Raw genomic sequence first — 72,089 nt, 5'->3', positions numbered from 1 at the left:
CACAGAACACAAGATGCATTTTCTTGTGACTGCTATTGATGAATGACTACAGCAGCATTATTTTCTACAGACAAAAATCTACAAGTTCTGAGTGTAGGATTCAATAATGCCTTGGGTTGTTCTGTCATTTGATCACATCAAAAAGGTGCCTTGGCAAAGCTTCTGACAGAGAATATGAGTACATTCATGCATAATGAACACAATTTGGGCTCATTTTCAGAGCCAGGTAGGTCATATTCTTCATTAGCATTATACTGCAGCACTTTCACTGTGAGGTGTGCTAGGGCAGAAGGTTGCTGTAGGTATTCAAGAGCTCAGTACCCACCATTCGTCAGCTGTAATTACCCAGATATTTTTACCATTGCAGCCAAGAGCAATATACAACCAAACATTTCTGCATATATCTGGTTACAAAAAAAGGTTCATAAAATAGATTCAGTAATAACAACAACATCATGTTTAAATTATAGTGACAAGAATTACTTTGTAACACTTTAGAAACCTATAACCCACCAGGAACTTAAAGGTCTATTATGGTTAATGAGGCTGGTGGATGTGGTACTATTACAAGAACAAATGAACAGATACATGAATCAAAAGAACAGATAGCAGTCTTAATATTTTTTCAAATATAAACTGAACCAATATGTCTCTATAAAGCATCTCTCTGAATGAAACCTATACTGCTGGATTTGGTGTTAAATTATAGAACAATAGCTGGACCAAGTATTAAAGGGCAATTAACAGTTGAAATCATCTTGAGGTGTTGTTCCAACATGCCTTGAAAAATGCTTAGTACAAGTATCAATGGTGGCTGTTTCTCGCTCTAATTTTACAAGTAAATTATAAAAATGGATTAAATTTCATTCCTTCTGCACCTTCTTGTTCACCTATTAATGCTGTGTGGCTGAAACTCTTTTCCATAGTATTTTGAGACCAAAATAAACTAAATGCAGTTTAGCATGAGTGTTCTGGCATGACAAGGAGGTTGAAAGTATCATCTTGGCCTTACACTTTGTTCAGTCGAGCAGCTGAAAGAGCAGATAACATGTATTCAATTATACTTAAGAAGTTATATGTAGTTCCCTTGTCCATGATTAAAAATTATATTGGAGAAGTAGAGACAATGCATGGAAGGGCAAGAGAATGACATTGTGGAAGGATTATGGTCTAACATATAATAGACAGAATGACTGAGGAAACAAAATTAATTCTTGCTACAGAAAGAAGGAATCAGGGGAATATGAACATAGTCTATAAATATTTCTAAGGAGATAATACAAATGAAAAAAGGGGATTATTATTGTTATCACAAGATGGCTGTGAAAGAAGCAATGTCCTAAATGTAAGACCATAAAATTCTATAACGGCAAAGATAATGAATAATTAAAAATAGACAATCTTTGTGGGGTTAAAAACCTTTCTGGGTGATATCTTCAGTTCTCAGGGTATCACAAAAACTGGCTTAAGCATGTCAACAACCCCTACCTCCTGCTGTCAGATTAAATGTTACTGCACCATGGAGACTTAGATTAAGGAAAAAAACCCTCTTCCTAGCTACAGCTGCAGAAACTGGAAGGGCAGGGACCTGAACAAGGCTGACACAAAATCCCTACAGTTAAAATTTTCTAAACACTTGTACAAGTGTTCTTCTGGCTCTCTTGACCCCAGCTGGGGGAGCACCTTCGGCTCATTTCAGCTTTTCCAGGAAGGAGTCAATTCAGCTCTAAGGTTGGCATGGGGCCATGGGAGTTCCTGTAAATGCACATCCCCCATCTGCATCCCTGTTCTCCAGAGCCTCAGCTGCTATGACTTTGACCACCTCCTCATTTCCAGTTTTTTCTGGCAATTTCTCCCTGCCTCTATCCCCCACTCCTCCCTCAACCAGCTCAAGTACCTGTAAATTGTCTCACAAATGAGGAGACTCATATTCCCTTATTCTTTTAAGTCGTTGCATTTATCTCTCTTTTCTTTTAAAAATTAGGCCTCTTCTTGCAGAGTCAGTGCTTCCTTTGCATTTAGCCTCCTAAATTCACAGACTGGCTAGAAAAAGTGGCTATGACCTATAGTGTTGGTGTCACTACATTCTGCTTTTATAACAACACTTTTGCTGTGGTTAATTCAGCCAGATCAGATCTAATGCTTTCTTGAAGTCTGTGAAAAAACTCCCACTGACTTCAGTGGGAGTTGCAGTCAATGAGTGGCCTTTACAGCAAGCCTAAGGGCATTTATCCAGAGCCTTATCTGAATCAAAATCTCACATCAGAAAAAGGAAGGGGGAAAAAAAAGCTGATTTTTGTACTTCAAGACTGTGTGTTCGAAACACAAATGTTAAAAACTTAAACGCCTACTCTGAATAAACAAATTTGCATTAGCATGAACGGGCAGTTTCCTATTACAATTTCTTATTAAATTGCTGATTTTCAAGAGAATCTAAAATCATTAGCTGTTTGAGAAAGCTAAATTGGTGGTTTTTGTCCAGTGTGAAAGATATGTTTCAAGAAGCCTTCCAACCAGCCTTAAATTTTTCAAGCATCTTTTTAATAGCATAAAGAGAGTTCTCACTTTTTACATGTCACTAACTCTGGTTGGCATAAGCAACAAAACATAATTAGAACAATCTTCATTATTCTGTTCTATTAACTCCTTTCTATCCCTTAGAGATGTTATACCTCAAGACTACAAAGATTTGACCACTTCACTGAGTGTCTGTGTTTCAGTACTCACCAGTCCCTCAGCAGCCAGTCTGCAAATTTGAAATTATTTCACCTAGGTCATGCTTTTTATTTCCTGCAGGCTTGTTTGGTTTTAGACAGTATTTTTGCACTTTTTTTTTGTATCCAGCACCGCACTTGTGTAAGGATATCAGAAGCAAGAAAGGGCACAGTGCTCACACACTCTGCTTACAGCCTTGGTGCTCCTCAGGCTGAGAAGGGAACCTTGGAATTGGAGACAGCCCTCCCAGAAAAACCTCCTGACCCCTTGCTGCAAAATCCATTTCTAAGAGACGCAGGAAGGTGATCTAAGGGCCACAGCCTTGGATTTCAGGCATATCAATGCCTCCTTATCTCATCTGGGACCCCTTGCTGTTGGTCTGAGTGCAAAGCTCAAGAATGTTTATGTTGCTGGTGTTCAGTAAGGCTTAAATATTGAGAGTTCACTTATGGAAATCACATTAAGGCTCACCTTTACCTACTTAGACAACTTTACTCAGAGCTCTTATTTCAAGTCCAAAAGGAAAAGAAAGTATGGAGACTTTAAATGCTACCTTACTATGTAAAGATATTTCCATAATATCAAGAGAAAGAAGGACTGTGTGTGCTCATGCCTTGAGCACACTGCATGAGTCCCATAATGCATGTTTTCATTGTTAATTGCTATCATTATTTGAAATATTTTGTTGCTTACAACAACATAATTGCAGGAATCTGGAAACTGAAGTAAAATCTGTCTGTGCATCAGGCAAGCTGGTGATGCCTTACTTCCAGTAGTAACTCAGTGTCAGTCATGTTATTCACTGCTATTTTTATTATCAGTCTCTTTGTAATCACTTTTGAGTACTGCAACATCTACTCAGTCCCCCTTCAGGGACTTACGCTTTCTCTTGACTCAACCTTTTTCTTCATAATAAGAGAAATAAATAGTACAGAGACCAAAGATGAAACTGTTCAGTGAGAATGAGTATGAATTTGAACTCATTTTCTCATCTGGTCCCCAGATTTTTGTTGTTTTATTTCTCTTAAATGTTTATACTGTGCTGTAGGGAATGAGCATGCGTACAGATTTTATTTCTTTTAAATAAAGCCTTTTGAAGAATATCCTACATCCTCAGAACATATGCAATAATAATGCCTTGACTAGTAACTGTGCTGAGGGAGGAAAGGCTGCCAAAGGCAGATGTTGAAAAATAGCAGTATAATTTTAGAACATGTTTTAAAAATGTCTCCTGGTTCACAAGTTACTGTCTTTCCTTTTTGTCTTTTTCACCTGCATAAATGAGATAGTGCTAAATCCTTAAGAAGAATAGTATGCATGAAATAGCAAGTGTCAATAGTGACACTGATTTATTTTACAACTAATGTACTAAATTGATTATTAAATAGAAATATCTTGCCCCAAGGTAAAGCCTATAATCCTGAAAGTTACTAGAGAATTTTGCTAACTTGATATATAATATATGTTGGTGAAATGTGACACAAAGATATAATCAACATTGGTTTGAAATGATCATAATTTAAACGTACACCATTTCCTTCCATTGTCATTTCATGATACCTGTTAGAAAAAGGCTCTTTCGGGAACATTTGAGATAATTTTAAGTCATAATATGAGAATTTTCTAACTCATCAAGTAAAACAGGATGTTTCTGTAATTTTGACTCAAACAGCACACGTCTTGGCAGATGTCACAACATATTTTCTCAAATTCCTTTTTTCACTGTGCCAGTACCACGACACTATATTTGGTGTTTATGCCCATCCCAGGGTTCAGAAGCAAGAACCAGCAAATTGCAATTCTTTCCTTTCCAAAAGGCTGAAAATCCTGCTTTCTGACCCACCAAGGCAGTGAGATAATGGCTTTCAAAGTCATGTTATTTTATATTTAGGAAACGCAATGCTGACCCTGGGCTCGATATGAATGGCCTGGGTAATTGCTCCCTTCTAAGGGAAGACAAAACATATTTTCTGTCAGAGAGATTTTAAACAGGATGATGGGTCCTTGGAGCTGCTCATGGGGCTGGAATAGTTCACTCTTTGGCATACTAATGGATTCTGAAAAGACAGAATTAAGTATATGGAGATGTTGCTTTTCCCAGCAATGATCCATGAGGTACATGTAGTCACTGGTTTGTGGTGCACAAATTCCCAGCATCTTAGGACAAGAAGTGAAAAGGATCACACAGAGAGCTGAAAGAAGAAAGGCAGTTTAAGGTTTTGACATGTTTAATCAGCAGCTGGGATACATTAGCATGCATTTTTCCTTGCTTCAGCTGAGGATTTACTTATGTAGGAAGCAATTTGTCCCTTGTTGAATGCATGGGGTCAGAAGCAGCAACATGTGATGGAGGGTGCAATGACCAAAGTGACCATTAATTGTAGGGGTCTGATAGTTTACCATGCTCAGACAGGGAGCTCAGTACTTTCAGCAGCACACCAGGCCCCAGTCACTAAGCTGCCCTGACATGATGATCCTTGAATTAATTTCTTGTTGTAATGATATGCGTAGCCACATCAAATCCACAGCGGCTGCAGTTTTGGCAGTTAATGTCAAAGTACAGTCATGCAATCAGAATACATTTTCACAGAGTGGATGTAGCCGCAGTCTCTGAAGACCAGACTTAGGATTCACCATTTTCATTTATCAAAGGATGCTAGTCAGATTGCCAGCACCACACAGGTAGCAGCAATCTCTCCTCCACTTATTTATCCAGTTGAATGCCACTTAAAATTTGTATTATGTAACAGCTTTAATATTACCTGAACTCAAATGGGCTGCAAAATGATTTGCCAGTACTGCTTTGTGTGTGGCAGTAATGCCCATTAAGTGCAGTGTTGTGAAAACTTGCATTCATTTCATTGATAACAGTGTGCTTTTTAGACAGTAAATTTCTGCAGTAGTTAATTACTACCGTTCTGAGATGGTTAATAAATGTAATCAGAGGGGCTTTTCCAGTGTGATACCATCCCAGGAATGTGATAGTCACTCAGAGCCTTACCACCTGCTGTCTACTGCTGCTTAATTAAATATTCCTGAAGTGTTTAGTATTTAACAGCTTGCGATATTTAAATTCTATCTGATCCGTCTTATAATACTTGTCATTCATTAAAAAAGAAGGGGGAAAAAAAAGAGAAGAAACAAGTAACAGCAACAACAAAAATGCAGCCCCTTTAGAAGACAGTGTCAGGTGGAGAATTACACTCATCCTTGATCCACACAGGAGTCTCACAGGTTGGTCTTGACCAAGTGGGAGACTTTGAAATAACCCTGAACAAAATAAAGACTGGTTGAAAAATTATATGGGCATAAATAAAATGGTGTGAGATAATAAAGGAAAGTATCTTTACAAGGTCCAATACATAGGTCTGTGAAGTTATTAAACCCCATCCATTTCAGCATCAGTATGTGAAGACTGTTTTCATGGGAATGCTTACACATAGTTCCCTATTGAAGGCTCCCAGTTGTGGCATTCTGTAACTGTAAGCTATATTTATAAGCAATTCTGCTAATCCCTGATCCCAGGGCTGCCCAAAGTCGGTAGTAACACTTTACCTCTATAGACAAACCCTTGTAAATCTCTCCTTGTTGAAGGATTTAGGTCACTGATTGTCAGTATCAGAGATGCTTCATAAAAAAATTCACAGAATAATACAGGCTTCTCCTTCTGCCTTTTACTGGCTGGGTAGTTACACCACATAACCTTTTAATGACAGTATTCCATTAAAACTTGACTCCAGAGACAGAGGGGAGAAAAAACAAAACCAAAAAAACTTAATTCTATGCATCTTATGCATCTTTCACACATCTGCTGCAGCAAATTAGGCAAGATTGATTTGGGCTGGGTTGGTTGGCTGGTTGGTTGGTTGGGGTTTTTTTAATCCTAACGTCCTGTCTTTTGTGGTAGAAACCAACATGTAGCTCCCAGAGGGAGCTGGGTGACTTTGGGAATTATCAGGCTCATAGATCCAGTACCCAGCAATTTCTGTTCTCTCAAAACAGCTTCACTCCTTTAACTTAACAGGTTCACTTCAGAAAAATAAATGCATGCCAGGAAAATTAAACTGCTACCACCAAGGCATTAATCAAGTGATTTCTTTAGCAGAAATTAGAGGCAGTATCTCTAAAGTAAAAGTTGGAAGCAGTGAAGATTGACTGATGTTGTGTGAGAGGAACATTTAGCACCACAACATTCACCTAGAGTCTATATTGGAGGCAGCAAGGTCCTGACTTTCCCTGGTGTTCCTGTGCATCAGACCTTGTCTGCACAGTCTGAAGCAGCATCACACATTTAAATACCACTCTTGATTGTGCCAAATGACTGGAAACTTGAACTTCAGAGCTGGACTTTGTTACTTAGGCCTGTATCCAGTAGAACTGTAACACAAGGACCATTAACGGCAGTGTCTACCTAATGATTTAAAACAAATTATTATGATGGATATGTTGGCTTAGGCAATCAGACCAACTGGATGGTAATCACTCCTTTGAAGGAGTGAGTGATTCATATGGTCTAATATGGATTAATTTATATGTAAATTACTCGGTAATAGTGCAGCTTCTGCTTGAAAATCTGTGTGCATTGAAGAAAGGAGAGCATTTTTCAGGAAGCACAGTGTAAAAGACTGTGCCACCTCTGCTTTAAAAGCCTATCACTGATATTCAGAGGTTCACTTTCTCTAATTCATGAGAGCAGTGATTTCCACAGTGTCTAACCTGAGCCCACTCATCTGGCCCTCCTGCTTGATGAATGTTTTCCTGTAAAGACAAGAACTGACAATCAATCAGCAATACACATTCTTCTATGACTTGTTGAGACTAAGTTGTTGTTTTGGGACACGCTGATGATTTTTAGCACACGATTCATGCCATGCAGTCAGGCTTCAAGGTGACATGGTAGCTTTTGGTTTTCAGACCAGTTAATCTAAGTTTTATGAGACATCTTGTATGATAAGTTTCTTTACTACTTCCACAAACTAGTAGAGATTTTTTTTTTGCATATAATGAAAATAATATATTGTTTCATTCAAAATAATATATATTTTCATTAAAATGTCAGACATTTTAGGTGTAAATACTCCACTAAGACCTATGGTGATAATTTTAGTTACATTTTTACTTGCTAAAAATCGGTTATTAGATGACCTTAGATCTTTGATAAAAGGATCAATTCCACCAAAATAAGTAATTACAAAGCATATTTTTTTCACAGGAAGATTGTTTTTCAACTCCTAGCTCTCAAGGAAAAGAAAACCTTTACGTTTTGCACCATTTCTGAGAGTGAATTAGTATTCAGTGGTACAAATATGTTGTGCCAATAGTTTATTTTCACTGCTTAAGTTTTTAAGGAGATAGCAATGCTTTATTCCAATTTACTTTTAGTGTCTTGCATAATAAGAAGAGTTTTCAGATTCTTAAAAACTGAAATTATCTTGCTGACTCCAGCATCTGTTTAGTGTCACAATTCCACATTGCCACAATATGTTATTGACAGAAAATCAGTTGAAGTTATAATTTAAAGCACCATGAGGAAATACTTGCTTAGAAATTCTTATTTTCATTATGTATTTGAAATCACTGGACAAGACCTCTACTCAGCAGTCTGATTTATTCAGTAAATCTTCAGTGGTTATCTGGCAGTGTTCAAAAAAAAGCAAACGTGGAATTGGCACTTAGGGGCATGGTTTAGTGGTGGACATGGCACCAGCTTAACAGCAGAACTTAATGATCTCAGAGGCCTTTTCCAGTCTTAATGATTCTACGGTTTTTTGTAAGTTTTGGCATCTCCCACTGCTTTCTTTCATCTCTCTCAACCTTTTTCTAAAGTCTGAGGTAGTTTACTGACAAGCACAAGTTCACATGTTCAGTGCAGGTGCTAGCTTCAGCTAAATACCAATTTATACTGGTCTTAAGTAACTAGAAAACATTATTTGTGCCAAGAGCACAAGTATCTCAAATCTGATTAGGTGCATAAGTGTCTGTGTGGATTAATTACTAGAATTTCTTGTGATGGATTTGGCAGAGAGACAATCTCCGATGTGAACAACAAAATAATACCTCTCTTGTTAATAGTTTAACAACTCTGGAATAATGTAATCTTTTCCCTCTCCCTACCCCCTTCTTCCCCTATTTTCATTTTAAAACCCTTTCAGCCTTACAGTGTCATTTCTTTGGGGTTAAAAATTACTGGTCCTTCTGGGCAATGTAGCTCATAAAATTTAGAGAGAAAAAGAGGTTGTATTCCCATATTTTTGCCTACTTGAAATTTATTTCCTTTTATCTTACTAATCTAAGTCTCAAGATGTAGCAAAGACAGTTCTTTGAAGTGCTGCCCTGCAAGGGCAGCAAAATAGGACTTGGCCTTTTCATTTAGCTTATAATAGTTCTGGAAAATCAAAGTATCTCCCATTGCTCACAAAAAGTGGGGACCTGGTGTGGGGCATGGGCAGGGTTGGCAGTGCTGCCAGCAGCAGAGGCTGCTCTTGCTGCTTCAAAGCCTGCCACCAAGGCTGGATCTGGAAGCTGCTGGAGGAAGAGCCACCCCAGAATTGCACAGGCTGCTCAGCCTCAAGGCAAAAGAAATTGGTCATGCTTACATTTTGTAAGCCTGAGGTGTCTCCTGAGCAGACTTTCTATGTGATAGCAAACTGCTAACCTAAAAATCTGGCAAGACACATTTTAGTGGCCCATCTCTATGCAAACTTCTGCCACTGCCTGTACAACATCAATCCAAACACACAATAAACAAATCTCCATAAACTTTCTATACACAGCATTGACATGCATGCACTAAGTTGTCATCCCTTCATCCTTCTTCCTAAAAGCCATTCATTTCCAAGTTTAAGACTTTGATATGCAACTTCTGAATAGTTCTATTGCAGAGTAGTTAATATTGGACTTTCTGTCATTTAATTTAATGTTACCAAGTTCTTCCCATTTCTCCTCACTCATCTCTCTCCCCCAGAGTGCCTCTCTCTCTCTCACTTAAGTCTTGCAGCCTTTGAAATACACACCATTAAATGGATACTGTCATGGGATTTACTCCTTGCAGTCTGTCCCTGAGGTTTGTAGAAATGAAATTTTCAGTTTTATAGCAACCAGGGCATTCTGTGTATCCTATGATCCCCCTCATATTTTAGGAGAGGAGCTCGATATTTTTTTTTATATTATTATTAGAAGTCCACAGAGAACCCAAGCCACTCTAAACTTCAAAGGGTACTACTTTAATGAATAAGACACAGAACATGAATAATGTAGGCTACATGGAACAGAAATAAGGACCGCTGACACTGCTGTAAACTATCTGCAAATGGCAGTATAATAAACCAAGGCAGAAGGAAAAGGATTTCTGTGTTTTGTGTCTGGTTAAATTGGCTTTAGATACAAAATACAATGAAGTCATAACTTTGTAATATCCTGTGACAAGAAGATACCATGCTTCTTGCAAGAAGGCCAAACGATGTGCTTTTCAAAAGCAGTAAGGCATTTTGGAAGACTTTGTCTCTCAGCACTCAACACACACATACAGAAAGGCAGGGCACTGCCACAGTAAAAAGCCTTTTAGAGGTCTAACTAACCATGTAAATATAGACGCGTACCAAGTCACTAGGTAGCACTTCCTATTACAAGCCACAAGCCTGGATAAGTTACCTTAGTTTTTAGGAAGCACATCTCTGAGAACTCTATTGCAGCTCCAATTTTCACCCCTTATGCCCAGGAGCTTAAGTATTGAAATTGTATTGCCATTGCAAACATGCCTTTTTATTGTTAAAAAATAAAATTTACTCTCAAAATATGTTTCAAAATTGCCTGGTTTAGAGGCATGTGCTTTTGCTATGTATATGAAGTCATACTTTATATGCATATTCCAAAGAACATGTTTTATAAACAGCGCATAGCTTCAACACAAATTTATCTTTTTGTTTTTTCTATTCTTTATCACAGAGTGAAGTACACAGTTCAATATATGCTGAAAGTCAAGGCCAATAGTGTTTGTTTGTTTGTTTACAACTTGGTGCCTTCTGATGCTTTTTTATCTTTGACCTCAGGCCTTATAAACTTGTAGGGCATCAGTTCATCCCTTTGATATGTGTCTTCATCTCCCTCAGCATCAAAGAGAAGTTGGCTGTGCAGGCAGGGGAGACAGTAGGCACTCTATTTTGCCAAATGCTTTTTTCGCACTCCCAGGGAAGCCTGTGATATATTCTGAACCCTTCTGGATGTCACAAGCTCAGCAACTCTGACAAATAAAACACAGCAACAATCTGACATGAATTTTATGAAGCCACTAGTAATATTCATCTTTCAGCTTTGTGGAAACACTCGGAAATATAGAAAGGCTCCTCGTATCTGCTGAGGAATAGTTAATAAGCTTGAAAGAGATAACAAGAGGAGGATAGGCTAGACTAAAGCTATCTCTCCTCTGTGCCTGAGTGTCAGTGTGAAGATGGGAAATACTTCGTGTGCTCAGAAATAATAGTCCTCCTTATGAGCAGCAAATTTGACCTCCACATTTATGAACAGCTCAGGTCTGAAAAACAGATAAAAATTAATTTTACCTTGGGAAAGATCAAGCTCAACAAACTAACTGCTGTTGTCTGGGGAACAAATATGTTGAAAAGGCATTATACCTCTCTCCCAAAAATTGCTTCAGCTATCCATTATTGTGCTGTACACTGGAGAAGACCATAGACAAAACTGTGCTTTATAGAGATCATTACCCAGGTAGTCGTAACACGTGCCTCTTCTTCCAACTGCCAGGACTTTGGCCTGGTGGCAGCTCCCTGCTTTCTGCCACAAAGTTTGATTTAGCTATATGATATATTAATTGAATGTGATGACACAGACAAGACCTAGTTTTGATTCATCTTCACTGCTTCAGATCAGGGAAAATATTTTTTCTAAGTGTTGTTACCTCAGAGCCAGGCACTCAACTTTCTCATTCTTATGTGTAGCAAGCATGGTCTAAGTACCCTCACATTCAGGGAGAAGCTGAACCCAGAAAACAACTCTAACCACAGGGATCTTGTCAAGCTTGCTCTCTCCCTTCTCATCTCTTTTTCTGCATATTTTTCTCTTCTCTTCACACCACCTTGAAAAAGTAAAGAAAAAGGAGGGGGAAAATACTTCAAGCAAGAAAAGGAGGAAAAAAAAGTGTTTGAGTTTAGAATGACAGAAAACTGTCTTCCTTTTCAGATCTTCTATTATAAATAAATAAATAAATCAATCAATAAATCCCACCTCTAGCTAATAAGACTGCTCCAGGAGCTGTTTGATAAACGTGTGATTTGTCTACACAGAATGACAAACCTCCCAGGAACAGATGTTGCTCTTCTAAGTGCTGTAAAAAAAGTTGCTTTATTTGCTTAATAATCTATCTAGATTTAACCTCTCCTTTGCAACAGACAAAATTAAACAGAGTAAATCTGTCCTGGGATATGAGCCTATTATTAATAGGGATCTCCTAACTGCTGTTAAAATACTGTTGTGTTCCTTGACATATTCAGTTCCATTTGCATTATGGAAAGCTAATGCATCAACTTGGCAATAAAAATGTATGGCCTTGTGAAATGAGTGTACTGGATGGATGAATTCTGCTGGTTCTGTGCACAGTCTCAATGCACTGCTCACATGCCCTTGCTTTTTTGTAAGGGTGGGTAATATAAATTGCCCCGTGTTCAGTAGCTTATTTCGCAAGACTCACAAACAGTATTCAACTCACACTGAATTTACCATTTTACAGACCTTTACCTCTCTATGCAGAAATCCATTGTTTGGCTGTTAGGTTTCTTGTTGGGTTGTTTTGTTTAGTTTCTTGTAGGACTTTCTTCCTTTTAAAGTGACATACAGGATTCAGTCTGTTAAAATAACACTGTGATAGGTATGGAACAAAGTGATGCTATATCTTATAATATTTCTAACTGCATCTGCATCAGTAGGTTTGTATTGCTTCTATGGCAGAACTCCCCAGCCAGGCACTCCCCAGAGAGTCACGAGAGCTCACTTTTGAGTACCTTGAATACCAGGAATAGTGTCTTTACAGCACCACTATGCTTCCAGAGAGATGTTCTATACTTCATTAGTTTTTTTCAAGGGTTGCCTTTTACTTTGATTACTTATTTGAGCTTTGCCCTGTCAATTTATAATTAGCAACTACTTTTATTTTGTTTTCCTGATATTGCTTATCCAGGGACTGCCTTTTATCCCTTACCACAGTTACATTTTTCACCTGTTTTTCCTCAGAAAATGTATTAAATTAAGCTGTATCAGTAATCAGATGAAAAACTAAACTTATAATTAAAATGTATTCTCATCTTCTCCTCAATGCTCTTGAAGGGTGTTTTTTTCCTCTCCTGTCTGTTAAAGAACAGTTTGGTTTCTAGACTTCATAGATGCTTCCAGTCACAGCCAAGATTTGTTGATAGCAAGTGTTGACCCCAGCTATACCTCTTCTTTCCATTTATTGTCTCACCTTCTTTGCTCATAATATTCAAGCACTTCCTCAACACATTTAGGGATTGCAATTTACAGTACAGGGAGGGAAGTTAAGTTACACCATGGCATGCAGAATGTCTAGATAGCCTCTACAGGTCAGTTCAGACTACCCAGCTTCATCTCTCATACTGCAACTCTTGGGAAAGACAAGCTATGTAGAAAGCCAGGAGGTTTTTGTGTTGACATAGCTCCTAACTTTGAATGCCTCATTACCTGGAGGCAAACACAGAAGAATGCTTGATTTTTCTGCTTTCTCAGGCCATCAATCAATGTCACAACTAATTGCTCATTCTGGGGGGCCATTCCCAATCCTCCCCTCAGATCATCCACAAATCAGACTTAGCCACCACCTTAGGATTACTCCTTGTGCCACATAGAGACTTTATTATCTGAAGCAAAGCCTTGGTTTATTATGTGTATCAATTCAGGCAGTAACTGCACCAGCTTATACAAGGGGGACTTATTTATGAAGACAAGGCTCTAACATTAGGTTTGAAAGCATGAAATTTACCTGCTCTCTGAAAAGGTCTAACATATCTAATGATTTTCCATTGCAAATCTTCCTTCCTTCCTCCCTCCCTTCCTCCCTTCCTCTCTTCATCTCATCCTCCCTTCCTCTCTTCCTCTCTTCCTCTCTCCCTTAATATCTTCACCACCACAGCTCCACTTTCCCTATGCATTGCTATTAAATGTAGAATAAGCTGTTATTCCCACCAGAAAGAGCAGATGTCTTTAGAGAAGTAGGTCATAGGTTCCCTTTCAGAACAGATCTTTGTAGGCTGCCAATGTTTCTGCCCATTTGGCTGTACCTCGGCACAAGTCACAGTACAAAGTTGGTGCCAGCACAAAGGCTGCCATGCTCCTCAGACAGTTTCACTCCTGCAGAGCCAGATCACAGAGGAATGGGCAGTGGGATTTCACTGCCCATCTGCTTTTTGGCTCCAGTGTGGCTTCCAAGGCACCTCAGGGGTTTATACTCTTCAGTCTGCACAAAGGCTTCACTCTCATTTCCCGAGCCTACTTTACAGGTGCTGGGATGGCACATTCATGGAATCATTTTGACCATAGAATCATTTAAAATCATCAAATCCAGCAGCATTGCCAAGTCCACCTGTAAACTATGCCCTTAAGTGCTGCATCTACATGTTTTTTCAATATCCCCAGGGCTGATGACTCAACCACTTCCCCCAGAAGCCTGATCATCCTTCCAGTGAAGATTTTTTTCCTAATAGCTATTCTAAACCTCTTCTCATGCAACTTGAAACAATTTCCTCTTGTTCTACCACTTATTTGAGAAAAGATCCTGACCCCTGCATGGCTACCACTTCCTTTCAGATAGCTGTAGAGTGACAAGTTTGTCCCTGAGCCTCCTTTTCTCCAAGCTAAAAAAATCTCAGCTCCCCCAACTGCTCCTCTTATGTTTTTTTCTCATTTGGAGTCTGGGAGCTTAACATTTAGCCAGTGAGATTAGATCAGTTGATTAAAGCATGCTGCTAATAAACAATTGAGTTTTAGGTCTGATCCCCATACGGGCCATTCACTTAAGAGCTGGACTTGATGATCCTTGAAGGTACCTTCAAATTCAGAATGTTCAGTTATTTCAGAGAAAAGTCTGTGGAAATGGTAAATCAGTCCCAGTCCTGTCAGTGAGCTGAGTGTGAATCAGAGCAACTATACAGCACTTATTTTCATACTCTTACTTTGGACCATAATGGCCTTGGCAGGACAGTGAGATGGGCCGGAGTACAAAACATAATTTATCAGCTGGAAACTGGATGACAAAGCCACAAAACCCCACATATTTGGTTTCTGTGCACATTGCGTTTCCACTCTAACCCTACCCATCAGTGACATTTCCCAGTGACACTTTTTGCTGAAGACCTCCATCTGCTCTTCCCACCCACCAACTCTGTCACAGCCTTCACACCCATCTGTCCTTACATCACTTTCATTGGACTATGGCAAATGTAACTATTTTTCAGAAAGGATAAGTACTGAATTGCAGTCATCCCAATTCAGCTTTGTGCCCAAAACTAGTTACCAAAAGTTCCATTTTTGTGAAAGTTCCCTTCTTTTTAAGTTAGAGATGGAACTGAGACAACTGAAAAAATAGCTGACAAGTATCCTTTAACCTTTCCTCCCCTTGCTCTGCCCTCTTCTCTTCTCTTCTCTTCTCTTCTCTTCTCTTCTCTTCTCTTCTCTTCTCTTCTCTTCTCTTCTCTTCTCTTCTCTTCTCTTCTCTTCTCTCTTCTCTCTTCTCTCTTCTCTCTTCTCTCTTCTCTCTTCTCTCTTCTCTCTTCTCTCTTCTCTCTTCTCTCTTCTCTCTTCTCTCTTCTCTCTTCTCTCTTCTCTCTTCTCTCTTCTCTCTTCTCTCTTCTCTCTTCTCTCTTCTCTTCTCCCTTCTCCCTTCTCCCTTCTCTCTTCTCTCTTCTCTCTTCTCTCTTCTCTCTTCTCTCTTCTCTCTTCTGTTCCACACAGTACAATGACAAATCTGGGTTACACAGTATGCCTTTCTAAGTATCTAAATCTTTGCTAGAAGGCTATTACAATTGCTGAATTATCTGAGAAACAAACCATCACTGATTATCAAAGTTCAATACCACATCTTTCACTCAACTGTAATTAATGAATAAGACCCCACAGCTTCTAAAAGGACAGATTGGCACTCAACTGATGTGTGCAACACTATGTATGCAGCCCATGCAGCATGCTCCAGTCCAGGCTTTTCCTTTAGAAATAAGCTTTACTCCAAATAGTCCGAGTGAGAAATGGACTCTTCAACATAGGCTGCCATCACTGCATCTAAAAGAGTGTGTCTGATAAACAGTGTTGCTTATGACCCACGGACAGAGAAAAACTGTCTGAAATTCAACAAAGGCAAGTGCAGGGTCCTGCTCCTGGGGAGGAACAACCCCCTGCACCAGCACAGGCTGGGGCTGAGCTCTTGGGAAGCAGCTCTGGGGAGAAGGACCTGGGGCTGCTGGTGGCAAACAAGCTGTCCATGACCAGCAGTGGCCGAGAAGGCCAATGGGATCCCAGGGGGCACTAGGAGCAGCACTGCCAGCAGGTCACGGGAGGTGATCCTGCCCCTCTGCTCAGCCCTGGGGAGGCACACCCGGAGTGCTGTGTCCAGTTCTGGGCTCCTCAGATAAGACACACTTGGAGCTCCTGCATGCAGTGGAGGGCAACAAAGATGATTAAGGGACTGAGGCATCGCACCAACCACTTTGTAAGAATATATTTTTAGTGGTTTCCATTCCTGTTCATGCTTTGCACATCTGTCTGTTCTATCAGATAAACCATCACACAAGAGACATATTAAAATTTCTAAGGTCTTGATTATTTAGCCAAAATTTTTACAGTAATTTTGATACCCTGAGAAACATTACAGCATTCAAACGTCATGCACAAGCAGCTCCTTTGCACCCTTACATGAAAGAGCGTTGTACCACAAAGTATTATAAAACATGTAAGAAGCCAGATGTCCTGACACCTACTTGACCCAAACTCTGTGTCCTTGTTCATGAGTGCCTCACTTCTTTTTGAGCCAGAAAGATTTTGCAGTGGTTTCTGTAACACTTGGAAGGAGAGTGAAATATAGAGATATACATTAGACTGAAATAATAGATTTTCTGCAGACTGTGAACCTTTATTGAAAATAGCAGAACCTCCATATTTGTTTTATATTGTCCTTGAAAGGGTGCAGATTTTTAGCTACCTGCAGAGCTGGCTTCAGCCCAAAAAGAGGAAAGAATCCTGTGGCAAACAAGATTGGTGAATTAACACTCTTCACCACCCGCTTGTGCAGGATAAACACAAATTATCTTTCCCAGGGGATCTTCTGAGATTAAGATATCTCCCCTCTGGGTCTGACTTTCTTTCTCCAGTTTGGAGATTTTAGGGAAGGTCACCCCCTTCCTATATACCTTATTCCTTATCCATATGAAAAACCTACTTCTCTCTATTATCTCTACTGTCTTTCAAAAACCTAACTCCCAGCGTCCCCTATGTTTTACTCCATTGTTTTTTGTTTGGAGGGAAGGAGGATGGCGAAAAGAAGAGCAGGGACATTTCACATACAGCCCAGTTATTTATGCAGAGCCCTGTCCACAGTGAGGTATCTGTTGACACCTTTTATCATGTCAGCAGAACCACTGGCAGTCTAAGAGGAAGAAAAATCAAGGGTAGTAAAACTAGGAAATGTCATTCATAAAATTTCCTTTTCATGTGGATGCTCCTTTATAGGACGTTTCAATCCCCTCAAAATCAATCTGAAAACTATTCAAAATAATAAAGGAATATGGCTCAATTTCTGGCTATAAGATAAATGACATGAAAGAAAAGTTCTGAACCTCAGTGAAAAGAATACAGTTTTGGTACCCTGAACAGAAACAAAAAGGACTGAGGTATATAGTTATCTCTCACAGAGTGATTCTACATGAATTGAAGGGACCAAGTAATAAAATATTTACCTGATGCAGTTTTCCTTTTTCTTAGCAGAGAAAAGAGAGATAATTAAAATAAAATTTCTTGAAATAAAGTTCTCTTCCAGTATTTTTCACTATCATTCCTCAAGAAACAGAGGGAACTGGTGGATAACTACATATCAAAATTCACATGAACCATAAATTGTGGAATAAATACTATGTAGGTCTAGAGTGGAAGGATGCAATTGTAGATGATGATGCAGTTTATAATGGATATAAGTTAAACATAATTAGAACAAAAAATTATACTTCAGAAAATTAGCAGAACTTGTTTAGCATTATCATTTATTGGCCAATTAAATTTGGAAAACTCACAATGCATTTACTGAGTAGAGGATAAAAGAAACTAGCATTTTTCCTTATTGTTAATGTCACCTCTATGAATGACATCTAATTTCACAAATCATATAAGAAGCAAATGGATATCAAAAGCAAAAAGTGTAACTTACATAACCAAACCGAGAGGCTGTTCCAAAATTTGCCAAGTAGAAATGCTAATGGGTCTTTAAATTGCACCTGTTAAGCTCTGTCTTAACTTATTAATGCAGATACAGATCTCATACATAGCTGGGTTCATTAGTATGTCCCTGTATTATGTATTGTTATGAAGAGCAACTATTTGGTCCAGATGGCTCTCTTCCCCCTAACTCACCTGTGTGCCAGGGGAGAGCTAAGGAAACATCCCCTGAGGATGAATATAAGGCTTTTGGGTGCTAATAAGCCACCAGCAAAACTGAAAGCCATGCAAACAAGATAGAATGGGGTCCCTTCAGCAAACCTTACCCAAGTGACTACAGGAGGGTTTGTCCTCCCCAAGAGGGCTGAGTGGATCCACCGCTATGATTTGGAGCAAGACACTGCAGGAGTATCTCACTGCAGAGGGCAATGTGTCCCATGCTCCCTTTGACTCCTTCTCCCCATTCGAGCCTCCTTTGTCCTCCTTCTGCCCTGCCTAGAGCCCAGTGTTACGTTTAGTCCTGAGACAGCAGCACAGCATCCCCAGCTGAGCAGAGAGCTTGTTCTGGGAGAGCCAAACCTGAAGGAATAGCATAGCAAGTGTAAGGATGCAGCATAATTAAAAATGGTGGGATTCAGTGTACCACATTTGTTTGACAAAACTGAACAAACAGAACATCAATAGGCATAAATTAATAAAAGATATGCCATGGATTTTCATCCATAAATATATATATATAGCTTAAGTCCCTTTATATCATTCCCAGACTCCTCAAATAGCTTTCTTGCATCCTAAATATATTCAATAATAACTGAAAGGTGCTTGTAGACAGGTGAAGAGCTACTCCAAGGAGAAGGATGCAAAAGGAAATAGTGAGGTAAACAGGCTCAACTTAAAGTTAAAAAGTAGGTATTTTTGGATGTTCTTTATAGAACTATCAGGCAGCATGGATATCATGAGGTTACTGTAGGAAAAGAAATGAACCATCAAATCTCTCCAGATTGCCAGAAGCAAACAACACTTAGCACTATTGTCAGTACAGTTTCTCCCTTGTGGCCTGAACAATGGTAGAAGATTATGATTAGATACAATTGAAACAGTCAGCATACACAATAAAAGGCATGAGAGAGCACATTGCTAGGAAAAAGCCAATTAATGAATTTTCTTACTGTGAGGTAGTCTACAAAAAAGTAGCCTTCAGAGTGCATTTAAGAGGAATATGACCTTTTTCTCTAATATGCACAAAAACTTTTGAGATATATTAACTTAGTGACAGCTGTGAGTGCAGAATACATAGAATTTTTTAATCCGCGAGGAGAGAAAAATAATTTATAAATTACTTTGACTGAAGGGATTTCCTTGAATCTTGAGTCCAAAAAGGGTCTGGTTATAAACTTCAGACCCAGTGTTTGACATTAGCCAAGGTGACTTTGGTTCATCCACATGCAAACCAATTTAGCAGCTACTGTTGTTCCTTACTAATGTCCTCAAAGTCCCCAAAGCAGAGACAGAATGGAAGACATGGTTTTTCTTCATCTGTTTTTCAATGCATTCTATAGACGTGCTATGAAAAGATAAAAAAATAGAATATCTACTTTTTTCCTTAACATATTAATCAATAAAGTGTCTAGGCAAAATATTAATAAGCTAATTAAAAAGTAAACCACACACATTTTTAGTGACTAAGAAATATGTCATTTTAGTTAATGGTTTCCAAGATATGTTTTGCTAAAAATATAGAATTTCCAGTGTATAATACACATCTATTCCATATATAGCACCTACTTTTCTGCTAGTTACATGGAAAATAATTCCTGTTGTCATAAATTCTAGCTACTGTCAATGTAAATAAGGAATTAAGATAGAAAACCTTTCTATTTCTTGCTGACTCTTTTAAAATTATGCATACAAAATTTTAAAACTCTATTGTTTCCTGCAACATGAACAATCACCAAGTGATTAGTGAGATTTAATACTTTTATTTTTTCATATGCAAGTTAAGAGCATCTTAATTTTATCACAACTATTGTGGCAGTCTTTCCCATAAGGGGTCTTTGAGAATATTATCCAACAAGAGAGCCTCTATTTGAATGGATAAGACTTCACTCTAAATAGAAACTGCAGAAATAAAACTATAAGCAAAGACCCTGTGAGGAATCCTTTCTTGACTTCTCATTACTTCTTCCAGTTACAGTTTGATGATTTCTGCTCCAAATTCAATTGGAGAAAAGTTAACAAGACGGCATTATATTCTTCCCTGCCCCTAAAATCACGGTATGTTTTCAACATATGAGTTATTTTAGACTCATATGAACTACCAAGACTTTGAGAACAATGTAGTGTGCATTTCAGTGTAGCAGACAGCATATGTTCTGTCTCACAGAATGACAGCTACCTCTGCAGGCTGCCAAGTCCCATAAATTTAATGGTGCAGCCTCCAGAAAGCAGGATCCTAATGGTTATATATCTATAGACAGAAATTCATGGTGCTAGAAAGGCTCATTCAATCATCTAGTTGGACTTTCTATATATTGAGTGGCTCTTAAATTTCACCATGTAGCCCACTCTACAGGAATAAATACATAGCTCGTCATCTTCATCACCCATGGCAGTTTGTAATGAGCTGCAGAAGCCGTAGCAGCAAAGCCTGCAGTGCACACGGGGCAGGACTGCCACAGCTTCTAGGACAGAAGGAGGGCATCAACCAGAATGGAGGCTTCCCTCTAAACCTGTGTTTTCAAGCCACTTTCTTTCACACCTTTGCTGCTCTCACATAAAAATCTGCAGGTTATGGGCCTGCAACCCCGAGAATACAAAGACAAGCTTCTTCTGCAGCCTAGCAAAATGTACCACTTGAAGGCAGAAATCTTGGGGTGAAAACAGAGTCAGGCACTATAGGAAGAGGAAGTAAGGTGGCAGGTCCATGTTTCTGGTGGTGGAATTTTTTGGGATAATGATGGTCTCCATTAAGCCTAAGGCTACTGGTGTCTGCACAGGCTGAAATTCGTGTGTGCCAAGCACAGCAAACAGTAAGGCAAGTAGTGTCAACACAGAAGACTTCAGAGAAAATGCCTGACTTGAAGGTCAACAGCTTTACAGAGCAAATTCTGGTGCTGGCACAGAAAACCCACCAGGTTTAGAGTGTAACCAGGAAACATACAGTCTTTCAAAGCTGCCTTTGGGATGGACCACAGATAAGTGTTGAAAAAAATTGTGGTCATGCTTTTATGTGTGTGCCTGAGGGGATGTCTTTCCCAAAGACCACAATATGCAGCAATTCATTAGGAATGCACAGACTCAAAGATACTGCGTTGCTTTACCTTTTCTACTAATCTGTATTACAGAAATGGGACTTAGCAGGATAAGACATGGACACCTGATTTAAAATGTTGTAGAAACTCACTTCGAAATACTACACCTGGATGTGTGATGTCCCTAACACAGGAACAGACTAAGATTTGCTGAACTCAGCCTCCTGTGCTGTTTTTGATTATCAGGCATAACTGGCCTGTTCTGATTTATACAACTGTCCCTACCAAGACAAGTACATATGTGTTTGACTCAGAGATCAACTATCAATTCATAGGGGTCCCTATATCAAATACATATACCATACAGTGTTTTCTGCCACTACAATGCCTTTTTCTTCATGTTTTGCATTCACTTCCCTCTTTCATTAAGCTTGCTTTCCAGATAGTTGGTTAAGTTAATGTATTTGCACTTGGCTCATGCATTAATCTCTGCAAACTACATGACATCTTGCATACTGTGCACCTTGTCATAAATTATTGCTTACTTTGTAGTATGTATAACCCTGTATTTCCAGCACAATAAATAAAGGTAAAGCAATGCCTCAGCTGCTGCTGCCTCACAGAATAACATTGACAGAAGGAAGCCATTCACAAATAGAGAAATAATGAAGATTTCTTTTCAATCTAATGGGCTTTAGGGAAAATATTTTAAAGTTCAGCAAGTAGTTGGAATTTTAATATATAAGTTTACTAAAACAGCTCCTAGAGCTGACCATGAGTTCTAAGAAGGATAAGAAAATGTCACTGTGCTATGAGATAAGGAGTCACTTAATCTTCCCTGTCTTGTTCCTTCCTTTGTTCAGTTTTCTTTTATTAACACAAGAACAACAGGTTTCTTTAGGTTTTCAGGTATTCTTATTTATCTGCCTTTGCTGAAGTTCAGTTCTGCAGTTGAATAACTAGCTGGGGGCTCATGCAGTGTCTGTCACTCCTTGCAAACTGCAGCAGTGATATGAAACAAAACAAAGAGCTCTTAATATATGCAGTGAGGAAAGTTAGAGACTTTCCCTACCCTTCAAACTGGAGGCACAGCACACCAGTCCCTGGATACAAATTACCCCAGCCTTACTGATCCTCCCTCTGGAGCTGTGGGATCTCAGAGTTTGTCCTCATCAGGAAGATAAATTTTCTAGAATCTCACCATGTTCCAGTGTAAAAATTAAATTACCCAACAAAAGCTATTTTCTGGTTAATCTTCCAGAAACCCTTCCGTCATCAAGGAAACAAGAAAATTGCATTCATCCTGACACTCTTTTATTCAGGCATACAGTGGTAAAAAGCAAGAGTTGTAAGCAAAAGCCATAAAGTCTTCTGGACACCAACAAAAGCCTTCTTTTCTTATCGTAGCTGCAATAAGATCTGAAATATTCTTAATGTTCAAATGGCTGCTCTCTTTTCTGATTTCTTGTGTGCTGCACTGGCACCGCTGTCTGAAGGTTGCTGTTTCTGTCTCCCTTTTTTTTTTTTTAATTCCCACAAAAATGCAGAATGAATATATCTCTTGTGAAAATCTGAAGTTGTGAGTCCAGAGATGCTTGGGTGGTTTCAAATAAAGTTTTAAATGTTTTCTGGGAGCGGTGCTCAAAGCTTTCGTTGTGGAATCAAGTTGTAGTAACAGTAAAAAAAAACCTATCCAACACATTAGATAGTAAAAGAATGTCATGGGAGATCTGCAGTTTTGGATGCAAGTTTGTTGATGCTCACGTCCACAGATTTTATTTTTTTTAATACCTGGAATGCATCCAAAAGGAAGGTGTATTAAGACTGATGCAGTACAGAGTGATACTGCTAAGTTTAATACTTGAGCAGTAAAAGTCTAGTCAAAAAAAAAAAAGGAGTCAGTCCTTCCTAAGGGCAGACTTCTTGCCAAGTTGGAGAATGCTACTTTCCTGCTGTGACCTCCTTGATGTCTGCTCTGTATTTTCCTGCATTCTCTGTGATACATTGATCTGATACACTGCCAAGGTGTGGGATAAATTTGTCATGCTCTTGCTTCTCACCAGTATTGATGCACTGGCTCTCCTGAAGGAATGCCTGTCCCCAGCAAAGATCTATTTCCTCTCTTTCTTGGTTCAGCTTTGGAATACAATTGAAACTTTGTTTGATTCTGCGGATTCTCCCACATACATTTCTTTTTATCTCAGAAGTCAATTGTATCAGTTAATCATAAAGAATCTGGCAATATTATGTGATGTATGTGTGGGGCAATATATAAATGTCAAATCTTGTTGCTGCAGGCTAGAAGGGAAATGCTGTTTATGAAATATGCTTTAGGAACTGAAAAAACCAGAGCGTTACTGGGCTGGAGTTTACCAGCAACTTAAGTGCCCCTATCCCTGAAATTCAGGTGACACGCAGGCTTAAATCAGAATTATGCCCTTTGCAATTATTTTCAAGCAAATACATGTGCCTTCAGAGATAACATTTAAAGAAAACAAAAACATTGACAATAGACTTTTCTTTCTGTTTTTCAGAATGTTTGGAAAGGCAAAAATCATCTATTGCAAAGACACAAACAAGACATTAATAAATGGAATTAACAGATAAGTGGTTTTATATTATCATGGAGAAAAATGCAATATTTCTTTGTTATTGTCCAAGATGCTATTTGCTAAGGAAGCCTACATTTTAAAGGGACAGGATGAAAGATCTGACTTCAAGCTGGGCTGAATTTCTGTTATGTTGATAATGTCAAAGTCCCCATTCTTGACAGAAGTCTGGTGAATTCCCAGGAGAGCTGGTTACTGGCAAATTCCTCACGCAAATTTCCTTTTCTTCTGCATTTCTGAATTTCATCTAATTCATGATGATTCTATTTTCAAGGGAAAACATTGTCCTCTGAGTGGTGTTCTGGCCCTTTGCTAAATTTAAAGCTCTTCCTGGCATTGCCACCAGTAAATTTCATTATCAGACACATTCTTTTGTATCACGGATATTAAATAAAGACAAAATGGGATCATCATCATCCTGTAGTAGGCAAGGAATCTGGCTGGGAGATCAGAAATACTGGTTTTATACCCCGCAAAGTAAAACCTAATTTTTATTTTTTCAGTAGCACAACACTGTGTAACATGAGGGTAAAAGCACGATTGCTCCTGGAACTGAGAATCTCAAAAGAATGGCTTCTGGGGAAGAAACAAACCCCCAGTGGTCACAGTAAAGTGAAGCAGATACACTTAATCCCAGAATGGCAAGAAACAAAACAAATTGAGCCACAAGATGAGCAATAAGGATTTTTAATAAATTTTCAATTTGGAAAATATTATATGGCTGCAAACAGAAACCTTTATAGAAAGGGTAAAAGTTGACACATGCTATTGCTGGTTCACTACTCTGACCTCAATAGCACACTAGAACAGATTTTTGAAGTAAGGGGGAAAAATGAGGTCTGCATTTTCTTTAATAGGAACTTATTTTCAAGATAATAGGTTAATATGACTAGACAAAACATCTGTCATAGCACAGCATGGAAAATGTTGGCATATACTTCAAGCATCTTGCAGCTCTCCTATACTGCTGCAGATGCCCAGACCACCCTAAACACACAGCTTCCACTGAGAAGTAATAAAACATGAAAAGGAAGTTCCCCAAAGACAATGCGATCTCAAATGCTGTTTGCTACAAAACAGATTGCCCAGTGATTGCAGGGTAGTAGAGAAGAATAAAGTGAGATAATCAGGATAGCAGAGCCATTGTCTCCACTAACCATTTTCTAGCCTGTGTCATTTCCTATGAGGACAAACGGGGTTTAGTTGCTGGGTAGGCTGGATAATTGCATTTCTGTGGTCCTGTCTGAACTACTCTGTGTTTTCTGCCTCAAAAAGGAGCTTATATTACATGTGAAACCCACACAATTAATCTCTTCTATGATGCACTTCATGGAAACAGGACTGTTATTTCAACATGTAAATGCGATGTTAACACTTTTTCCATGTGTCGCTCCTGCAGAAGAGAAAATATATAATATACTATGGAGTTTGTTGCTTGTTACCATCAATATACTTGAACAAATAAAATATTATCTGGTAGGAGGGTAAAGATACATCATGTCTGAACTGGTGATGAGCATTAAATTCCACAATCTCTGTAACTTTCTAGCCCTCAGTCAGTACTCTACAGTGCCTGCCTTTACTATCTATAGCTACTGCATTTCTCTTCAGCATCTTTCCCTTGCTGAAATACTTCTGGCTGCTCAGTGGAAATAAATCTACACACCAATGCAGCCTTGCTGAGACTCCCAGGGACTTAAGGCCTCGACTGCAAAAAATGACACTTGTACTTGGCTTTTAAAAAAGATTGGCAGAAGATGCTGCAGAAGATCACCATGCCATTATACAAAGTGGCAAAAGCACATTTTTACAGAGCAATTGGCAAATATTTGGGCTTTTAGCACTTGTTTGAGATAAGCAAACAGGTATTTTACTTATGTGTGAGAAAATGAGCAAAAGCCAGCAAGATTCTTTTAAAGGATCTTAATATCCTTCTTCCAAAATTACAAATGTTTGGCTTAGCTATTTCTCTGCACTTCACAGATTATAATTTTTACAAAATTAATTTATCATTTTCTTACCAGTAGTGTTTGAATTTGTTTCTGTTATTTTCAAACTCGATTTAAAACCAAAACAGAAAGATTAAGGTAAACCAAATCTCTGGGTGAAACAGGGTGGTGCATTTCTTTGCCTTGTGACTGCAGGCAGCTGGGCCAATTTAACTGTATTGTTAATCTCCAGCAGTGTGAGCTGTAAAGCAAAGAGCATGGAAAATCACACAAACAGTACAACCCCGACACACTATTGACAGGTGTTGGGCAAGCGGGTACTTGGCAGAGGCTGAATAGGGAGAAATGAAATGGAATAAAATAAGCACAGGGTATGGGAGCTATCATAGCATTTCTGAGGCAGGAAACATGGCGAGTCACAAGAAGCTTCACCAGCAACACAGAGAGGGTGGGTAATAGGATTGAAAGATTGGGAACTGTGTCTGTCTGGCCCAGGGAGTCAGTGGCACAGGCAGCAGGTCTGCTTCATGTGCACACACTGAACTGGGACCTTTACAGTTCCAGCTGAATCTCTGGAGGACAACACATTTCAAGAAAATTCATTGACATGGCCATTTCTTCTTATTTATTTCTCTTTCTAAAAAATACAGACAGTAGAAATAATGATCATAACATACGGCCTATGTTACACATCTGAAAAATAATTGTATGGCACTTAAGTTTTCTCTCTCAATACATGTCTGAAGGCCTTCATCTTGGTCTTTTGGATGCAGGGAGAGGCACGACATAACAAATTCCTGATTAGAAATTGTTGGACAATTTCCACTCTTAACTTTTCCACTACCACTAAAGCTATCCCTCTTGTGAAGAAATAAAGAAGACATTGAATTGTACAACTCTTGATCTTCATCCTGGAAATGTGCACCTAAAAACCACTTAGACACTGGAAAAAAAATCATTAGTTTCTCTTCTATTGCTGCATCAATTACTTCAACATATTTTCAGTGTTTTTAGATGGTTTGTATTTGCAGTAACCCTAACAGCAGCATTAATTCCTCATATTTCGTTTTTGCTGGTCTTCGTAAATATGTGCTGCTCACAAAAATCAGCCTATACCAACAAGTCTGAATGCACTTGTCTCCCAAGAATTCAATCTAAGCAGTTGGTTGAGTATGGCTTACTTGGAGTGCTTGCTCCCACACTTTGACATTTGCTACTTTAAATTCTAGTTTACAGTTGTGTCTGATAGAATTAGGAGAAGGGAACAAAGCACAGTATTGCTTGTTAGCTGAAATAACCTCTATTTTCCTTCCTGCTCTGTAAGAAGGCATCTTGACATCTTGCAGCTTTGTGGAAATAGTCTGGGGAGACCTGCTGACTTCATTGCTCATGCCATCAAGATCCAGATTTGAATCCAGACTCTTTAAGGAGAATTAGGATAACCAAGGCAGTGGCTGATACCATGTCTAGATCTGAGAAGCCAAAAAAACAGAAGGAAAAAGAACACCTCGTTCATCTTGTGTTGGTGGAATGGAAATCAGATTAACCATGTCAGGCACAGTGAAAGATGTGTCTGCCAGGGCACAGAGATCATTAATAGCAGAGGAACACCAGGGAAAACCATGGCTTGGGAACTGAGTTGCTAGAGCTGTAACAGCACACCAAAAGCAGGACAAATATGAAAGACGACAGCCCCAGAGACCTGAAATACTCAGCAGGGTTGCCTTTGTAATGCAAGTACTCTCCTACTGGGTCTGCCTCTGAAGGCATCTCCTGTCAGGCTGAACATAGAAGAAAGCCAGAGGTGAATCCTTGGCTGCTCTGCTACAGTGATCACTGAAGAGTTCAGCCAAACCACACAGGCTCTCAGGGGTTTGTGCTAAGAGCCATCCGTGGCCACTGAACCCAAGAACTCACAGGTTGCCTGGAATTTCTCCAGCTAAGGAAAAGTTTTCTTCCACTTCTTTGAAGACATTTAGGAAAGCTTATATTTAGGCTAGAGATGTTTTTCAAAGAGAGTTCATGGCTAGCTTGTTTAAATACTAAAGCCTTCTTTTGAAAGCAAGAAACCTTCAGTTTCTTTTTTCTCTGTGTGCATGATGGGTAGAGTGCTTTATTATCCTAAGTGCTCCTCTAAGGCAGGTGTACTTGGTTTATGGAACAAAACTAAATTGTCATATCTTTTTCCAATACCAGCTACATTATTTCTGCAAAACCTAAACTGTATCTCTGTGCCTAGGATGCATGCAAATAATACAGAAGTGGTAAAAAGAAAGGAAGAAAAATTATTTTTCCTATACCTTACTTTTTATTTTACCAGAAAACACCATCAGTGCTACCATGTACAAGTATAATATTCCCTGGGTAAAGCAGCACTCTGCTGCATCTATCTATTTATTGCACGGTAAATGAATATGGGTTGGGTAAGTGCCACATGAGAGCTGCTCAGGAGCGGTGCAACATTGCCACCATGTGCTCTGCACTGAGAACTGGTTTTATGGAGTCAATACAGTTACCCTCCTCTCCGCGTTATTTTAGAGAAAAAGAAAAAAAGACATTAAGAGTAACAAGTACTTTCTCCCCGAGAAAAATTCTTGGTTTACTGTGGATTTAGGCACTGGGAAACTGTCTGGAGCACTGCCCATCAGCCACCAGTCTCTTACAGAGTCAGCCAGCAGGCAGCACACTTGGGCGTCTCCTATTGGTCTATTGTTCTCGTGGGGCACACGAATTGCATTAGGAATTAATGATCCCAGGCTTAAGTGGAAAATTCAAGAACTGAAATAGATCAGGAGGGAGTATTTTTTTCTAAAAATACCATAGTTCTTTAACATTTTTGCTGAAACTGCCAAGCGGCATCTTTCCTAGAGTAATCCAATGAAAATCACATTCTAGTTACACTGGGAATGATTAGCCATACATGATTGCCTTTCAGGATCACTGACATTTTCAATCACCTTTGACACAACCTTGTTCTTTTTCAGAGGGGCTGCATCTTGAGTAAGTGTGATGCTGATCTCAGCACCAGGAGAATTCACAAACAATCTAACTTTACCTTTCAACAAGGCTAGAATGTTTGGGGTATTTTTCACTTCTTGACAAAAAAGGCTGAACATTAAACATAGGGCCTTAGTGCAATCAAGCTACAGTAAAGTGAAGGCATGCTATGGTTTTGGTATTTTTCACTAGGGAGAACTGAAGAAGCATATAAATGTACAGCATCTGCGATGGCAGGAAAGGCAAATTTAAATACCAAAGAAGAAACAAGACTTTTTTGTTTCATAATCTCAGTTGATGGGAAGGTGGAGAGCTAAACTGAACTACTCATGCCACAGTTGGAAAAGCAAATATGTGATTGTAGCAGCAGCAGTAAATGGATACATTTACTGACTACACACAGTGAATTAAGCCTGACCACGACAGTCAAGGTCACTGAAGATAGAGTCAGTCCTCAGCTGGTCCAGAAGAGGGGCAGCAAACCTGCTGGGACTGGGAAGGGGTAGGTACTGAGCTGGCCCTTTCACCCTACCGACACCCTCAGTGAGCCACTAGCAAATTTGAAATGAATCCTCGAGGAAATGAATCTTTACTGAATTAACTGGCACAAATTGAACCTCTCTACCTAATGCCAGGCATGTCATGCAGCCATTCTGGTTCCTGGCTTTGCCATTCTGCTCAACACTAAGTATTTCTATTGGCACACAAGACTAGAAAGTACATCTGAGAGCACACCTTGCTTACTGTTGTTTTCCGGCCCAATTATGTCACAATACAAAATTTAAATTATGAAATCCAAGACTTCTAATTAAATTAAATCTCTAAATAATGAAGCACATACTAAATCATATCTTCTCAGTCCTGTGGTACAGTGCTCACAGCCACAATTTTCCACCTCTAAAATTAACTTCTAGTAGAGACTGTCCTTCACACTGCTGCTAGAAAGCATCCTACCCCATCTCAAGTCTTTCCACAGCCATAGTTACTAGCTCCCTTTTATAAACAAATCCCTCTTTAGCTGGCCCTTCTCTAAGAACCCAGAGAGATCAGAGAGCATGCAATGAGAGCACTGTTCCCCTCTTGTACAGCTTCCTATTTTTCATTGTTATGGCCTTGAGAATTAGAAAAATCTGTGATAATATTTTATCTGAGTTTAGACAGTTATGAGTTAATTCACGAGACATTCTCTGGGGGTGGAGTCTTTCCTTGAAATTAGCTTGAATTAGAAATTTCTTGAAATTAGCTCTTGGATATTTGATTCCACAGCTCATCAGAAAAGACTAGCCCACCACAGCATAAAAAGCAGGAATGAGGCAAATACATTTCCAGCAGATAAGATCCATCAGGGAAAGTGATGTGACTCAGTTGTACTAGTTCAGCAAGACAAGAACATGTCCAATATCAAAGAGACATATCAAGAAGATTCCTAATGTTATTTTTTTTTCAACAATATAATGTAACATCATTATAAGAACATGCATGATTTGCAAAAAAAAAAAATCAACTGTGCTGTTTCTTGTCATATTATGAACATTTAAATTAAAATTGTCATTTAAAAATCCTATTCTCAGCAAACACAGAAAATGTAATTGTTTTCAGCTTGAGGCAAAAATTGGTTTCAGAAGCAGCTAGTGCAGCAATTACTCTAGATGCTACTAGAAATTTGCTATCAATTGTTCTTAGCTGCACATGAGTTTGAGGATCATGTCAGTACATGACTAACAGACAATCACTTCCACTCCTCATTTCAGTCCAAGACCCATAGAACTATTCCCAAAGTAGGGGCTGTCTTAAGGCTTGAGGGTTTGGGTTCAGCCCCCAGCAGGGCTACAGGCTCTGAACTTTCATGACTTTTCACTGAAATGGGCTTTTTGCTTACTCCATTCAGCCTCTCTCCTATATAAAAGGTCCCAAGATCTTTTATGTCACATGCTCTGCAATGAATGGATAATTTCGTCAACCCAGCAAGAGCATGACTCACTAAGTGAGCAATATCCATTTTCAACAGGGCAAAAAATAACAATGTAGACCCACTTAATTGTTCCATGATACAATTCAGCACTGTTATAGCATGTATTAAATTAATTAAAATACTTTCCTTCCCGTCAAAGGTATAATCAAGGCAATTTGCTTCCAAACATAATCAGAAAACTATGCAAGGAAAGCTTTGCAATATGAGTTATTTTTTCATGTGGAAAGTTAATTGATTTTCTATCATTTTTTCCCTTTGGGATTCAAATGAAGCTTTACAAAAGTCGTTGCTCTTTTATGTGTAATTGGTCCACTTGAACCTGAAACTAGGCCAGCAAAGTACTTTTCTCTCCTTCTTCTGAGAGATTGTATCAACAATCATTTAAAAAAAAATGCCTAGAGGTCACAGAAAACTCCAGAGTGCTTAAAACAATTAACATTTACAACAGAGAAACTTTACTGTGAGGTAGCAATCAGTTTCCTCTCCTATGGAATACATCAGCAAACATATTTCTGAATCTCAATAATATAAGGGTGGTTTGAGGAAACACACATTTTTGTTTCCTCTGTACTTGGAACCACAGGAAAAATTTCACCTGGAAAGGAAAGGCTGGGGAAGGTGAACTGAAAAGCAAAATTGAACAGTGTTACACCAACAAGGAGTAATCAATGTAGACGTTAGTATTCTCCCCTAGTCATTCCTTTGGGGAGGGCAGGGTGAGGCAGGATTACATGGAGGCTTTTTTGGAACAGAAAAGAAATAAAAACTCCATGCTCCTCTGGGGAGTCTTGGTAAGCTGCAGCTCCCTGGAAGAGTCCCAGAGAATTAGCAGCATTATACAAGAGCCCAAATGAAAAAGACAGGCGGTGTCCATGTGTTTGCTGTGTTGATTCTGGTAGAGCTAGAGTGGGATGGGAGTATCAATAGGAAATTGTAATGACCAAAAGCCAATTTTGAAGTTGACTGAACTGAGTTTTGCTCTGAACTATTTCAACCAGGAGCACCTCCCTGATGTGGACAGAACAAATGCTTGATAAAAATATCAGCTTACCCCCATATGCATCCATTCAAATTTACAGATGGTCAGCCAAAGGGCTTCAAAAACTTCTTTAGCTCTTAGTACAGAGAAGATTCCCTTTTCCTGCTGAAAAATGTAGCAATGCCATAGCTTGTTCTCTGTACCCTATATTATATTGATTGCTGTATAATAGCAGCTAAGACCTATAAAGGCAAGGAGAGAAAAGAGTAAAATAAGCATGTCCTGCAAATATAGATCTGATGGAGATTTTGGATTCTGGGGGAAGAAAACCTTCACATATTCCAAAGTAAGATCAAATGTAATGTTATTTACTTCAGCAAAGAGCTCAAGGCTGAGCCAAGCAGTCATGAACCAAAGATCTACATACATACACAGGTGTTTTCAAAGCCCTGTGGGGTTGTGATCCCACATTCCACTTCCAAATTCTAATCTAAGTTGCCTCTTTAAGAACAGTTAAATAAAAAAGCCATCTCTCCTATCTTACTATGCAGTTGTAATGCAACGAGACTGTTCAAAAAAAGCAGAATATTTAAATAAAAATCATTGCTCATTTTTGCAAATGCTGGCAGTGATGCTTCACAAATGGGCCGCCAGCCTGTGTACAAATGAAGAGTTGGTAGGGATGCTCCAGAACTAAAATGATCAGACTGAAGATGCTTCACTAAACTGAACCATCCATTCTTCCACTGCAGGAATTGGAACTAAAGACAAAACAATCTTAACAAGCAAAATTCTTCAAACCTCAATCATTTATTCTCATGTACCTTAATCTCCAAGGAAAAATATTTATGAAATCCAGCTCCTGGCTGATGCACTACTCAGTCCCTATAGCATATTTTATTTCCAGATTTCTTTTAATTGACCTTTGCAAATCAGTGAATCTGAATTTCAGCATGATGTTTTTCCTAAATTTAACATTTCTTAATTTTATTTCACTCCTAATTTCATCACTTCCGTTCAGAACACTCAAAGGCATGTTTTTTTCGGTATCATCTTTGAAGGATGTCCTTGTGATTCTGGGGCAGTGAGTGAAAAGTATCAAAATAACATACATTTCAAAAATGAAATTTTGGGAAGTACAGGACTACAAGCATTGCCAGATAAGCACTCATTTGCACATTTGCACATTGCACATGAGCACAGCAGAGCTCAGTCCTGTCAATTAGAAAAGGGCATCAGTTGCCAGCACCTTGTAAAACAAGCCCTGTAATGAACACTATTACCCTTGAAAGAGTAGCCAGCTGGATTTGGTTAGCTTGCTTGCCAGCACCTTCATACACAGGGGTTTGGGGGAGCAGTGGGGAGCGGTGTTATTCAGCTGGCTCTTGACAACCAAGCCTCTCACACAAAAATTGCAAAAGAATCAAAAGTAAAGTATCAAGCATCACATTTGGAGCACAAGCAACGTTTGACTGCTCAGCCAACCTCTCTTCCCACTACCTCCCCTCTTCCTGCTCTCAGCAGAAGGATATCCACCGTGCCACTGGGGGGATGTACAGCTTACATCACTAATGTTCATGAATGCGGAACAGATCCGTGGAATGCAGGCAATGTGTCACAACCCGAAACAAAGAGCCTTAAACAGATCACAATTTTGTTGTGGGGAATGTTGTTCAGCTAATGAAGGCTGTCAGTATTTTTGGCAGTCTGGATTTTGAAATATGTTAGTTAACAGAATCCTTGGTGAGCAGAGGAGATGAAGTGTAAGCAGCTGATTTAAACAAAGGCAATTTGGAATTAAATTTTCATTCAATAAGTAGGATGACCATTATTTGTATGTTCCTGATTGTTTGTTTTGACAGCTTTGCAAATGCTAAGCTTGAGCATGAAATGCTAACCGTGCTCTGATGCTTCCTGGCCCACACACCAGTCATCCATTTTTTTTTACTTAAAAATTTTATCCAGCAGGAAAGTAGCTCGTCGGATTAATGTAGTGTCAACTTCTGGAAAGCTAGTTGCAAAACTGACATAGGAAAGACAAACTCAAAAATAAGGAAAAGAGGATGAAAAATGCACTCCAGCATTTCTCTCTCAAACACCAAATGTAAAATCTGTAGCAAATCTAAGTGGCAGAATCAAGACTTAGGTAATCAGTAGAATTTGTCCTCTTGCTAAGCTATTCTGAGGAGCAAAAGCAACATCATAAATGACACTTGCTTCTTTCTGAGAAATAAGCACATCATATTGCACCTTACAAGTTTTTATACATCTGGAGATAAAAGCAGACAGATGCAAGGCAACTTAGAGCTTATTTGCTACAAGTACACACCTGCTCTCCAGAAACTGCCACAAGAATCCTCAACAACCACAACAGCCACAGAACAAACTTTGTTGTAACATATGATAGAATGAGGCTAAAGCCTTAATTTATGGTGTTAGCATTGCCACAAAATATATTGAAGAATCTCACACAAATTTTAATCTCATTTTAATGGCTCAAGAGATAACCATGTTGTATATCCAGATAAATCACAAAAAATATTACACTAATTTTTCAGCTGGGCATTCAAAGGCTTTCAAGATTTGCATTAAGTCAACAGAATATTTTGGTATGGTTCACTCTCCATAAAAATAACATTTTTCATTTAACTCTACTATCTTTAGAGTCCTTCCATCCATTTTCTTCATACAGAGTGCAGTTATGCCAATATTCACATTTCATTGGTTCTTTATATATGGGCAGGTCCCTTACTGCTTTGGGATTTTTAGTCCAGATCAGTACTCTGTGGTTGCTAGAGAAATGTCTGGTTAGTTATTTTTAAAGTTGAGCATCTACTTCCCCAAAGTTTGGGAATATCAGCTCAAAGAGAGCTTTGAATATATATAGAAAGAGTTTCTACAATTCAGTGTGAAGTTAGATTCAGGAACCTTGTTCAGATCTATCTTTCCTCATTCTTTTGGAATGTTTATGTGGAGAGATGTACTGAACAAGATACCACAGAGTGCATAAAATTATAGGTCATAAATCAGGGGAATTTTATTATCTGTCCTTCTTGGAAGTGCTGTAAATGAGACAAATATTTCTGCATTTTCATAAGACATTAAAATTGATTTCCATTTTAACTCTGGGGCACTGCAATTGCAAATAAAGTAGCTTGTCTATAAAAATGACAGTACCTTTTAGGACTTGCTTTTCTTCTTACAAACTTGTCATAGACAAGCACTAAAACCATTTTCAGTCTAATTTGTGGTATCTCACAGCCCCTACACCTGCAACGTGTGCTTACAGTATCTTGCCAGCAAAACACAGGGTGCCACCTCCAACAGCCAGCAATCACAACTCATCATCTTTTGAGATGTTCTACAACTTAACACCATTACAGAGAACACCGTCTGCCTTGCTTTCCCAAGGGATGTGCAGACATTAAGCACCTGGGAGAGCTCATGTGCCCAGGATGGGCAAAGGCAGCCGGCTCCCAGCAAGAGGACAGATGTGGCACCTCGGGGCCACCTGTGCTAACTGACAGCTGGCCACAAGAAAGCACCCACGGTGGGAATGCCCTGGGCTGGCACCAGCGCTTGGCTCTGTGGGCAAGGAGCCAGCAGAACCCTGAGCAGGGCATTCCTCACTTCCCAAGGCCAGCAGAACCCTGAGCAGGGCATTCCTCACTTCCCAAGGCCAGCAGAACCCTGAGCAGGGCATTCCTCACTTCCCAAGGCCAGCAGAACCCTCAGCAGGGCATTCCTCACCTTGCTCAGGCGTTTGTAAGCGCAGGGGCTGAGCTGCAGCCCGGGAAGGAGGGCAGTGAGCTGCCTGCTCAGCATGGCCCAGAAAGGGAACAGGGCCAAGGAATCTCTGTCCCAACCCTTGTCAGCCACGTCTTCAGGAGCAGCACATTGACTAGTGATGTAACACAAATCTCTGCTGAACAGAGCTGAATAGCCACGCCTGGCTAAGCTGCAGTGGAGCCCCAGCACACGACTGCTGCTTCAGCTGCAAACTGAACTGTCCCACAGCCTCTCTGCAGTGAGCACTCATACCCTGGTGGGACCCAGCTACTGCTTAGACTCCCAAAGAAAACTCAAGGTAGAGGACAAGAGGATATAAATCAGCCTGCTATCCAAGCAGATACTTTACAACAAATATCTATTTACCCACACTATGATGCAAATGAAGTTGCTGAGCAACCAGGAATTTGGTCCTATTTTTACTTCTGCATTTAGAGTAGCATCGCTAACTGAGAGTTTACCTTTATAAGAAAGTGCATGTTTTTACAAATGACATCATTCCAAGATAAAGCAAAGTCCACTTCCAACCCTTGTCAAGATGCAGAGGGGGGGAAAAAAACGCTTTAAAGGAGATCAGGATCTTCAGTAGTTATGTATGTAATCAAGTTTCATGATTTGTGCAGGACTTGGAAACATATGGGATATTTTTGCTAAAGCAAAAAGCAACGTTCTAAGCACACACAACTACAGAAACTCCAAAACAACCTATGCAGTGTATGAACAGTTACAAGGTAAGTTTTTTACATTTCATTTGCATTGGGTCTTCATTTAAATCCTTTCCCATAATGATAATGGGCCATATACATAACTATGTATTCAGTGAAGTTAAATCAGGAATTGATTTGGCTCCATATTCTTTCAGCTAAGGCTGTAAATACCAGACTCCTCTCTGCTCTGTATGAATACAAATGGCCTCAGTGGAGTTCTGCCAGTTTATGGCAGCAGAAAATCAAGGCCAAAGGATCAGTCTTTTACCGTAAGAGCAGGGATTTGTTTCCATGCCATCTTCTTCATAAGGTTCTGAATTATCTGGTGGGTATCCTCCATACTAAAATTATTTTTCTTCATTGGCACTGTGTGTATGCAAGTATATACCAGGATACCTCTGTGCATTAATAGAATTATGCCCATAACAATGTCTGAGTCAGATTTGCCTACATATCTTTTCATTTCCTCAGTCTTATTTTTCCACAACCATTATCTCAACAAATAATTACTGCTCCCTTTACAGCCATGAGAAGTGAACATTAACCCTGAATATTAACAATATCCAAGATTTCACCTCAGCCTGCCAGGAAACCCTTCAGTTTCCATACCCAGTGGAAGGATTATTTTACTTCTCATAAAACTCAAAGAGTTCATAAAACAAATAGTTCTTCCCTATAGCTGAGGATCCATCAAGACTGTGGAGAGAAACACTCAGTATCCTTCTGGCAACACCAAAGGAAGCCAAGTTCAACACAGGTATGCTCATGTGCTCACTGACTGATAAGGATGCACATCTCTGCTGCACTTTAGTCATCAATGAAGTCATTAATACAAAGGGACTGGGGAGATGCATCACACAGCCTTCACCTCCCATGGGCTCACCCAACGTCAGGGATTTTACAGCTCAAAATCCCTGTGTGGAAGGGAGAAAACTGTTTCCTACTGCAGCAGCCCCTAAGCTGATCCCAAGTAGCACTCCAAGTTTCCTGTTCCATGTGAGAGTTTTGCCTTTAATTCTTTTGGAAAACAGGAAAAATGTTTAGAAAAGGCCATAAATAGAAAAGATTAATGTCCCTTGCCAACCCCTGCTGAAAATATTAAATATTAAACAGAATACAAGCTACAAGAGGAAAATATATATATTATTCAGACTTCAAATCACCTCACAAACACTAAAACAATTCCAGGTAACTAACTCCATGAGCAAGTATAAAATTTAACATGCACATAAAGTATGTTCTTAAAAATGACAAACTGGTAATGGCTAAGAGGAAAAGATTCCTCCTCTGTGAAAGGTAATCAAATGAAAGGTAGAAGCCAAAAACAACCACAAGAGCAGGCCAATCAAATGTCATGTACAGAAAATGTAGCCTATATTGCCTAATCTTCACTGTGGTATTCATGCCTGTTATCAAGGAGTAAAAATCTAACTCATGAGTGGTGTAAATGCAAGTGAATTATTCCCATTTCTCTGTGTAAGATGAATGTCACTAAAGAGTTCCAATTTTGTTGGGTATTCTGCAGCAAAGTGTTTCTTTATATCAAAGGAAACCATATAATGACGATGCTGAATGACACTTATGGAGCATAGTAGATACTCTGAACATTTGGTAAGAATCATCTACTTGTGAGAGAAGGAACTGAATGGCTGGATGTATCCCTAATGTACAGTGAAAAACTGAAAATGAAATGAATAGAAAATGCACTTAGATTCCAGAGCTGATGTGGCCTGAAAAATATTACAAATCCCTAGAGAAGTTTTCTCATTGACTCTACTGGCAATAGGATTCCCACAAGGCTGATCTCTAGTTTGTGTGACTCACGCCTTTCTAAAAAACCACACACAAGAAGCCCCTAATTCACTGTTCCACAAAGCCACAAATGTTCACCTTGATGGCTGATTCTTTGCAGGACAGCAAACTCTGTACAGAGAGGTCTCTTAAACAGAAGGTTGCGTACTTTATCTTTGATATACATACACATGTTAATGAGGTTGTCTCCCTTATTTTTCTGTTGAGGTTTTCAAAGGCTGACCTTGCTGTCATTATACAACACTTCTCCATTTCTTTCTCCCAGATTTGTTATGGAGCTCTTTCAGAACTTACTTCTTATCCTTTTGATTTATACACATTATTTGTGTCCTTCAGAAGAAGAAAAACTAATAATTAGATCTGCTCAGAAATTTTTAAGGTTTCACTGGAAAGCTCCAGTTGTATCTAAACCATTTAATTTAAAATACCTTGGGTCCAATAAAATACTTTACTGAATTAAAATAAATTCACAGTTAAAAAAAGTTTCAGAAAACACAGCAGAATCTTCTACATAGCCAATTACATTTTAAAAAATATTGTAACTACAGCAAAGGCATTGTTTTTAGTGTAGACGTTAAAAAAAATTCTCATTACCTTTCACCAGCAAGGTCCTGCACAAACCAGATTTTCTATACAACACACTTGTAATTTTGTATCAGTCTCCTTAACAATTTTCTGCAAGAGCTCTGCCTTTTCTTGGTTGTTTTAGTGATTTTTTTTTTTTTTTTTGGAATCTCACTCTTAAATTACATCCCCTAATCAAGGTAAATACCATTCCTCAAAACCAATGCTATTCAGATTTTAGTGGAGCATGATTATGGTTTACAAAAATCACTGATCCAGAAAATCGCCTTTGGAACATCAGAAGACCTTTCTTTGCTTTTATAAATTACTGACAATGAAGCAGCACACCGGCCACAGAAAATTCATCCACAGCCTTTAAACAAATCTACGGTTGGTGCCCTGTCAGTCTGCTCAGACACTCTTCCCCTATTATCATGATAATCAGCCACTTCAGAAATAATATAGAGAGGTCAAGGACAAAATGTGGGTCAGTAAACTTTAGTGAATGTAGTGCTACCAGAAAAGACCGAAAATACAATTGCAGCATTGTGATGTTAAACCAAGCCTCACCAGCAAAGCTTCTGCAGTTAAGTGAAAACAAAAGATTCTCAACTCTTCAGAGGAGAACATACTACCTTGTGTCAGAGATGCACACTCTTCTCTCCCACCCATACTGCTGACCTTTACTCAACTCCAGCTGCTGTATTTCAGTGATGCAGACTGTAAGCTATAAGCTGTTATTTGGAATCATCTCCTGTGAAAAAATGTAAAATCTGACAGCCTTTCAATGCCAATTCCTTTAATGGATGAGATTGCTATTTTTCCCTCTGTGTGGAAGGGGGAGAGTGGTTTGAGCAGTTACTGTTTTAATTTTAGGAGTTGTATCACGTCTGTTTTGATCAACACAAAAAGTTTGTTCAAAACAGGAATATTTATTTTTTTGCAGAACTGAAGAAACTCAAAAGACAGAGAAAAAATATTCCCATCTTTATTCACTCATGTATCTCTATACACTTAAAGAGTTTATAGACTGATTTGTCAGCTATTAAAAAACTTAATTGCATTACTGAGAGAACGAGGTAAAAGACAGCTTTAGGACCAGCTTTGCACTACTCAGGAACCAAGTCAGTACCAGATATAAGCAAGAGTAGCCACAATGCTATTCTGAAATCCACCAGCTTGTTCTCCTCCTATGGAGAAGTCACTCCAGCACGCTTATCCTGAGCCAGTACAGGATCCAAGGCACCTTGACAGAGTAAATGACAAATCTCAGTGATGCCATTTAGTGCCCATGCAGATAAGAACACTAAAATAAGGGTACAACCAGGAGCTACATTCATCCCATAAAAAGGTCACTCCAACAGCCCTGCACTGAACACCTTTGACTCAGTCTTCAGCTCGTGCTGATTTGGCATCTGTGCCTGTTTTCTCTTCAGACAACTCTAAAATGGCCTTCAGCTCAGCTTCAGAGAACTTAGGGGTCAGTGCCACATTGTCATAATCAAATTCTTCATCAAGTGAGAATGGTTGAACATCATCACCCAGGAGCTGTAATGAGGAAAAACAGATACATAAATAATATTGCTACAAGTGATAATAAGGAAGCTCAAAGTATAAACTTCTAATTAATATTTAATTAAACTATTTTTTCTGACTCTAGCACTCTCAGCTGATTAAGCTCTTTTTAAGTAAAAGAATAAATTCAATTATTCAATTTGACCTAATTTAAGCCATTTAATGTGCCCCATTTGTACTGTACTGTATCTGAATGAATATCATTAACTAATTTTGCTCAAGGCAAGGAATCTAAAAACCTCCCTTGCACACATCTATTATATTCCTGCCACTTGTAGCAGCAAGGCTGTAGGAATATGGATGTGTTTTATGCAGTTATGTTAAATTTCAAAGACAGATTCCGTATCACCAATATTTGGGTTGGTGTTACAGTTTCATACATGCATCTGATACTAACATAATGTATTTCCCAGAGCACAGTTTCAGTGAAGGAAAGGCCTGCAAAGAGCAGAATTACACATAATTAATTTTCAGACTCAAAAAATTTTTTTCACCATTTCAGAGACATGGAATTGGCTAGTTTGCATTTCTTGCACGATGAACATAAGAATCTTAATGCATTGCCAATATGTGCTTTGTTGGCATATTGTATAGCATGTCTGCATTGCTTCTGGTTGAAATATCTTAGAATAAACACTCTGCCTATAAAATAAAACAATGAAAACAAATAACTGTGGCAGGCTCCATGCTGATAAGGAACTGCAGGGGGCCACAACATGAAAGGTTTATGGTAAGCAGTTACATAAAATAAATTCCAGGGCAACACAGGAGACACATCTTCAATATTAAAACTATGCAAGAATGCTCCCTATCCCATGGGAAGTTAATATAAATTGTCTAGAAATGTGTTTCAAAGATTTAAGTACTTCAGCACCAAATCAGCAAAATGTTTTAAACACATGCTTATTTTTTCAAGCTTCTGGCAAGTCCTCGTTGAAGCCCATGACTACTGATGTATATGAAATTAAGAATACATGTACTTGCTGAAAAGCAGGAAAAACACTCAGCATCCTGTGATCACTGCTCAGTTTGGAAGGCACAGTATCCTGCACAATTTGATGTGACATTTTGTAAGAAGAAGCACTGACACAGTTAATGCCATGTAGTAAGTCAGAGAAGTGGTAGCTGGATTCCTCTTTGGTGGCTGAGTACCTGATGGACATGGCAGAGAGCATTTGGGTAGTATCTACATCCTGTATTAATAAACTGTAATGTTGCATGAATAATCAGGAAATAATTTTTCTAGGGTTGTATAATTTTATTAATCATCTATATTGCTCATTTTTTATAGGGATATGGTTTACATATTAGAGCAGACAAATAATCCTGGATGCACATGTGTAGACCATGGGCATTTATAAATGGGAAAAACTTTGCAGACAGATTTGGTCTAGAAAACACTGTTCATTATGCACACAATTATCTTGCTTATATCGATAGAGTACTTCAGGTAAACCATCATTAACTTTTATAAATAGCCCATCTGAAACATGTTAACAAGAGATAAAGTCTGCACACAAATTCTCATTCCCATCAGAGATAAAGCAAACTCCTTGACCTCCTCAACATGTTCATGCTCATTTTCATCTTTTCCACAGGCAGAACCTTGTAGAATTCCTTGTCAGTAAGATTACCAGCAACCGGATAACAAATGGTAGCAGTAGGCAGGGTTCTACTACCTGTCTTTCATTTGCAGAAATTCAAAGCATTCTAAAATACAATGCAAGGCAGGAATGTTTTTCAGTTATTTTGGTTGTAACAATGTTTTTACAACACTGCGCTGGTTTTGGCTGGAGTAATTTCCTTCACAGTGGCTGGTACAGGGCTGTGTTTTGAATTTCTTCTGAGCACAAGGTTGATAACACAGAGATGTTTCTGTTATTGCTGAGCAGGGCTCACACAGAGCCAAAACCTTTTCTGCTTCTTGTCCCTCCACAGTGGTGAGGGAGCTGGGGGTGCAAGGGAGGAGACACAGCTGGGACAGGTGACCCCAGCTGACCACAGGGATATTCCAGACCACATGGTGTGTCATCAGTGCACAAAGCAGGAGGGAGAAGGAGAAAAGGAGAGTTTGGAGAGATGTTCTTTGTCTTCCCAAGGGACTGTCACACGTGGTGGGGCCCTGCTCTCCTGGAGATGGCTGAGCACCTGCCTGCCTGTGGGAGGCACTGGATTAACTCCTTGGTTTGCTTTGCTTGGGTGTGTGGCTTTTACTTTCCCTATTAAACTGCCTTTGTCTCAACCCATGAGTTTTCCAGTTTATCCTTGTGATTCTCTCCCAGTCCCACTGGTTGGGAGCAAGCGAGTGGCTGTGTGGGGTTTGGTGCCTGCCCAGGTTAAACCACGTCATACAGCTAAGGTAACTGAGCTAAGTAGAGTTCAAACTACAGTAAGCCTTTATAGGGATTTTACAAAAGCAAATCTATTTTCCTCTGTCAACGGAGTTACAGAAAGTATGCACACATCCACTCTGACCTTGTCTTGGCCTTCATGTCATTCCAGGAACACTTCATGCAGATGCAGCAAAACACTGGAAAAACTTTTGTTTACCAAACTCGACCCCACAATGCTAACTGAAGTAAGATATCAAAATAAAACATACTCGACTTCACTCTGTCAACAATTTCTCTGTTACCCACTCATTTCACATTTGAAAAGTTTATTCACACTGCATATTTATCAGTGTGCTTCATTTCTCAAATGAATACTTGAAGCATTAGGGATTCCTTTTTTTCTTCTTCTCCCAAGAAGCCATTGACTTCAAACTTCCATGAAGACAAGTAATCTAAAACTTATATACTGCAAACTGCAATTTAGTTCTATGTCAAAAGGAAGACATTTTACGATAGAACACTGAATCCTCTGAGCTGATCAAGTTATTATCCTGTTATTTTAGCCTAAGGAGATGAGAGAAATATGTGAATTTCAGGTGTCTAATTTAACATCTAACTGAAATCTTTTTGAGACCTCTCTGGGAATAGAATCCTGCTCTATTAGAAAACTGCCAGTTTGTTTAAGATTGCTTCAGTGATTTACTCTCTGAAGAAAAAAAAACAACACTTTCAATTACAGTTCCAGCATGTCCAAATTAAAGGAGGGAAATAATGTAATATTCATATTAATAACTGAAATATTTGGCTAGAGGTTGTTTTATGAAGTAGTATTGTAAATAAAATACCTTAAATTGACATTTTTAAAAGTCTATTAATAATTGGCAACTCAGTTCTTTTATTAATCTGTGTGGAGCTACATTTCGCTGAACAGCTTGTCTCTATCCGTCCAAAACTTGTGTTTCTGTGTAATTATGGCACTTGTTCAAATTATGTAAAGCTTGCACGTACACTCACCAGTGATTTCACTGCATGCTCAAGGGAAAACTGACTAGTTCACTAACAATAAATTTTAAAAAAAAAGAAGTTGGGGAAGGCATATGTGCTATGATCTCGTATAAGCTTAGTATTTCCTGTGGTGCCCGGGAGAAAAAAAGTTTGTTTGAGCTTGGGGCACTGGACTAGAAGTCAATAAATCTTGGCCAATTTTCCACTTCAGCTTCATCATTCTGGACAAGTCATTCAATCTCTGTGTCTTTACTGGCCTTTGAGAAGATATCTCCTCCATCTTCTTTGACTTAGTCAATCCTGTCTTTAAGTTCTTCCATTTTCTTGCAGCATTTATGTGTAGCACGAAGCAGAAAAAAACCTCATCTGAGGAATATCAGCCTCTTTAAGCAAAGGAACTCAATGGAAGTTGTATTTTAGGGGATAAATGCTGCCATGCCACAAATTAAGATAAAATGACAGACATACTAAATACTGTTTTGAATGGTCAATCTACAGACAAATAAAGGAGAATAGAAGAGCAGAATTCCTCTTTCCTAATCCCAGCCATACAAAAATTAGGTTTCTAGACTAAGGTAGTCAGTTAGCTAAAAATAGCCCAGCCTGAGCTTGGGGATGGTGATATATTACATCTTACAACAAATTCCTACAGCAAGTGGGATTAATCACTTTCTGAAGTTGCCTATTTCTGCCCCTTGGTGACTGGAGGACTAAAACTACATTTAAAGCTAAAGTTAGGTGAGATGAATCCCACTTGGAATGCATGTTTATAGCAAGTGGATGGAAAATATGCCATACACTTGTGTATGCTGAGAGGAAAATAAGAACAAATAAAGACACAAGGCATTAAGACATAAAAATACCATGATATCTTTTATAGAAGAATATATTAAGTAGAAATAAAGGGGAAAATAAATTCCTGGGTAGGGGAGGGAAATGTTCTGTGATAATGTACTTCAAACATAGAGTTAATTCCAGTTCAATTTGCAGCAGCTTGTGGGATGTCATGTATGCTCCACTGTCAATATTGAAATCCTGAAATATATTTATGTCTAAAGGAAGGAAAGAAAGATGAAGCAACACTGGTGGACAACACAAATAATTTGCTGTGTCATTCACTAAGCCACTTCCTAACACCTTTTGACAGAAAAACATTTTCAGGGAGACAAGTTGCTCTTTAACAATTATCCGAGTTATAAACTGGGTCTTAGCAGAGCTTCTTTTTTTAAACTTTCCTGAGCAATATGTTGAGAGATACACAATTTACCCTAAAGTGCCTCACAAGTGTTTCCATAGCATAGACATTTCTCATGCTGCTATTTTTCACACAGAATGGTCTTCTGTTCTCTAAGAAAACCAATTAGGCAGCCACATTATGTTGCCCTTCCCTAACAGATTTGTTTTGATGGACAGAGAACAGTCTCATTTTAAAGCAGAGATGTCTCCAGGGAAAATCTTTTTCTCTTTCTAAACTAGTCCTGCCATAAGCAATGCAAGACTTAATTTTCAAGGCAATGACAATTTGAAGCACTGAGGGACTTTAAAATGGACCCGTTCAGTCTTGATGGTTCTAAAAATCAGGTCACAGTTATATTAGCTAAATGAAGGCAAAAATATGTTTATAATTTAGGGGAAAGACTGTCTTCATTATAAGTAGCCTGGCACCAACCAAATGGTTAGGAAAATTGTCTTTCTTCTTGAAAAATGCAGCAACTCATAGCCAATGTAATAATACTCAGTTTCCTTCATAACCCAAATTTCCCTCAAATGGAAATGAATTTTGCATGCAGTTGGATCTTTATCTATTTTTCATGAACTATAGTTTAAAGAATCATATGCGGTCCTTTATGAACACTGCAGGCTGCTACAACCCTCCTTCTCTACAGAAGTTATGAAATGAGAAAGCTATAAAACCTAATTCTAGTTTTTTGGGTGCTATTTTGTGTCCAATGGATATATCTAAAGGCAAAACCCTTGAATTATGTCAATCCTTAGGGAAAAGAGTGAGTATTTTTATTCGCAGCATGGTAGGTATTAAAGCTTGAAAGGTCATTTTAGAACATCTACTTTTTCCCAAAGCAGACTTGTTCCTTATAGTGAAGAGTTTATTGCAAGGAACTAAACAGAACTGAGCACAGGCAAGGAGGCACCATATGCAGTGCTATAACACCAAACCTCGATTGGTCACGCCTCATTTATAAACTTGATTTAAGACTCACAAGAACATCAGTGAGCACGTGAAACTATCTAAACTGGCCCACTTTCACTGGAGGCTAACTTCAGCTTCTACTGCACTGATCAGGCAGGGGAAAAGAGCAGTGAAGAATTCTCTGCAATAGAAACACCCCCGAACGTTAATGCTCACGCTGACTATTGGGATAGGAAGCTTAATGACTTAAAATAAGCCTGTGAGCAATCCCTACCTTCTGTTGCAGTTTGAGAAGAACTGAATTTCTGAAGGAAGACAGCAATTCTAAATTAAAGCTTGCACTGACTGCGTCTGATTAAAAGGCTCAAGAGGCCATAAAGAAAACCTCTCCACACCAGACCCTGACAATGCAGTTTCTCAGCAGCATCTTGCTACTACTCATTTCCAGGGGACCAGATCTTAATTCTGACCATAATATAGTCTAAAATGCTTTCTTTTTCTTTTAAGTGTCACATTAAAGGGATCATTCACCACCTCCCTGCTGCAGAAAATGGCTCCTATATTAAGCCAATGAGTATGCCATAAGATCATGAGATCACTGGAAAATTAAATGGTCCATCATTCTACATAAGTAAGGGCTGCTAAAAGGCTTAAAAGTGCAAAGGATTACTTGAATATTCTGTGAGTTACACAAATTAAATATTAAAAAGCCCACATACCACTTGAAGTATTGAAGTACACATTTTGAGAATGTGAGATTATACATTAACTATGCAAGATAAAATACAGTGTTTATTTCAATTCTTAACATATTTAAGAATTCATTATTCATTTAAAAATTAATAATATGCCTTGCTAACTCACAGCAGTTCCACATACTACATCTATACCCCTCTGTTCTCATGGAAATAACAGTAGAAGCTGATAGGAAAAATAAAAATACCACAAACCCCCCAAGTTTGAATGAATACATCTGACTTCATACCTCTTGGGCTTTGCTGTCTGATGGCTGGGGAACTGAGAGGGCTCTGAACTTCGGCTGAATGGGCTTATCAAAGAAGGGTGTACAGCAAGTCACTGTCTCTTCCACCTCTCCTGGGAGAACTAATGACCCTGCTGAACAAAAAAGAGTCAACATTAACCTTCCACTCAATGCATAAATTAGCAGAATCCTGTTTAGTTCTCAGACGTGTGCAGTAACTTGTTAGTCAGAGTGTGATGTACTTATTGTTGCATAAGCTATCATTAAAACAGATCCACGCAGTCCTGAGCTAAAATCTAGATAGTAATACTGTACTAAGGAAAAATAAAACTTGTCTGAAAACAGACAGGTAGCTCGTCTTTCTTAAGGGTGCTGAATTAAAATCGGGAGGCAGATGCACTTAAACTCAGAAAGCACCTGGAATTATACTCATTTCTTTCAGAAAAAAGATGGAAGGTCCTCAGCAGAGACATCTGCAGTAGAAATTATAAAACACCTTGTCTGCCACTCATGAACTGAGCAAGCTCATTCATTTCTCTTCAGCTAGAGCTTCAACTGTACATTGGGCATAAATGATCACTGCAAAGCATCTTAGTATGACTCTAACAGAACATTAAGTAAAAATACCTGGTAGAACTACTAATATTTCCCACTGCAGTGCCAGATGACTCTCTTGTCTAAGGGTATTTTACAGATGATTGTTTCTCCCTGAGCTTTCCAAAAAGAGGGACTTGAGAGGACTTCCCTGTACCTGGGATGGAATGACATGTAATTTTTCCATATGGGCAGGATTTTGTTCCACAGTTCAAAAATGAACAGCTTTTCTGAATCACTTTTCTTTTACAAACTTCAGCAAAACATTCATACCGGGACCAGTGGGTTTGCATTCTGTGACAGATCAGAAGGATATGCCTTAGGTTTAGAAATATCTTCTAACATGAATCAATCTCAGCTCTGCCACAGCACAGATGTGACCATCGTGTCCCAGTAATGTTTTTATGAATGAACTTAAGGGGACCATATGTCTTGCAATTTAGTCAAAAGATTATGTAAAACTACCTACTATTTTTTCAGCTGATACACAAATTTCTTTACAGTTTTATACTACATTTACATTTATCTTGTAATCTTAGAATACATTTTCAAAGCATTGATTAAACACTACTTAATGGAAGCAAATAGAGAGTACATAGATCCAGGGTGAAACGGCTGAAGTGTCTATTTATCTCTACCTGCACAATTTTTCCATAGTAGTGTAGTTGTGGACCTCTCACTGCCCTGTGAGCCTGCATTTGAAAGTAAGGGTTTTCTAGTTAGGTATTTGTAAAAATCCATGATGAAATTTTTCATTTCATTTTCTTCTGGGAATAGTGTACTATTTAAAAGCCAGCGGGGCTTTGAATTGCAAAGCAGAATGTTCTTTTAAAAAGAGTTGAATTAATTCCCTTGGGTATTTAATTTCTGGATTTTTGTCCCTTGTTTCGTGATTCACATATAAGTGCTTATGTCTATCTCCAGCCATCTAAGTGCTTTCAGTCCTTGTTCTCAGCATAGCATCTATTCTGATTCTGCACCAGTTATATGAGAAAACTTTCTGAAAAGGACAGCACGGTTCCCAGGTATCTAGGCTATGTCTACACATGCTCTGCACCTGCTTTTTTCATAATTTCGGTCAAAAGCATTTGTAGGACAGAATGAAGATATGAATGCTCATTTAAAGACAATGGCATCTTCCATATTGTTTCAAACTTGCAACCTAAATCTACACCCTTACTAAAGTAAGGGAAGTCTGGGCATCAAGAGGGTTTCATCACCTGATGATATAAACACTGATTATTTCTGCCCTGAGAGCTTCTCCCCCCCAACAGACTAATCTGTAGAGAGGAGATGAGGAGGAATCACTGTTATGCAACAACCTGGCAATGGCTCAGAAAGATAACTCTTCAGAATTAGGACAACAGAAGGAAATTTATTTCGGCTTTTAGCAAGAAGTGCTTGTCATACTCAGAATGTCAATTTCACTTTTCAAGGCTTGTTAGTAATGCAAACAATGTTTCAAATTCCCTTCAATCACCCCCTAAGAATGTAATCAACCTTTGTTTGCCAGTAGACATGCCAGAAATGAGCTTTGTCTCTCTCTATCCTGGCTATGTGACAGCATATGCAAGTCTAATTGGTAAACGCTGCTTTCCCTGATAATGTTTAATAAAGAAACCCCTTCAGAGAGAAAAATTAGAGAGTTTTGACAGTAGTCCTTCTCAGTGGGAGCACTCAAAGGAACTCCAGGCCATTGTAAGTTCTAGCCAATACCTCACAGCTTGTTTAGGCTGCTGCTACAGCACTACTGGATGATGATCCTAATTAAGCTGCTAATTATGTTCTCTGTGGAGGTGATTAATTAGCAACAGGAAAGCCTTGGATACTGCCAACAGCACCATATACAGAGATAACTGAACAGGCAGTGATACCAAAAAAACTGAGAAGACATCTTGAAATGCACCTCTCGTACCATGAAGAATCAATTCCCTGGATGATATATCTGACAATTTTACTCAAGTCCAGAATACTTTAATGACAGCACATTAGGAAAGTAAACAATACTCTTTAGTCCCTCCCTATCACATCCCAGAAAACTATTACTAAATCTGTCAACACTGCTGAGCTTGATTTTTTTGCTTATTCTGTATCATAGACATCAATTATGAGTATAGAAAAAGTAATCTACTGGTACACGTCTGCTTTTAACTTTCAAAAGTGAGTAAGTTCAAAGTTTTGTCTGTAACTTTACTGCAGCCAAACGATGCCCAGCTATATATACACTGACAGCTATATATACACTGACACAGGTTTTACCACTTTCAGACACTACATTTCACAAAAATGCTGTTGATGGGGAGTTGAGAAGAGAGTGATACCAAAAAAAGCTTAAAAGCTAAATTTTGCAGTCTCCTCTTAATTCTCATGCTTCAGGCTGTTAGTCCCAAAGAGCTGCCTAGTGTGAAATCATCTCAAGGCAGTGTTAAATGGATTGCAGAGACTGGAGAAGAAAAACAAGAAAGGGATTCACCAGCTGGGAGGGAGCCCCATACTTTAAAAAATCCACCTCATTTAACTCTGAATCCTCTTCTTCAACATGATTTTTCTGGATGTAAGCTCAAAATATAAATGGAGAGGCACAGATAGTGAAAAATAACAGATGTCGATATAATTTGCCTAAAGAGTTGTTTAAATAATAAACAGTAATGCCTGGCCTCAGCTTCAAAGTAACTGAGTCAATCAGGTTCTGCTCAGACTCTGCAGGATTACAGACAACTGGGACCTTGAAAAGATAACATTGCAGTACTTCAGTGCTCCAAGATGAATTAGGATGAGACAGTGAAGCCTCACCTACACATTTAAATAGTCCTGCTTTAATTTTCTCTTGAATTTAAACAATAGCACACTCAAGATCTCCAGACTTGGTATTTTATTTGGTACTTTAAAATTTGGTACTTTATTCAAATAATACCTTTAATTACCAAACTATCCCTCAAGCCCTGCAGCAAGAAATTTGTCACTGGTCCTGGAAAGTCCTGTTGCCAAAACATGGGCACTAGGCAGCATCCATCCATCCCTGGAGAAAGCCTGATCATCTCTATTGTTGCCTTAAGCTCCTTACAGTTAGAGATTAAATTCAGGGAAAAGAGAGATCACAGTACACCATGCCTGTGCTGTCTCTACAGGATGCATTAAAGCTATGGTTTAGGGCAGCAATTTTACTTTGCCAATCATGGTTTACTGCCAAAGTCCCACAATGCAAAACACTGCCCATGTTTCAAGCTTTCAGCCCATTGCTGTCAAACAAAACCAGCTACAATGAATCTGCATACTGGCCAAATCCGTGGGCTGCTTTTCCTACTCATAAGAAGCAGTCACATTCATTCACACCTTAAAAGACACTGAACTTTGCAAGACAAACTTGAAAAAAAAAAAAAAAAAGCAAACCAACCAAACAAAAAACTTCACTAGAATGACTCTTCCAGGACATCTGCCAAACAGCACTGATTACATGGGATGTTTTAACATCTATTCTCTATCATGCTTCTCATACTGTCAGCTTTGAGCCAGTTGTCCTTAAGTGTGAATATTTATTGTATTAATGAACAGTTGCTAACTCAGCTAACTGATCTGCCCTTTAAAGCTAAGTGAAGCACACAGATATTGAACTGCAGCCAATAACAAGGAGAGATAAAGGCTTGTTGCAATTATTAGCAAGGTATGATATTTTTTTACTGGTTAAAATAAGCTATGATATTTTTAAGCTTGTTTTGACAATATGAAGTCTTAAATCAATCATTTGTTCTGACATAAGGTGGCAGCATTTAAAAAGGTCAACAACAGAATATCTCTAACTTGTGTCACAATTTACGTCATTTATGAACTACCTGGAATTCTTCAGAATTAATCTTTCACTAAGGTATTCACTAGTGATATTATTCTAGATTACTTTAACATTACAAACAATCGAAGTGACATAACTTTGTATTTTAAAATGCATTTTCTTGCTGTGGTTCCTACAGGACTAAGATTTTTACCTCTCTTTGTATGAAGCTATCAAGTGGATTTTGATGTGTAAGACAACTATCAAACCATAAGGGCTATCTTCTGCACTTAGGAGTCAAGAGAAAATTTTTCAGCCTGATTCAACAACTATTTTCACCAGAAAAGCCCTGAGCAAGACCCAGGCTGTGGTTTTCCCAGGTATAAATTTAGATGCTGTTCACTTTCCTTCCAGCATTTAGAAGGAACAATTAATTTCTGGCTAGGCAGTGTTTCAATGTTATAAAATGCAATCTAAAAGCCTAATGTTGTTAGTGAGCATTGCTGATACAGTCTCATTCTTCACTGAGGCAGTCTGTCTCAAGTGAAGCATGTTTTACCAGGGCTTTCCATATGTATGTGATTAACATTTATTCTTGGACACACACAAATACACAGAAATTACCCAAAAGCTGGAGAGAGGCAAGGTCTGTCACAGTACTGAATGCACTGAGTTATCCCCAAGCTTAAGCAGAGCTCTATTTCCTCAGTGTTCTGCTTGGCATTTTAGTTGGGCTTAATTCTCATCAACCAATCTGTGGCCTGTTTGGAACTAGAGATGTCTAACAATACTTCAATGAAGTAGATGTAGGCATTTGTCCTTTCATAATGATACAAGTGAAACGTGGGTTTGTGCTTCCACCAGTAAACTCAAGGGTTTTGTTTAATAAATATTACCAGAATATAAGACATAAACAGAGAACAATGCCCTACAAAGGGAAAAATGGGCACATATGAACAGTGCACTCAAAAGAAATCTTTGACATCTGTACCTGGTCTATTTTACTGTTTTAGCTGTTTTACTACCTCCTTTCTGAAAGGCTGGAGAAAGAATATTTGCCATAAACCTGGCTTACATTGGTTTGTTATTTTCTTGTGAGATGCTGGAAGTCTCTAAGACCTCAGACTTCACAGGAATTCAGGACATACAGAAAGGAAAGACTAATCAAAACTTTACTGCTAGAGTGGAGAGACCAATCAAGTGGCAATAACTAAGAAACCAAGCATCAAAACCCAGCAGCTTCTGTGACCTCAGGCAAATCCCTTAATCTGTGTGTCTTGGTTTCCTTGTACAGTTACAGGTATAGATGAGGAAAATTAATTTAAATACTAAAAGGTTGTCATTTCTGGTTATAATATAGACCATACGAGGACCTAGGATAGACAAATAACTATAGACGTTAGTATTCCATTTACTTCTTTTGGAGGTGGGAGCATTAAAATTATTACACATGTACAAAACAGTTCAACACAGCTCAAAATGCTCCTAACTGGAATTTTTAAAGAAGTTCACTGTGAATTCAGAATTAGTCTAATCTATTTTAAGCCCAGGATGAAATTGTTTTAATAGGCAGCAACAGCATTTTCATTAAATATTTCCACTTTACAGCACTGTCTCTTAGAACTCACATTACTTTACAAAAAAGCCTTTTGTAATCAAAGTAATTTCAATACAAAATAGAAATGCATAAACGTGGAAAAATGTTGCTAACACGAAACACTCTGCACTTCTAGAAAAACTTGAAGAAAAAAAAAAAACTGTTCACCAGGACAAAGTACAAGAAATATTCCTCTTAATTTATTATTTCATTACCTCTTAGAGTAGGGAAATTAGTACTTCAGTCTGGGGAACTGGGGCAATGTGGGGAATTTTCTAGCAATAGAACTGAGGAAGATCATCTCTTTTAGGGGAGAACCAGCTCTTTAATCAATGTTCACACACCTGCATTCAAAGACAGAAAATGATGGTGGATACAAAGGGGGGGGACCTACCATTGCATGTCTCTTCATCAGTGTCTACATCTTCCAAGTGTAAGGATTTGTCCACCTGCCATGAACCCAAATTGGAAAATAGATGAAAATGTATCAATTCCATTCCATATAGTACAATCTAGAGCAAAGCAAAAATGCATCAAATTGTCTGCGTCATCTTTTCCATTTGCCCCTGCATTTTTCCAAGAAAGCATATGAATTTTCTTTGAAATGTGTAACCCAAAGGAAATACTTCTAGGCATAGTCAAAGATTTACTGCTAAAATTGCCACAGATCAACTTAAGTGATGGAAAGGAAGCTCAATCTGTACAGTAACTTTTTCCAGAACTTAGTGGGAAGATGGAGAAGTAAAATATTTTCATAGGAAAATGATGCCTGATAAGTTACTATGCAATTTTGCAAGCTCATTTCATACGGCACAAAGAGAGTACATGCTGTAGGCAAACTAGAGCTTGATCCTTCTGTCTTGACACTAATGGTGAATTGATTAGGAAATAAAAAAAACTAAGAATTATTACATGTCTACTATTTTACCTGGGGCTTTGTTCTACTGTTTTCTCAGGCTAATGTCCCTTGAACAATCTAAACTATTTAAAACATACCAAAAGACAAGACATTTCTCATTTCAGGTATCACTCTGAATGGTGAGAATGAAAGGTTTTTCCCAGCCTATCTGCAAATACTGTTACCATGGAGGATTGACTACATGCCCTGGATTTTCTTCTGTGTTTCCATAAAGTAATTAAAGATGCTCTCAGATAATTTTTTGCCAACCTGATTTGAAAACAGTTTCATCAAGATTTACATAATCTTTACACTTTAAAAGTACATACTCACTAATATTAAAAAAAAATTGCATTGCTCTCACTCTTCTCAAAGATGGGAAAGAAATACATCAACAAATTGTAATTTGTAAATTAATACAAGAAAAATAAGTCATGTTCTGCTCATAATCCCCACTTTGAAGAAAATCAAAGAAAACCTACCTTCACTCTTTCAGACAGACTGAGATTACTTCCATCAGAGGCACCAGCTGTTGAGCTCTCACTCATCACTGTCTGTAGATAGATGGGCAGAAATACTTAGACACATGAAACAGAATCAAAATCACAATCAAAGCTCCTGATTGATACATAGTTCATAGAATCACAGAATGGGTAAGGTTGGAAGGCACCACTGCAGGTCACCTGCTCCCTGCTCAAGAAGGGTCCCCTAGAACACATTACTCAGCTTTATAGATGTTGTACATAAACATTTTTAAGAAGTGAATGGAATGCTCCTAAGAATAGAACAGGTACAGGTAATTATCTGAAAACCTACAGAGGACCAGACTGAATCGACTGGAACAACAGTGCAAGTAATCATGGCATGCCTAAAAAGCAGCATTTAGACTGGTAGCACTGTTTTCAATAGCAGTCCCATTTTCTTTCCTCAGGGCAGGCTTAAAGGTTACAGTGGGCAACTTATTGCATTATGGCCTCTTCCTGCCACTACACAGCAATTTTTCTGCTGTATTCTACTATTATTGTATTTGTTTCTTAAACTGCCAACGTGACAAAAATGTGCAGGCATGTCTGAAGCTTCTTCCTCTTTAGAAACAAACACACGTAAAGCTTCATGGAAATTCCATCACACAAAGGATAATGGAAGTTGTACATTGCTTTATGTGGCAGAAAGACAATTCAATGCAGTTAAGAGACACAAAAATAAATTATACCAATGGGGAAACAATACTTTTGAAAAAAATGGCAAAAATATTGTCATTATTGCTACTCAATCAGCTGACAGAATGCAATTGTTTTAAAAGCCCTGCGTGATTCTACCTCAAAGACCTGTCCTAGTAAGGAGGGAAGTGGCAGCTTGTGGTCTGATGCCTGGCAGGCCCATCATTTGAAAGCACTTCAGTGTGTTGCTCTGTGTATTTCACAAAAGGACCTGCTACTTCTTTTTTAATAAAAGTTTAATGAAGGGAAATTTTGAGTACAGACTAGATCACAGCTTAATTATTTGTTGTTCAGGCAGGAACGCAGAAGTTCTTAAAAAGTTGACTCAGATTTCCATCTCACTCCCTTCCAGATGATGTCTGCTGTTTTCTTGTCCCTACATATTAAATCCCTAATCCCTTACGTTTCAGAAGATCAAAAATTTCCCTGGCCTGCCCAGTGTTTACTTCAGGCAGTAACATAGTTTCAGTAACACAGAACTCTGTATTTCCTAAAATCTACAAGAAACAAAACAAATCTGTCCATGCTGGCATCCATAATTTCAGATTTTTTGTTCTCCTTTTTGCCAACCTCTACCACAAACTGCAGTCTCCAGTGAAAGCACTACTTAACTCATTGCAGGGTGCCTTATTTGTTAGTCAGATTATGGCAGCTCTTCAGCAAGGGCAAATGCCACTGCCAAACATGATCTCTGCAGGTGCCTCTCTAAGCATTTAACACTTAGGTAGTATTTTAAATATTTGTCTCAAATAGGATAAATACCACTAGCCTCTAACATTTGGACAGTGTATCTCCCCATATTTTTATCTGTTTAAACGTGGTGCTTGTCCACATGGACAAATGTTAACTCATTACCTCATTCTCATTTGGCATCCGTGGTGGAAATGACACCCACATTTCTTTGCTTCTTTCAGGTAAGCCATCCTGTTTACTTCTGTTTGGTAATTCAGAAGTAGAACATTTTTTTCTTAAGGAGTCTACTTTACTTCCCTGAATTGTCTCTTCCTCTTTCTCTGCAAGCAGAATCACACCAGATCATATAACATACAGGACTACCCAAAAAAAAGAAAAGCATGCATTTAATTACATGTAATATTGACTTTTTTACACATTCATTTTTCCTCTCATGAAAGCTTCCACGTACAACACATACATGTGTTTTGTGTATAAAATAAAACTTTACTGTAAAACTTTATCAGACTTTACCATAAATCCAAATATGGAGTTTGAACTTCAAATGCATGAAGTCCACCTATTCCTCAATACTGAAAAATTCATTATCACAAAAGCTTATGCAATATACAAAAAATGTCATAAAAATCAACCAAGAACTGAAATATCCCAAAAGGCAAGACAGTAAGGTTACACCTTACTGGATCTAGAAGCTGACTACTATGTGCATGGCTTTCCAAACCCACGCTGAGTAGTTGGGGTTTTTCCCTTCAGCCTGGCAAAATATGAAGCAATCACAGCCACAATAAAAATGCAGTACTTTTTATAAGTCCCATTATCAAGTAGAGACCAGCTATAGGTTAATCAATTAAAATTAACTTCACACCACATGTTCTTAATAAAAAAATATATGTTCATTTAATCAAACTTTTTGGGTTTAGTTTGAAAAATTTAGTTTGCAACAATAAGAAACACTGCATTGCAATTCTAAAGCATAATTATGTATTGTAAGCATTGAAGTATTCTTGTGGAGAGTTTTAATGATGCCTTTGGGGTTACTATGCTGAGCCATACACAAAGAATTATTAATCCCCTGGGACAGCTCTGTGCTGCAGTTACTGTGACATGCAGAAAGGGCTGGCAGGCTGAGCATAACCTGAAGTCCACACAAGAGTCAGGGTTCACAGAAAGCAAACTGAACCACACCAGAGCAATCTAGCAAACGGGTTTTAATGCACAGATAACAGATGGATCCTCTGAATAATTCCTAAATCCCACGTCTCTATAACATCTTTCTTTTCCTTGCTTCTTTAGCAAGTACTTTCCTAAAACAGTATTTGGATAGAGCAATACATATGAGCTATCACTTACTCCAACATACTCTCTTTTTAAGCCATGGAAATGAAGCAGTATTAGACATGAAACCCTTTTAAATTCTTGACTGGTAAAATAGTCACCCACTATTTGAAGATAATTTTACTGTCACCCTACTTTACAGGAAGAACTAGATGGCTAGCTCAAAAAACATCAACCTTATTTTTACTTTAGTAGTAAAACAGGATGGGCTTCCTGTTTGCAAGCTTTATCTTAAAGACTGACAAGCCACAAAATAATATTAATGTTTTTTTGGGGCAGATGTGTATTGGCAGTGAATAATACAGTCGAACATCTGCAGACCAGCAGAGCATCAACAGGGTGTGAGGACCAACCCAGTGTCCTCCCTGTGCACATCAGGAGCATTTCTGCATGAAAAGTGAAACAAAGATTGTGGAAGCCATGCAATTTTCTCACCAGACCAACCGAGAGACAAAAGAAATCATCACTGGAATGACCAGAAGCATAATTCATACAGCCAACAGACTCTGATTAAACATGATATTCCTGCACTAGCCCATGCTTTTCTTGTATACCACTGTGGTCATTCTTCTGGGCTATAAATCAGATCATCCTTCTAAAAAATATAGTTTCTGAATTGTCCAAACAAAATATCATTTTTAGCGTCCAAAGTCTTATAGCACATAGTTAGGCAGTTATAATTAGGTGCACATGTGAGCTGACAAACTTGCTTTATTAGGTTATATATTTTCTGGACACCTGAGCTATTGTCACAGCTAAAAAGCTAGATAAATTAAATGAGCTAGTAAGAAATCAAGTGCATTCAGAGTATTTATGTGCCATTTACCAACCCCTGACTACAGCTTAGAAACACTATCCCTTTTCCTAAGAGATCAGTCATAAACTTCTGACAGAAACCTTTTTCTGGTTAAGAACATTGCAAAATTATTGGCTTAGAGAATATTAAACATCATATTTGATGAAACATTCAGTATTGCAGTGTGATACTAGATTCATGACTGCTCGTGAAGAAAAATTCAGATGTAAAATGTCTAAGCAACCCAAAGCAGTTGTTAAATGCAATTCTGTGGACAGAATATCAACTATGCAACCATGTGCATAATGAGGCCATGCCATATAAATTAAAAGGGGGCAGGTTATTTAAACATTATGTTGCCAGCCTTGAGCACAGTCCCTGAGGACCAGTAAGAGCCAACTTCAGCTGCCCAAAGCAACTACTGACACCTACAGTCTCCCAATACATGCAGCAAACATCTGGCTCCTTTGAAGCAGTAACTGTAACGAACTAAGAAAATATTATTTAAAAAAACACACATTAATTGTTTTGAAGTTAACGAAACTACAGTCTGAAGACAAGCATCCCAGGTGTATTTCTCTGACAGAGTTCTGACTTTCAACCATTTCTGTCCGTTTTTAAAGAGAAGGGAAAGAAGGAAGGATCCCATTCAAGCCAGCAAGAGGATCACTCTGCCTTTTTCCTGACTAAGTGATAATTGACTCATTATTCACAGTCACAGCTCTCAACCTGCCAGGATCCTGTAGCAGAACACTGGCCTTCACAATATGTGATAAAAATCAAAAATAAGGGATACAAACACAACAAAATGTAGCAGAGGAAGATATAAAGATTCATATATTTATTCTGCAGACAAATTCTGCCTCACTTTTTAGTCATTTTACTGTCAGTATCTTAAAAATGAAATAAAAAGCCAACTTAGGTCTCTAGAAAAGTACATCTGAGTCTCTCAAGAGCAGTAGCCATCATAATTGTGTGTCACTAAGAGTATGGTGCAGACTTCAGGAACATATTTCAATCAAAAAGGATATCCAACTTGACAATTTTTTTTCTCTCCTGGTATCTATCCTCTATATTGCCTAAAATTCTCTTTGTCTTCCAATTTGGACAGGAATATGTTGAGAATGTCTAGTGATCACCCACATATTTCAAAGAATAACGGAGTCACTTATCACAAAACCAGAGAAAAGAGCTACCTGTATTATCAGGAAAAAGCTACTGTCGGTGAAATCTCTCAGATGACATAGTAGCCCCAGAAGAATGATAAAATTCTCATGGTCTGTAGCATTGCAAAGCCAGACCAGAATACAGCAATCAATAACATACCACAGAATACCTGGCTTGGGTTAATACACTGGACAAAACATTCAAACTACCAGGTGCTTCCTACATTTTTCCAAAAACTGGTTGAGATTTAGAAACAGGTCCCTTTAACTATAAAACAACAACAACAAAAAAAAAACATACAGCAAAGCTACTGTTTTAAGCTCCAATTTACTTTTTTTGTCCTCAAATCCTGAACCAAGGGCCAGCAGAAGGCCTGTGAATCCCTTAAATCTCTTATAAGTAATGCTTTGATGGAAAACCTGGAATTCAAAAAGTGACTTTCTGCACGATTCCTGAACCAAAAAAAAAAAAAAAAAAAACAATTTTACTCACAGTACCATAATAACTGTCTTGAAGAGAGGTCGCAAGTACAAAATGTCATGTTCATTCACTTTCTCTATTCTTCAAACACACCATCATCAAACATTTTAAAACAACAAAAAAGGCTGTCATTGAAATGTTTCCACAAAAATACCACTTTCACATGTTCACAAGATGGTAACATACTCTAGAACTACCTGTATTTCCCTATTTGCAATTAAGCAAACCACTGTACAGCAGTGCATTCATTTATCCAGAATTACAAGCTGTAAGAGGAAGACAAGGAATTTCAAGACAGAAAATCCAGTTTGTTAATAAGATTATTTTTAAAGCCTTCTTTTAATTTTTGTTAACTCAATCAAAGCAGCTCCCACATTTTCTGCAGTAACCCTACCAAAATCTGCAGCCTCCCTATGCTTGTAGGCTGTCCTGCTGGGAACAGAACATAGTGTTTTAAAGTTACTTAGCCTAAAAAAGCCATTCTGATTTATGTTAACCAGATACCTTTCTGTGTCCATGTGTTTTTACGTAAAAGTTCCTGTAAATCAATGCAGTTTGTCTGACTTTTCAACACAAGAAGTCCAATTACCCTATACAGTATGTACCTCCAGGATTTCACTATTAGAGTCCCACATGCCTGTCCAAAATTAGGAGCAATTCAGGTGTAATTCAGGTAGCTAAACTTTGTGATATAGTCCTGTTTTAAGAGTCTAAGGGTTTAGCCTCCTGATGACACCCAAAAAGGCAGTGGATGTTTTATAGATATTGTACCATATCTGCCCACACTCAGCATCTGGATTGTCTATCTCATTAATTTTCTGAATTCCTGTAAGGTCCATTCCAATCTTACTCCATCAAAATCCGCACTAATTTCAATGGCAGTGATCTCACAGTAGTAGTGAGCAAGCAAAACTCCTTTACAGGAAATAACTTGCCTAAAAACTTTACCTTAGTGTGCAAATCAATTTTTTTAACACAAAAATTCAGCTGGTGCAGCCTTTTCCTCTAACATCTTTGATCGTATCCTGATTAAATGACAAATCATCAGCAAAAAGTATAGTTAAGCTTTTTATTTCCCCGTTCAAAAAAGGTCAAGTTTTACTGTAATCACTAATATAGGCCTGGTTTTTTAATTTAAATTTACCCATTTCTTATGGAAATTCCACTGTATTATCCCCTCAGCTAGGATAAATACATATTCCATGGACTGGGAGAAGTAATTTCAGTGGAACTAATTCTAACCTAAAAGGGTGAACTCTTAAGTCCCACTAGTTACTTCTGACTGCCATTTTTGGATACTTATTATAGTATGTTTAAAAATAAGTCAGGAAAGGATGTTTTTATGATCTCCTTCAGGAGAAACATGAACGACTGCTATTCTCAAGTATATTTCAGCCACTCTCACAGACCTGCTCTAGCTTAATGTACAGCAATACTTCTCTAAAACTAACTGAGCTCCTAACTTTCAAAAGTTTAGTTGTTTTTTTATTGTACCAGTATCTCTCGCTTTCCGCTTAATGGAACCCCTGTGTTCTGGTTCTACGTAGTGTTTATCTGTATCAATATCTCTGTAGTGCTTTTGATAGTCTCAGTGTTAGAAAAAGGACAGTATTTCCTGTTTATTCCTCATTCACCCCATCAGATCATTTAAAAGTTCATATGATTCTTTCACAGCTCAGCAGCGTTGTTGCTGGATACCCTCTCCATTTGGATACTAATGCTGTCAGGTAAATAAGAAGATAAACAGGCAATTCATCATTTCAGTAGCTTGCACAAGCAAAATCCTATTTCTTTCAACAGATGTACAAGAACTCCAGAGTTCTTTATGAGTTTGGGTTACACTAAGCGTTCTTTTTAATCTTAGCTAGTACAAACAGAATGTATTCGAGTTTATTTCTTAAATACTTGGATTTTTGTTTGGTTTTTTTCACAATCAAAGAAAATGCAAATTTGCCTGAAGTACTCCACAGCACAAGGAAACTACATTAAATTCATATGTAGGGAGCACTTTAAAAGAACATGTGATGTACTAATAAATCAGGGCAGAATCAATCTTGAAGGCTTTCTTGTGGTTGCATCCTAGAAGAATTCAGCACTAATAGGCGAGTAGGTAAGTGCTGTAAGAAACAAGCAAATTGTATATAATTAAAAGCATCTGACATCTTCATACAAAGTATTCCTTTCTAAACAAGTAATATAAGAAAGATGACAGCAGGTGGGAACAAAATAAAATGTCATAAAGCCCAAGAGTTTTGAAAATGCTAGAATTTGGACATTATTATCACAATATTAAGGCATCCCTAAAAGCCCTGACTTTTTTTTTTTAAGGCAAATACCTACTTTCTTGAAATTAGGCATTTCTATTTAATTTTATAGTGAACACTGAAAAGTACCCAATTCTACAAAGTGTTCAGCACTGAACTGGAAGTGAGGTCACTCGACCTCTGTTTCTGATTGTCCTGTTGAGTCACTTACACAGAGCTCTGATCTCAGACATTATTTGCTTTGTGTCACATGTGGAAAGAGGGCTTCCTCAGCTCACTGCAATACATGAAACTAAGCCAGCAGCTGCATTTTAGTGCACTTCGATGTACAGCAGAGTTCACTCTGTGTTACTGCATTTTGTTTTGCTAGAATTCAATCACTGCCAATACGCCACTGTAGGATAGAACCTCCACCAAAGTATCCACAGCAACATTATGAAATATTTCCCTTTCTATGTCCTAGAAAATCTCAGTTATGCAGAGAATGAAAATACTTTTTTTTTGTTATCTGAAATACTCTTCAAGAACTGTTTTGTAATAAATGCAGAAAAGAACGAAGAATTGCTATTAGGCAAGCACTATTGTTCAAGGGCTGTTCAAGTTTCCAGGAGTCTGAGTGCCTCTGTACTTACCTGGTGCTGCCATTGAGCTACTGTGCAAATGCACGAGTCATTTCCCTTCTTTAGGCCTATTTTTTTCTGTCTATACAATTGAGATGAGGTATCTTGCAGAGCAAATACCAGGAAACAAATATCCATAAAACAGATCAGTTATTATTATTTCAAAAATAATCTATTAAGTTTGCATCTCTATGTATGGGATTTTTTTTGACATTTAGAGGCCCTGTATGGTATTTGATTTTATACAATATTGGATAAAGGCTACATAGAGATAGCTACTGAATTTATGATCAATAGAAAATTGCAAATTTTGTCTCCAACCAATTCTATCAAATGATCCAGCACAACACATCAATAAAAAGCTCTGAGTTGCTGCTGTTTCCCTATTTCATGCCCTGTTTAAGTTCCCTGGGGGTGACAGATTAATTTAATTAGTTTTACTGAACTGTCTACTTGCTTTTATTGGCAAATCTACTCATAGGCTGAAATTTCTCTTGGGGTTAGCATTGTCCTACTGGTCCATTTTTAAAATAAAAGTGCATTTACTGTCACTTATATAGTTCTCTGCTATGTTTTCTGCTGTGAAGACTGACATTTGTAAAGTGCTTTCACTGACACTTATAGAGGAAGTTTAAAGTTTTTGTTTTTCCTAAATGTGGTTAATATAAAAAGGAAACAGACAGCTACAGTCAAATGGACTGTGAACTGAATACCTTGCCCAGATTTCACAGGGGAATTAAGTTAATCTGAGCACAACACAGAATATAGCTCTTGCATGCCACCTGTAAGAACAGAAGTGATCACTCACTTCCAAACTTCCTCCACTTGACAGTTTGCTCAGCACAGAAGCATCAAAACAACAGCACCAGGGCTATGAAGTTTCAGCCCAAGATGTGGTTTGCTTAGATGGCCCTAATCAAGGTCCCTGGACTTCAACACACTGCCAGGCAGTGGGAGGTGTATGAAATAGAGCAAAATTAACAGCAGGAATTGAATTCATTTAATCCTGGTGGTCAAGTGTCCAGAATCATGAAAAAAAAAAAAAAACATGTAAATCTTAACTTGGATTTGGGTAAGAATTTTATTCATGGCAGCATTTTCCTATCCATCTGAATGATCTCTAATCCCATATTTTTAGAAGTGAGAGAAGAGTAATTTAAAATTTAAATGAAAATGTTGAAGCTTGGACCATTTGTTTTTTGGGGTTTTTTTCTGCACTTTTTGTACAAGGTCAAATGAGATATTTTATGTTCCAGTGAATTTCCCATTCTTCCTCTAAATTTTAAAAAATGAGCAGATGCTGCCTTCTCATTTTGAGCATCATAGCTATGCACCAGATTTCAGACACTCTTCCTAAGATTTGAAAGAGGTTTTTGTCCTTTGTGGCAATTTTTTCAAAAGCAGAGTTGGATGGATTTCCACGAGATTTTGTCCAAAGTTTTTCTAGGAAGTGTGTATTTCTGAACATACATCTCATTCACCACATCTACAGAAATCTGTATCATCCACTCTTGTAAATTCAGCTATTCTGAGGCTCCTTCAGCTGCAAAGCTTTATAGTGAGGATGAAAGATTTCATTTTTTCTAGATTGTGCTCTAATTGCTAAATTACATTCCCATGGATTCACCAGCCCTGCCACCTATACATTCATCTTCTTAATATTATCCCTATGACAAAAAACACACTGTGGATGCTCTAAATAGGAAAAACAAAGAGACTTAACTAGAATCTTAACCCAGCCCTCAGATGCTCACCCATTACAGAATCAAGGAAAAAGGTTTTAAAAATAATTTTAAAATACTATTTTTAAAATACTATTTATTTAAGATATATAGGTCATATTCTGTTGGAGCAGTATGTTTTAAATACTGAGGTCAGAGTCTTAAAAATATATTTATGCATGTTTATCCCACTTCCATCAGATCTGTAGACGGGAAGTAATAGTCTCACTATAGGATTTACTTGTCAATTAGTCTATGAAGTCTCATTTTCTCACTGCACCAAGCATATTTTAAAAAACAGAACCACTGGGATTTTTAGGAATACTAAAATCTGGAAGATTAAAATCTCATATCAAAAATGTAATTTCATGGTCCAGCTAAGTTAGAGCTGTCTCTGTGTTAGTTAAGCCAAATACACATCATGAAACCAATTACACAGAATTCAGAAGGACTTATTTTGACTCCAGATCTTGTTCTATATGAACTAAGAGAGTATCTTTTCAAATAGCAGAAGGAAGAATAGAAGTACTCAAAGGCAATATCACACATTCAGAAAGAATAAAAATAAAACATCCTAAAAATATGATTTTCTTCATTAGGATATTAGCAATTCTTAAAAAGACAAATTGAAGTCAGGAATGTAAAAATTAATTAATCCTGTCTTCCACATTTTTAAGAATGAAATGACAATCTTATCAGAAAGTCATAATGCGTTCACAGGGGGTCACTCCAGGCTATTTGTAGCCTGAAAAGGTTCTTTTTAGCTAGGCCAGAACAGCCAAGGATACTTGGGTCTTTCTACTCAAGGTACATTTTTTACAGCTTCACAGTAAATTCAACATATGAAGAAAAAAATAAAAAAATCACTAGGGAATCAGATTCTTATGAGATGCTTTCAAGAATAACAGAAAGTTCAGCTGAAAATATCTTTGCATTGCCAACTGCAGACCTAGTATAAATTCATGTACAAATGAAAATCACCTTCTCTAAATATGTTACTTTGTGAAATCAATGGGATCCAATTAGTTTTGTGTGTTTTCTGTTTCTAGTGTTATGACAAACAAAAATCTATCAGATGACAATGTATGTTTTATGCTTTAAGTAGAATTTTTGCAGGTCATTATAATGTAAACCAGCTTGTTGGGTACTTTTAAAGGAAAACTAAAGTGGGAGGAAAACAAGTTGAGCTGTTCATACCATCATAAGAACCTGCATTTCTAAGCATTTGATTCAGGTAAAGCTCTACCTTTTATATTATTTTAGTGGCAAATGCTTTCAGTGACAGTGAAAGTGACTGAAATACACGCTGAGGCTTTTTGCAAGTAGCATCATCATACGCAGCACGCTTCTAGGATAGGAGCTATCCCCAGTGTATCAATCATACATAAGAACACCAGAACCGGATTTTCAATCCTCTTATCTCATCCCCCAGTGTCTCCTTTCTCTTCTATATTTTATAGGGAGGAGAGACAGAAAGCTGCCACAAGATTATTTCTGTGGCAGCTTCCACTCCCCCACTGTTTTTCTGCTCAATGCTTGTGACTGACACTTAGTTCTGCCTGAAGGGTAAGGGCAGGACAGACTTCTGAGTACTGATCAATGGGGCATGCCACATGTTGTAATTGAAAAATACAGTTCTTCTGCAATACTATGAGGACATCAATTTTAGTGCAAAGCAGTGGTAAAGAGAATTGTGAGTAATATGTAGCTTGCACTTATTTTTAAGGCACCTGTCTGAATATGGTTAAAAAATGAGAACCTGAGCTACAGAATTGGAATTCAGTAATTCAGCGATGCTCAGATCAAGATAAAGCTCTATTTTTTATTTCATATGCAGAGCATGAGATCTTTTCAGCCTAATCATTTATGTGATGTCCTGCTGTACCTTCACACAAGTTACCTGCTAGCATGGCACAGGATGTGTCTGGTGGAAGTGACCACAGTGGATCACCTTGTCCAACCTCCCTGCTAAAGCAGGGTCATCCTAGAGCACCTTCCACAGCATGGTGTCCAGGGAGATCCTGAGTACCTCCAGCGAGGGAGACTCCACACCCTCTCTGGGCAATCTGTTCCAGTGCTCAGTCACCTGTACAGTGAAGTGGTCGCTCCTGGTATTCAGGTGGAAATTCTGTGCATCTGCTTCTGCCCATTGCCTCTTGTCCTATTGCTTGGCACCACTGGGAAGGGCCCGGCTCCATCCTCTGACACCCTTCTGTCACAGACTTACAGACATTGATAAGGTCCCCTCTGATTTGTCTCTTCTTGAGGCTGAACAGGCCAAGCTGCCTCAGCCTTTCCTGATAAGAGAGAGATGCTGCACTCTCCCCGTCATCTCTGCTGTCCTTCACTGGACCCACTCCACGAGCTCCAAGTGTGTCTTTTCTGAGGAGCCCAGAACTGGACACAGCACTCCAGGTGTGCCTCCCCAGGGCTGAGCAGAGGGGCAGGATCACCTCCCGTGACCTGCTGGCAGTGCTGCTCCTAGTGCCCCCTGGGATCCCATTGGCCTTCTTGGCCACTGCTGGTCATGGACAGCTTGTTTGCCACCAGCAGCCCCAGGTCCTTCTCCCCAGAGCTGCTTCCCAAGAGCTCAGCCCCAGCCTGTGCTGGTGCAGGGGGTTGTTCCTCCCCAGGAGCAGGACCCTGCACTTGCCTTTGTTGAATTTCAGGAGGTTCCTCTCTGCCCATCTCTCCAACCTGTTGAGGGCTGCACAGCCCTCTGGGGTGTGGGACACTCCTCCCAGCTTCGTGTCTGCAGGGAACTTTGCTGGGGAGGCCTCTGCCCCTTCCTCCAAGTCATTGATGAGTTTGGTAAACAAGACTGGGCCCAGCATTGAACCCTGGGGGAACAGCACCAGTGACAGCACCTGCGCCTCTGATCTCGACACTCTGGGGTCTGACACTCAGCCAGTTCTCATCCCACCTCACTGTCCATTAATCCAGCTCGCACTTCCTGCGTTTGCCTATGAAGATATTGTGGGAGATAGTCTTGAAAGCCTTGCTGAAATCACTTTAGACAATATCCACATCCCTCCAGGTAGCTTCTTCATCATAGAAGGCAATCACTTTGTAGAAGGCACTCACACAGGCACAGCACAGTGGGCTAATGTAAGTAAACCTGTAAAAGTACCCAAATTGCACACTCCTAATCTCAGGACATCATCTCACACTATTAAGTACTTTCCTTAGGCTCTTCTTTTATGGAGACTTCTCAAGCAAAACAATGCAAGATGTACTTAGGAAATATCTATCCTTCCAAACAGCGCGTGTTCCCCCCGCCTCCCTAAAGCAAGCATAAATGGCTAACCACCTGTAGGGAGGGAGCACAGCAGCCTGGGAACCAATGTGTAGAAAGTTCTCCTCAGGGTTCCCACTGCTGAGTGGAAAAACAAAAGCACCACAATGATTTGCCTAAAGTCACAAAGCAGGTGAGTAGCACAACGACACTAAACACCACTGCTTCTCTTTTTATCTTTCCTTCTGTCTGTGGTATCTAACAAGGGATTTGGGAAATTACATACCTTTCAAAAGATATGTGAATGTACTTAGAAACTCTTCATATGACTGCTCATGGCTATTAATAAATTGATCGAGGATGCTGCTCTTTAACAGTTGTTCTCCCATGGTCATCCACACCTTGAGAATCATACAGGTATATCTGTTTTTGTAGGCTGCCTCTGCAACATAAAGAAAAGAGCTATATATACCTGCAGGCAGAAAACAAATCAACAGAAGAGTCCCTAGTTCACATAGATGGGCACTAGAAAGCGTAATTTTTCTTCTCTCCTTGTGAAGTTCTGATCTCATCAGTGGAACTTAACATTTCTCCCAAAATTCACAAGGACATATAAATTTTAAGTACAAATGGAGAAATTGTGATCGTTTATGCTTGAAAATTTATGACCTTGAGAAATATGGGTCACAGAAGCACCAGCTTTTCTTGGTGTTGTTCATACCCTTAAGCTGTTCAGTCTTTCAACCCCTGCCTTCTTTGCAGAAACAGTGACACCCCTCATCAGCATGTTATATTAAACAACCAGGACACATCTGTACTTTCAAATTTTGGACTGAATCCATCATCTCCAGGTGCACCACTCACTGCACCATCCAAGCCACAAACACAGATTTTGGACCACACGTTAAATCACAATGACATGTGTGTCTGTGTGTGCGCATGTGTGTGTGTGTGTGTGCTGAGGCAGCACACAGGACAGGGAGAGCATGCTGGAGCTGGACAGCCACGCAGGAACGTGAGGACCATTCTTGAGAAAGGAACAAATTCTGAGAGCTGAAGGAAGCAAGCTCCACTCTCCAGTCACACAGCAACAGCTCTGCAGCCCACCTTCATCACTCAGCCAGACTCTACAGGTAGTAGTGGTCCTGCTCAGCCCCTGGAGAAGCCTGCTGAAGTTAGCCTTGCCCCTAGCCCACAAAATCTGTGTAAATGCACGTTAACAGCTGCATAATGCTAAACACTTACCCATATTACTGATTTTTTATACACAGAGATCCACACTAATAGAATCGGTTTGCACACATGAACTTGATCAAGATGCAAGAATGCATTATACATTAAGTGCTTGATCTGCATGTGTTCCTCTGTTTCCTCTCTTGACTTACCACAACACTAAGTGGATTTTTGGGGATGAAAGCTTAATTCTTCAGCAAAACTTTAACGATACTAAGGAAAGGCTGCCAACCTGATTCTGAAGTTAAATAAGATTGAAAAAGAATTGCTTGGAGACGAGAAAGAAAAGGAAGAATGAGTTCTAACAAAAAACTCTAACTTTGTTGTATTGCCTCCTTTCAAGGAAGACTGATGTCCTGAAGATACCAAAATACATGCACACCCACATGACCTAAAGTTTAAGTGTTCTAATGTCACACAACAATCTAACCATTACTAATCTCTCTGGACTGACTTAGCAGAAAATCACCCACCAGACTGTCCGAATTGTTTATGTGTATTACAGGGCTTTGAGAGGTAAGCAGTGCCTTCTATTCCTTGATTTATTAAAATCATTACTTGAAATAGTGCTGTGATTTATAAGGCTACTGTAAAAAAATAAAAAATACATATCTAATCAAGAAAAAAATTAATAACTTTTTGTTTTTCTTTGGAGTCTGGTGTCTAGGATCTCCAACTCCCTTAGAAACACTAACAAAATCAACTTAAAAACATTCCCAAAAGGAAGAGCAAACAAATATTTTTCCCAGTAACAGATTAAAAAACTGAGTCACCAAGAATTTAAATTATTTAAAAAGAGGTTAGTGGAGGGCTGACAGCAAATGTTAGATTAATTCACTCTAAAATGCTCTAGGAAACTAGAAAACTAATATGGAATTTGAGGGCACAGTCATATCCTTAACCAGCTGCATGACAGCTTTCCCTGTGAAAGCTATGATCTACAGATCACCAGCCTGAGATTCAGCACCCACACCAGGTGGTACCAAAACCATGTATCTAAAGTCTTACTCTGCTGTGCAGCTTCTACTTCCTACAGAGTTTGGGAAACTTCACTTCAGATATTCCCTTGCACAGCTGTTATTGAGGTCTACAGAATCATCTCCTCACAGAAAGGAAAAACCAGCTAGGTCCTAATGAAAGCCCAGGTTCTGTCAGAAAAACAGCCATTCTCAGACAACAGAGAGGAGAGACTGGCAGCCAGAACTACCTATTCCCTGTTTTCAGTCATTTTCAAGAGCTGCCTGGTGCTGTAGCACGGCCCTAAATAAAAGCAAGTGCAGAAGATGGTGTGTGGGGAATATCTACTATCCCTGAAAATGAACATATGGTTAGAGACGGATGGTAAAAGAAGGGTGTTCAAAAATTTATCTCAACCCATCAAGGCTTTGGTATTTTTCATTTTCATTCCGCTTTGTTTCCTGCTGCTTCCCACCTACTTCATTCCAGAGTCTCTCTTAAATGATCACCACACTGTGTCAGTCACAGAAAATTTCATGAGGTGAACAGCTGAAACCAGGCTAACCAGGAGACTCTCATCTTTGTTAAGGAGATAGCCAGTAGATTTTACATAACTAAAAGCCTTCAGCAATCATCCAATTCACCACCTCAAGGCAATGACTTCTTTAAACTATCCTAAAAAAATGAAAAGACACAAAATAATGGATTGGAATCCTCCACAATTTACAAAATTGATACAATGACACTTCTAGGAATGAAATTACTGCATTATTCTGTTAAAGAATAGATACTAATAAAATCAAAAACTTATCTTCTTTTTTCCCAAGAGGAATAAAACTAACTTGCAAGTGTCAAGGAAAGTAAAGCAAGGGTATCTGATCCTTTCCTTGTGCTGGCTTTGGATACTTTCAGAGTCAAATATCAGTAAGTGATTCATTCAAGCAGCAACTATGCTTTCTTCTTTTTGCATTTCATGCCCGCTCACCCATCCAAATGACTTAAACGAGGTTTCTTGAGGAGATCACTCATTAAGCCTTGCTGATGATCAGCAGATTGTGCAAAATCAGTTGCATTTCTCAAAATGCTGTCTTCTTCTGAGCAGTTTAACATAAATCAGAAATCTCTGCATTGAATCACAGATGCAGGTTAAGTGAGTATTAGCATGATTTCAATTATACAGTCATTAATTCTACTAAACAATACAAAATGTGGTGGAATATAAACTTCCAGATTTATGTTGCATTTTTAAGTGCTTTATGCTTCTTTAAAAGAGAAGCAATGAAAGAAAAATCAAGATTATTAATTTTTTTAAGGAAAGAACAGTAAACTAATTGTCTCTACGAACTCAAGAGAATCTTATGCAATTTAATTTTTCAGGGGAAAAAAACTTCACTAGCATTTCTGGCATAGGTTCAAGTGAGGTTTTCACACTACGGATTTGCTCTCCTACAAGTCATTCTCAATTTTTTAAAAAAAGGCTGATTAACAAACAGGATTTTTTTATAGTTCACCCATATGTTCACAGAAAATGTCCACTAGGTACACCTGTTACCAAGATTTTATAATCTCTGCAAAAATCTGATTGAACATAAATACGCTATTTTTAAATCTTACACTCTGTTACCACTGGACAATTCCCCATCTTTTTTCCCTATAGAGTTATCACAGTAGCTATGTCTTTAACAGAATTTTTACAGCAATGAAGAATGAGATAGCAGCTTTGCAAAAAGAATGAGATTTTAGCAGACACGTGCACTCAGAATCAATTTACGTCTATCTAGGTTCTGGCTGCTCCCAAAAAGGCCACCACCACATTCACTTCCTCTTCACCTCCTGGTTTATCACTCCGGTCCATCTCTTGGGCAGACAAAATAAACTACCAACACAAAACCTGAGAGCAAACAGAGCAAATGCATATATCCCATTTTAAAGGTGTATTTTCCAATCTGCCTTTCAGCTGTACGATCATGATTTGTCTGTACAAGGGGACAGCGGGAACGCGCAGTGCGAGCAGGGAAGGATGCAGGATGGCCCTTTTGGCAGCCTGTCATAGTTGCTTATGCAACCATGAAAGCGCAGCCTCATCAGGAACAGGCTCCCCAACGGCCTGGAAAGCTGTGCCTCCTCCACGCTGCAGAAGCAGGTGCCAGCAGGGCACTCCTGCACCCACCGCGCTGAGCTGGAGCCTGCAGCGCACAGCATCACCCCCGGTGCAAAGAGGCAGGCAAGGCTGGGACTCCAGCCCGTCCCTAACAAAAGCTTGATGTTAGCCGTGGGCCGTGGCTGCTGCCTTAACAAACAGCCCAGGATGGTGCTTTACAAGTAGGCCAGGTGAAAGGCGTGATTCTGGGAATTCCTGCTCGAGAAAGGTATAAAACATTTTGAGTCAAGCAGTTACCCACTTTCCTGGAGGCAGAGAGCTGCCTCCTTCTTGTCTAGACATCTGCAAATCTACAGCTGCAGAAGAAAGCCCTCCCTGCTCTACTGTCCTGCCCTACTTTTCTCCCTTCTCCTCCCTGCTACCACCACCTGTGGGGTGGCAGGGCTCCAGGAGCAAACACAAGACACCAAATTCTGGCCACACGCAGGTGCAGGTCAACCCAGCTGGAGGAAAAAACTAGAAGTTACAAAGGACAAAAACTTTCAGATGAGGTTCCTTCCCAACATGTCGCAATTCAGTGTGATCT

General features: G+C 38.7%; 1 protein-coding gene across 1 annotated transcript; it reads right to left on the bottom strand.

The window, feature by feature from the left end:
- Positions 1 to 40,168: 40,168 nt before the first annotated feature.
- Positions 40,169 to 67,607, bottom strand: IFTAP (intraflagellar transport associated protein). Its single transcript, XM_062495652.1, has 6 exons — positions 67,499 to 67,607; positions 55,757 to 55,914; positions 54,164 to 54,235; positions 53,178 to 53,232; positions 46,830 to 46,960; positions 40,169 to 40,330 (listed from the first exon to the last, which is right to left on the bottom strand). Exons 1-6 carry the CDS (start codon positions 67,605 to 67,607, stop codon positions 40,169 to 40,171), a joined length of 687 nt encoding a protein of 228 aa, XP_062351636.1.
- Between the last annotated feature and the right edge of the window lie 4,482 nt (positions 67,608 to 72,089).

This window comes from Cinclus cinclus, chromosome 6, assembly GCF_963662255.1.
Source record: "Cinclus cinclus chromosome 6, bCinCin1.1, whole genome shotgun sequence".
Taxonomy (NCBI): domain Eukaryota; kingdom Metazoa; phylum Chordata; class Aves; order Passeriformes; family Cinclidae; genus Cinclus; species Cinclus cinclus.
The sequence above is the reverse complement of the archived record's forward strand: the minus strand, read 5'-3'. Positions and strand labels throughout refer to the sequence as shown.

Coding starts and splice junctions, on each gene's coding strand:
- IFTAP (XM_062495652.1), bottom strand. CDS start 67,607: ATGACCATGGGAGAACAACTGTTAAAGAGCAGCATCCTCGATCAATTT. Junction 53,233..54,163: donor GTCTGTCTGAAAGAGTGAAG/GTAGGTTTTCTT, acceptor GGTTCATGGCAG/GTGGACAAATCCTTACACTT. Junction 40,331..46,829: donor CAGACAGCAAAGCCCAAGAG/GTATGAAGTCAG, acceptor TCCTCATTACAG/CTCCTGGGTGATGATGTTCA.